The sequence below is a fragment of the Lactuca virosa genome, chromosome 4 (assembly GCF_052849685.1).
Source record: "Lactuca virosa cultivar CGN04683 chromosome 4, Lactuca_virosa_CGN04683_v6, whole genome shotgun sequence".
NCBI classification, from domain to species: domain Eukaryota; kingdom Viridiplantae; phylum Streptophyta; class Magnoliopsida; order Asterales; family Asteraceae; genus Lactuca; species Lactuca virosa.
In genome coordinates this window covers 440153718-440225806 of record NC_136429.1, presented here as the reverse complement: position 1 = coordinate 440225806, position 72089 = coordinate 440153718, and the positions used below count along the sequence as shown (strand labels likewise).

The 72089-nt window shown below is 39.6% G+C and overlaps 1 protein-coding gene across 1 annotated transcript; it reads left to right on the top strand.

Moving 5' to 3' along the window:
* The first annotated feature begins 45558 nt into the window (after positions 1-45558).
* Positions 45559-68825, top strand: LOC145106679 (uncharacterized). Its single transcript, XM_079043622.1, has 3 exons — positions 45559-46435; positions 67674-68452; positions 68682-68825. The coding sequence occupies exons 1-3, from the start codon at positions 45559-45561 to the stop codon at positions 68823-68825; spliced, it is 1800 nt and encodes a 599-aa protein (XP_078899748.1).
* The last annotated feature ends 3264 nt before the right edge of the window (positions 68826-72089 follow it).

Here is a 72089-nt window from a genome sequence, read left to right as displayed (position 1 = left end):
CTCAAGATGTTTCTAACACCATACTAGGAAAAATTATTCATGACTTCTAGGAAGTTTTGGATAATTATATATATATATATATATATATATATATATATATATATATATATATATATATATATATATATAATATAACAGGTTAAGCAATATTCCAATAAATATAGGGATATTTTGTTGGAATAGTGCAAGGCTATTAGAGTTACCTTGTGTGATCTAAAAGGCCCATGTTTTATGGAATAAACACGTTTAAGCCCAAGAAATCCAATAAGGCCCACATAGATGGATCTTGTTTCTTTTGTGAAGAAACTGGACACTGGTAGAGGAACTGCTCCTCTTATCTAGAAAGAAAGTCTGAAAGAGACTAGTACTTCAGGTATCTGCTGGATAGAACTCATACTTTTCGTGTAACACTTAAGTACTTGGTACTTGAATGTTAATCCAATATTTGTAACTTGATTGCAAATATTTACAGAAGAGTAACTAGCTGAGCACAAGTAAGAGTAACTAGCTGAGCACAAGCATGTCTAAATATTTATGTATCAGTTATTTATTTAAATGTTTGATTATTTAGTAGATCATTTTTTCATAACGATAATACTCATATTCTGAAATGTTTGACTTCTATTTCTGAGACTAGATTTCTTAGTAGAATTACAAAGTAAATATCAACATTGTATAAATAAAATTAAGTTCTATATGCTAGCACTTTTGATTTAAACTTGTTTTAAATCAGACTTATCCATGACATTGTTATCTTTATTGTATAAATGAAATCCACATATTCCAACTTCAAGAAAAAGATCTTTGAAGGCAAATAATGTAGTTTATTTGACATATGTGAATCTTATTTATATATAAAATATTCCTAATAACATCTTCACTAAAGTGTAGAGAAAATAATTATTAAGGAACTATACACTTTGGTGTATGACTTACTTTCTAATGAATGTCGATGATTGAGCATAAGATACAACCCAGTAGTACCATCCAAAAGCCTTCGTGATGATAAAGGGTGAATTAAACTTTACTTGATATAGTTTACTTTCTAATCGGTAGAAATGTCCTCCTTTTAACCTTTTTGGATTTTACTTCAATCACTATTATTTGTATCTAGAATACAAACACCAACTAATTACATAATTGTAGAATATTCTAAAAGGGCATTTAGATTATTATATACAAACCCACCAAGAATAAGTTCATTTATTCCTCTGAAAGCTGAGTTAGCAGAAAGCAAGCTTCTAATGACAAAGCAAGTGGGAGGCACGTGGAACTTGAAGCAGCTCAAGATCCTTAGCCGGATGTAATAATTGTTGGCACTAGTTTCAACAAGGAATTGTTGAACATGAATAGTAGCTATTAATAAACACAAATTGTTCACAACAATGGTAGAAATCATCTATGACTTGATAAATGTGGAATCTCTCATTGATGAGTTCTTCATGATTTCTAGTTAAACCATAAAATATCAAAATGTTATATCAGATCTTGCATCTGATAAATGACTTAGAGTCATGAACATTGAGATGTAATCCATGTTTAATAATCAAGATTCAAGCATGTGCTTGATTAATCTTCCTCTCTATAGGAAGGCTAGAAGGAGTAAGAGATTCTTCTAAAAAGAATATATACATGGATATATGTACACATTTAGTAATACTTGTTACATAAAGATTTTCTCATACTCATGTCATTGACTATAGTCCTTATCATACTCATGACATTGACTATGAACAAACATTTACATAAGTAGCTATGATTAGATCAACAAGGATATTATTTACTATAACTTCATATTCTTAATATGAGATATAGCAAATAGATTTCAAGAAAGACCGCTTTTCTTAATAGACATCTACTAGAAGATATCTATATAGCTTAGCCTGGAGGTTTTCTTAATCCTTGTTATCCTAACCAAATGTGTAAGGCTTATGATCCACTTGTGGATATAAAGCAAACATCTCAAGTTTGGAATAGTCATTTTAATATAAATATACAAGGTATGCTTTTATATCAAAATGAAAAGAACGTGTATGTGTGTGTGTTTACTAAGAACTAGTGGGAGGATAGTGATATTCCTAATCTTGTATGAAAGAGACGTACTTAATTATTTGAAATGACATTTCGACTATGCGAGGTCGTTTAACCTTGACTCGGAAAGTATTTCTAAAATGAAAGACTTAGGAATAACAAGATACATTCTTGGAATGTAAAATCTATAAGAGATAGATAAAGATGAATGTTAAAAGTTTTAAAATTCTTTTTGCATGAAATGACAATATCTTGAAAGAGGTCAAGATACAAGATTCATTTGTAGGATTCTTGACATTATCACATGACACCATTTTGAGTTTGTCTCAAATGGATCTAGCACATAGGTTTGAACTAGATGAAATGATTTATATTTTATTTTCTGGGAAAATAAATACATCATTTATGTCATATCATGAGATACAAAATTGAATATATGGTCAAGTCACTAGATGATTGTGAGAACATTCTAAGAATACTTAAGAAGCGCTAAGAGAATGTATATGAGATAATTGGTCTAGAACAAAATCTTAATGTAAAGAGCTACATATGATTTTGATTTCTAAATAAATATAGATAACTATGAATTATAATTGGATTATGACTTCATTTTGGAATTAAGAATAAGTTTAGTTGGAATGAGGTCCAAGCAAAACATAATGACACAGTCTACTACAAAATAAAAATACACAACTTTTAAAGTTAAAGTAAAATATGATTGGATGAATGAGTTCATTAAAAAACTATGTTGATTTCTGCCATTCAAGGATCGCATAGAAATCTTTGTGACTTCGAGAGTTGACTTAATCAAGCTAAGGGACTCTATACCACGAAAGAACACCAATCATATTCTCCAAGATATTTAACTATACCTAGAGTAAAAGTCAAATATGGAGATATACTATTCGCGAAATTCACACAAATTAAATTTAGTCGAACCCATTAATAAAGTCTTTTCTTTTAAGCTAAGTATGAGTGGTCACACTTAAGCCATAAGACTTTTATTATTCTAGAAATGGGATTTTGATTTGAATTTAGTATTTGGATATTGGAACATTATAACAACAACTATTAAATAATGTTTTGATATATTGGGATATGATCATTACATCAATACTTGTTGTGTTCTATATTAACATGTTTAATCCATGAATAATCTTATTATTCTGAAGGTTCATAGTCGGTCATAATTGTGGGAGCAATTATGAAGTAAGACTAATATGAAATGAATTGGTTGACTCTCACCGGATGAAAGTAGGCAAGTGGTTGTAACCAAGTTTCATAGGTACTTGTCAGAAAACTAGTACTAAACGGACCCACATCAAGATCATCTCATAGATCGCAGTTATGAGTGATACTTGATTAAAAGGTACTATCTTTGTATCCTTAACACTTGAGATACATAGTGGGACTTAAGTGTAGGGAATGTTGTGCTTTGATATGACCAAATGTTGTTCCTTGAACAGGCAGTTATAAAAGTCATATTTGGGTATGGTGTGAACTATGCAAGAGGTTTATGTAGTCAAGATGGGATTCTTTTTCCTCTTATGTGTTGAGAGTAAGACATCTAAAGCGCGTTACCCAAAGTTGAATTACAAATGAGATTGATTGCGATCCAAGGATCATATTCAACAGGATGTCTGTAACAAAGGGATAATTGATAAACTTACCTTAATACATCAATTGAAGCTTAGAGCTTTTGGGAATTGGATGTTGATGAATGGCATTCGTCCTCATATGTTATTGGGGGCAGTGAAATGTTGCTAGACGTTCACCACTGTCTATATCCCTTCTATGGCTGTTTTAATCTTTCCAATTCTTGCAAAATGATCCTTGGTGGGCAAATAAAATAGTTTTAGTTTTATTCAAGATTTTTAAAGCTTCCGTTGTCAATTTTACCGGTTGTGAAACCGGATTTTTGAATAAAAACCCAACAGATTGTACTAACACTCATATGTACTTGACATAGTTCCGAACTAAATTGATGTGTTCAATTAGTATTCTGATTTTAATCGTCAGAAATTGGAAATCGAGAAACATAATGTTAAACTGTTAGGTTGATTAATAATCCATGACTCAGTTCACAATGTTATCTTGTAGAAACAACAGAATAATTTATCACTTATATAAAGCGTTGATACTTGATTATATCAGAGATCAACAGTTGTTATGTAAGGAACTCTTTGTTGTTTATTTGAAGATTATTTGACCAATAGTAGTTGATGACTTGTCTAAGTGGGAGACTATTGGAAATAGGTGTCCAATGTCATAACTAATTGGTATAAATTCAGGAAATAATAACAAAGTGCTTTTAAGGTTTCCCTCAAGAGCTAAAATAGCTAGAAAAGATTTTAAAAGAGTAAGATAAAAAGTTTGTTAATTTATCATAGCTTGATCAATTAATTAGAAACTTGTTAGAATTAATTTTGAATTAACTTTGAATTAAATGGAGTTAATTAGATTAATCGGGAAATTATTTAAATGTACATGAAGTGAATATTAATCGTTCTATAGTCGAGCAACTGTAATATTGTGGAACCCCTTATGAGGTGGATGATTTTGAGAAGAGATAGAGACCTTATAGAATTCGTCTATCGCTATCGATAAGGCAGGGATCTAAATTAGGATTAAATTTGATTATTTATTTAATTCAAATTTGTTTTCTCTTCAAGTTTGCTCAACTATAAATAGACTCTTTGATCCTTCATAATTTTTGTTCCTTTTCTCCTATCATTCTCTGAATTTGAGTTTTTTTTTATCTTTTCTCACTTCTCTCCTTGTGCTCTAGTGTTTAGACTTTTGGGTGTGATTCTTTAGAGGCATTCTACTTTGAGTGCTAGATATTACAAGACCAACAAGCAATTCGAGATCTACAAGTAGTCAAGAAGCAAATCTGATTTTGCTTAAATGTTAGTAATTTTATCGATATTTGTAGCATTAATCTCGTTGATTTGAAAGTAGGTTGCTATAATAGTAAAACCTAGATCCTAGGGTGCATGTACACTTAGGGTTATTTTAATTGAATATGTTGCCTAATTTTAATGTATAGATGCATAGAACACCCAAGAAGGTGGTAGGGGACTTATCATTCTGAACGTTGATTGAGATTAATGATTTCGAATTCAAGATTTCCAGACATGGTTGATGGGTAATCTAATTTTAGTAATCATTTGAAAGTTTTGTTTAATTATTTAGTTTTGATTCATTGGTGGGAGATAAAATGGATCGGGATACGGGATAGAAGTGGCTCTTTGGGAATTAGAGATAATGAATGAGTACGATGGGAGGATACTTACTTATGTAACCCTAATATGAAATATATGGAAAAATTCTCTATGACAATTTACATGACTAATTTCTAAGAAAAGTTGGAGCTGATGAACCTCTTGAAACAACATGAGGAACATTGAGTGGTGGCGTGCATCTACATTTCATGTAAGCTTTCATGTAACACCCATAAAATCATGCCAGATCTGAACTTTTAAAAACATTTCAAAACCATTAAATCATTACAAATTTGTTTTTAAAATGTATAATATCAGAGTTTTTTCCAGAAACATAACAAAATACGAGGAGCAGTACGATCACGCCTTTGCCTTGCCGCGATCTCCTGATATACCTGAAACAGTAAATTGAAACTGTAAGCCCGAAAGCTTAGTGAGTTACCCCCAATATACCAACCTCATATAACCATAGTCATATCGTATCAACAAATACAAAACAACATGCATAACGAGCCTTTAGCCTGACTAGACCGCCTCGCAGGGCCTACAGCCTATCTGGACCGCTCCCGAGCCTTCGGCCTGACTAGACCGCCTCGCAGTGCCTACAGCCTATCGGACCGCTCACCAGGTATGTTGGCCTACAGCACAAAGCAGGACCGCCTCAACCCAACTCCCAATCGACAAACATGTGCACATAAATATCATACGCTAGCTCATATCATATAACAGTCAAACCGATCTAGCAGATCACTAATCATAGCAACATGCCAATAATCGGGGTACAGACCTAACCGGTCACTAGCATAGCATCATCCTATAATCAGGACACTGACCTAACCAGGTCACTAAACATAAGCATATCACCATCCTAACTACTAGGATGTAAACAATAAACATATCATGCCATAATCCGGATACGAATCCATAAAGGGCCGACCTTGGTGCCTTAGAACCTATTGATATAGTGAGGATAACTCATCTCACAACTGTCGACTCGAAAGATAAGCTCAACCTCTCGGATCACCAACACGAACTCCACCACCTATAGTTACCATCAAACAATGTTCATAAGTTTCCAATTTCCCAAAATGTCCCCAGAAGTCAACTGGTCAAATTCAAAGTCAACGGTCAAGGTCAACAATCCATGTTGACCTCAACTCGTCGAGTACCCTTAGCTACTCGCCGAGTTCCTTGCATAACTAGTCAACTCGCCGAGTCACTAGAGTGACTCGTCAAGTTCCTACGGTTTGCGGCCGTAAACTCCTTGGCCAACTCGTCAAGTTTCCCTTACAACTCACCAAGTTCAAATATGTCCAAAGGTTGGGAAAAACCCTATCCGACTCGTCGAGTCACTCAACTGACTCGCCGAGCCCACGACGATCTTCATCGGACTCGCCGAGTTGACCATGCAACTCGCCAAGTCCCTTCAGTCCTTCATCCATACAGATGATTTTTCAGCCATGCTAGGGTTCCATATTGCAGATCCAGCTTCCCAAGGCATGTTTATCACATAAAGTTGCAAACTTTACGTGAATGCAAAGCTCTAAAGTCTTAAAATGACAAAACCAAGCTTGTAAAGAAGTCTTACACTTAAGGGGAGGTTCATACTTGCCAAACTTAACAACTTTATGGACTTAGAGACCAAAGAGAGCTAAGATCTGAAGTTGCAACTTCATATATTAGCACAAACACAAGAAAGGCTTCCTAAAAACCCACCCAAAAGAGATCTAGGAAGAAATGAGCATGCTCAGATAACGAGTCATCTTAGCCTGCTCGGAAGCAAACTCCAGGCAAAACATCGCCCTCTCAGTGAACATACGGGTGATCTCCGTCACCGACTCCCCATCTTGTCTCAAACTCAAAAACTCTTGCGCCAAACGTTCCCGCTCGACCTGTGGAATGTATCGGGTGCGGAACATATCCCTAAACTGCTCCCAAGTAACAGCAGCTCTCTGCTCATCAGTGTACGACCCTGTCGTCAGCCTCGACCAGTCCTTGGCCCCGAGCCTCAACATGTTCAGGGTACACCTAACCTTCTTGTCAGTAGGACATGAACACGTGAAGAAACAACCCTCCACTTCAGATAACCACCTCATGGATCTAATCGGATCCTGGGTACCATCGAATGTTGGGGGCTTCGTGTTATCGAAGTCCCGGTACTGGAATCCCCGACTGGCTCCACCTCCTCCTGCCGTTGTTACAGCCGATGCAGCTGCAGCGGCAGCCGTCTCTGCAAGGGCTGTGTAACGCTCGTCGAAGTACTCGACCATAGCGGTCTTAATAGACCCAAACATCTCTGGCAGCTATGCCCGGAACATAGCAGCAACCTCGTCATCCGGGATCTCTCGAATCCTGGCATCCAACTCCTCTGTACCCATCTGCACCACAGGTTCAGGTGTTGTTGGCCCCTCCTGGCCTCCGTCTCCTGATCCTGATCCTGAACTGGATCCAGTCACAAAGCGTCTCGTAACCACCATACTGAAAGTATAACAGGAAGATATCAGACAATCCGCATAAATATTTGGAAACCAACTCCCCAACTAAACCCTAGAGGTTGTGACTTCCTTGCTACGCGTATGGGTCCTATTCTTTCAGTAGTATGGGCCCATACTCCCTTCCACACCTACCCATATTTGTCTCAAGTATCACCACAACACCCTAACAATATATATAAACATAGCGAGCACTCAATCCTCACTCCTAGAGGAATGTTAAATATCTCATAACTGACCTATCGGCCTCACACAAGCCACTCACCCATGAAATTTCCACCAACCCCGTAGCACTAATGTATGCTAGCCATACATAACGCCGAACCCTATATACTTTCGAATATCCAATCCTACCCTAAGCCCTAATCAATAAGAACAGAACATTAGGCCAAATCAAACATTCTTGGGCTATAAAATGTTAATTATGTACAGCCGTGATGCATACACTAAGCAACTACAGTAATGATGTCAATCTCATATAAGGAAAACCCTAGGCTAGCAGGCATCATGTAATCAGGCAATTCTATCATGCGATTCCTGAAGATCCTTAGCCTAGTACTAGCATGTTGTTCTAACATATCACATAATCAAATAGATGCATGGTATTTTGGGGTCTACTTATTGGCTTCGGTTGATCGTACACTCTGCACCCTCCTTTACTTATTTTGAAAACCTTTTTAAATCATTTTAAAAATCCTTTCCTTGATTTGAGACTGGAGTCACACGAGTGTTCCTCCAATTCACTCAAACCAAGGCTTTGATACCAACTTGTAACACCATTAAAATCATGCCAGATTTGAACATTTCAAAACATTTCAAAACCATTAAATCATTACAAATTTGTTTTGAAAATGTATAATATCAGAGTTTTTCCCAAAAACATAACAAAATATGAGGAGCAATACGATCACGCCTTTGCCTTGCCGCGATCTCCTGACGTACCTAAAACAGTAAACTGAAACTGTAAGCCCGAAAGCTTAGTGAGTTACCCCCAAAATACCAACCTCATATAACCATAGTCATATCGTATCAACAAATACAGAACAATATGCATAACGAGCCTTCAGCCTGACTGGACCGCCTCGCAGGGCCTACAGCCTATCTGGACCGCTCCCGAGCCTTCGGCCTGACTGGACCGCCTCGCAGGGCCTACAGCCTATCCAGACCGCTCACCGGGTATGTTAGTCTACAACACAAAGCAGGACCGCCTCAACCCAACTCCCAATCGACAAACATGTGCACATAAATATCATATGCTAGCTCATATCATATAACAGTCAAACCGATCTAGCAGATCACTAATCATAGCAACATGCCAATAATCGGGGTACAGACCTAACCGGTCACTAGCATAGCATCATCCTATAATCAGGACACTGACCTAACCAGGTCACTAAACATAAGCATATCACCATCCTAACTACTAGGATGTAAACAATAAACATATCATGCCATAATCCGGATACGAATCCATAAAGGGCCGACCTTGGTGCCTTAGAACCTATTGATATAGTGAGGATAACTCATCTCACAACTGTCGACTCGAAAGATAAGCTCAACCTCTCGGATCACCAACACGAACTCCACCATCTATAGTTACCATCAAACAATGTTCATAAGTTTCCAATTTCCCAAAATGTCCCCAGAAGTCAACTGGTCAAATTCAAAGTCAACGGTCAAGGTCAACAATCCATGTTGACCTCAACTCGTCGAGTACCCTTAGCTACTCGCCGAGTTCCTTGCATAACTAGTCAACTCGCCGAGTCACTAGAGTGACTCGTCAAGTTCCTACGGTTTGCGGCCGTAAACTCCTTGGCCAACTCGTCAAGTTTCCCTTACAACTCACCAAGTTCAAATATGTCCAAAGGTTGGGAAAAACCCTATCCGACTCGTCGAGTCACTCAACTGACTCGCCGAGCCCACGACGATCTTCATCGGACTCGCCGAGTTGACCATGCAACTCGCCAAGTCCCTTCAGTCCTTCATCCATACAGATGATTTTTCAGCCATGCTAGGGTTCCATATTGCAGATCCAGCTTCCCAAGGCATGTTTATCACATAAAGTTGCAAACTTTACGTGAATGCAAAGCTCTAAAGTCTTAAAATGACAAAACCAAGCTTGTAAAGAAGTCTTACACTTAAGGGGAGGTTCATACTTGCCAAACTTAACAACTTTATGGACTTAGAGACCAAAGAGAGCTAAGATCTGAAGTTGCAACTTCATATATTAGCACAAACACAAGAAAGGCTTCCTAAAAACCCACCCAAAAGAGATCTAGGAAGAAATGAGCATGCTCAGATAACGAGTCATCTTAGCCTGCTCGGAAGCAAACTCCAGGCAAAACATCGCCCTCTCAGTGAACATACGGGTGATCTCCGTCACCGACTCCCCATCTTGTCTCAAACTCAAAAACTCTTGCGCCAAACGTTCCCGCTCGACCTGTGGAATGTATCGGGTGCGGAACATATCCCTAAACTGCTCCCAAGTAACAGCAGCTCTCTGCTCATCAGTGTACGACCCTGTCGTCAGCCTCGACCAGTCCTTGGCCCCGAGCCTCAACATGTTCAGGGTACACCTAACCTTCTTGTCAGTAGGACATGAACACGTGAAGAAACAACCCTCCACTTCAGATAACCACCTCATGGATCTAATCGGATCCTGGGTACCATCGAATGTTGGGGGCTTCGTGTTATCGAAGTCCCGGTACTGGAATCCCCGACTGGCTCCACCTCCTCCTGCCGTTGTTACAGCCGATGCAGCTGCAGCGGCAGCCGTCTCTGCAAGGGCTGTGTAACGCTCGTCGAAGTACTCGACCATAGCGGTCTTAATAGACCCAAACATCTCTGGCAGCTATGCCCGGAACATAGCAGCAACCTCGTCATCCGGGATCTCTCGAATCCTGGCATCCAACTCCTCTGTACCCATCTGCACCACAGGTTCAGGTGTTGTTGGCCCCTCCTGGCCTCCGTCTCCTGATCCTGATCCTGAACTGGATCCAGTCACAAAGCGTCTCGTAACCACCATACTGAAAGTATAACAGGAAGATATCAGACAATCCGCATAAATATTTGGAAACCAACTCCCCAACTAAACCCTAGAGGTTGTGACTTCCTTGCTACGCGTATGGGTCCTATTCTTTCAGTAGTATGGGCCCATACTCCCTTCCACACCTACCCATATTTGTCTCAAGTATCACCACAACACCCTAACAATATATATAAACATAGCGAGCACTCAATCCTCACTCCTAGAGGAATGTTAAATATCTCATAACTGACCTATCGGCCTCACACAAGCCACTCACCCATGAAATTTCCACCAACCCCGTAGCACTAATGTATGCTAGCCATACATAACGCCGAACCCTATATACTTTCGAATATCCAATCCTACCCTAAGCCCTAATCAATAAGAACAGAACATTAGGCCAAATCAAACATTCTTGGGCTATAAAATGTTAATTATGTACAGCCGTGATGCATACACTAAGCAACTACAGTAATGATGTCAATCTCATATAAGGAAAACCCTAGGCTAGCAGGCATCATGTAATCAGGCAATTCTATCATGCGATTCCTGAAGATCCTTAACCTAGTACTAGCATGTTGTTCTAACATATCACATAATCAAATAGATGCATGGTATTTTGGGGTCTACTTATTGGCTTCGGCTGATCGTACACTCTGCACCCTCCTTTACTTATTTTGAAAACCTTTTTAAATCATTTTAAAAATCCTTTCCTTGATTTGAGACTGGAGTCACACGAGTGTTCCTCCAATTCACTCAAACCAAGGCTTTGATACCAACTTGTAACACCATTAAAATCATGCTAGATTTGAACATTTCAAAACATTTCAAAACCATTAAATCATTACAAATTTGTTTTGAAAATGTATAATATCAGAGTTTTTCCCAAAAACATAACAAAATATGAGGAGCAATACGATCACGCCTTTGCCTTGCCGCGATCTCCTGACGTACCTAAAACAGTAAACTGAAACTGTAAGCCCGAAAGCTTAGTGAGTTACCCCCAAAATACCAACCTCATATAACCATAGTCATATCGTATCAACAAATACAGAACAATATGCATAACGAGCCTTCAGCCTGACTGGACCGCCTCGCAGGGCCTACAGCCTATCTGGACCGCTCCCGAGCCTTCGGCCTGACTAGACCGCCTCGCAGGGCCTACAGCCTATCCAGACCGCTCACCGGGTATGTTGGTCTACAACACAAAGCAGGACCGCCTCAACCCAACTCCCAATCGACAAACATGTGCACATAAATATCATATGCTAGCTCATATCATATAACAGTCAAACCGATCTAGCAGATCACTAATCATAGCAACATGCCAATAATCGGGGTACAGACCTAACCGGTCACTAGCATAGCATCATCCTATAATCAGGACACTGACCTAACCAGGTCACTAAACATAAGCATATCACCAATCTAACTACTAGGATGTAAACAATAAACATATCATGCCATAATCCGGATACGAATCCATAAAGGGTCGGCCATGGTGCCTTAGAACCTATTGATATAGTGAGGATAACTCACCTCGCAACTGTCAACTCGAAAGATAAGCTCAACCTCTCGGATCACCAACACGAACTCCACCACCTATAGTTACCATCAAACAATGTTCATAAATTTCCAATTTCCCAAAATGTCCCCAGAAGTCAACTGGTCAAATTCAAAGTCAACGGTCAAGGTCAACAATCCATGTTGACCTCAACTCGTCGAGTACCCTTAGCTACTCGCCGATTTCCTTGCATAACTAGTCAACTCGCCGAGTCACTAGAGTGACTCGTCGAGTTCCTACGGTTTGCGGCCGTAAACTCCTTGGCCAACTCGTCAAGTTTCCCTTACAACTCACCAAGTTCAAATGTGTCCAAAGGTTGGGAAAAACCCTATCCGACTCATCGAGTCACTCAACTGACTCGCCGAGCCCACGACTATCTTCATCGGACTCGCCGAGTTGACCATGCAACTCGCTGAGTCCCTTCAGTCGTTCATCTGTACAGATGCTTTTTAAGCCATGCTAAGGTTCCATATTGCAGATCTAGCTTCCCAAGGCATGTTTATCACGTAAAGTTGCAAGCTTTACGTGCATGCAAAGCTCTAAAGGCATGTTTAAAATGACAAAACCAAGCTTGTAATGAAGTCTTACACTTGAGGGGAGGTTCATACTTGCCAACCTTGACAACTTTATGGACTTAGAGACCAAAGAGAGCTCAGATCTGAAGTTGCAACTTCAGATCTTAGCTCAAACACAAGAAAGGCTTCCTAAAAACCCACCCAAAAGAGATCTAGGAAGAAATGAGCCAAGGTAACAGCTTAATACCTTCAAAAGAGTGCCAACTGAAGTAGATTTATGATTCCCACGACTTCCTTGCTTCTAATCACTTGTTTCCCAAGCTTTTCTCGCCAAAATCATTCTTCAAAGTTTAACACACCAATGTAGCATACACACACGAATTACTGTTTTGGAATGATAAGGGGCTGTGAAAGGGGAGGCTGGGGAGGCCAATGATCCTTTAAATAGGGTGCAAAACCCCGGAAATTAGGGTTTTATCCTCCAGCTCTGTGACAACCCGAACCTTTTTCTGTTTTCGTTATCCTAATTCCGTTAATAAATTTTGAATTTAATTAAGTTTCCGTCAAAACATCATGGTTTAGGAAATCATCTAGTTTTATATAATTAAATTTGTATAAGCGATTCGAAACCAAATCACGCGAAAACCTGAAGTCATTGAAAAACAAATCAGCTTTTGGCCTAAGTGAGTGTATGGCCGCACACCTGTGTACGGCCGCACACCCATGTACGGCCGCACACCTGTGTACGACCGTACACCCATTCACGGCTGGTGTCAGGTGGACCCCACCACAAACCATACCCCCAGCCTATAAATACAGGACCCCCACCCTCATTTGAACACTTATGACCGAAAACTCACTCATTATCTCTCTAAAACCCCTGACCGTACACCCCTAAAAGCACTCTAAACCTTCCGAAAAACGTCGAGAATCACCATTGGGGGTCATTTCGGAGCATCTAGAGCACATTTTCTTCGAAATCAAACACCCTTGTTCTTGAGTGTACGGTCGTACACCCTTCAAATCTGCAAAGGGCCGTACACCCCTCAAAGGAGAGTTCACGGCCGTACACCCTGTTTACGGCCGTACACTGGTTGTCCGGCCGTACACCCCTATTCACGGCCGTACACGCCTCTTAAGCAGTGAAAAGCTCGTTTTCTCGATTCAATCAAGTCCCGGTAACATTCCTTAACCGAAAACAAGTGTTTTTGTAACACTTTACCTAACGAAATTGCTAATCTAGATTAATATATGTATTTATTGATATTAGGATTCTGTTAAGTGCCACGTACAACAACCCGAGGATCTTCGTTTCCAGTCGACGTTTTCACACAACAACAGTGAGTTCATACCCTTACGCTTTTACGATTTTTAAGGTTTTCAGGGGGGGGGGAATACAAGCCAAACACAAATGATTTTTGTGAACTAAAACAAAAGGATTTATAACAAGTATAAAACTTATGCAATTGATACAGACAAACGACTTCCACGTTTTTATAAAATATTTAGATATTTTATCCCCTTTTGTACTATGTTCAGCATAAGGGACGTTTCAACATACAATCATAATTGCATAGTTTTCAGATCAATATACGAACCAAGTACACAATATACATGTAAACTATAATAGGTATAGTTTGGGATTTTCAATACACAGCTTTCATGAATTCAGAATTTTACACTGCTAATCATATAAACTATGAAAGATTTAGTATATGATATACATTACTAAAAGAGTACAATATTTAATAATTATTTTAGTATAATTATTACCTTATACAGTATACAACGGATTCATATACAAGAGAACAATACATATTTACACGTAAACTAGATTATACATAATTGTGAGACTCTACTTCAAGACTGTACCCTTAGGGGTAATAAATTAAATCATATCATAGTATAACCAGAGTGTCCTGGATGGAGAGCGTGAGGTTTGTGAATAGATCTATTCGGGACTGACAATCCCATACCTGAACTGCTAGCTACAGTTAGGCAGGCATGCCTGAGGTGACAAATGTCATGTAACTGACGCCTGAAGAACGTTGTAAAGGTCACTAGGTCATATCAAGGATGGTTATACGACTCACAATAGTATAAACTAATTATTTGTTTACAGAATTTCATTCTTCATTAGTTTTATTTTAAGTAATGAAACTACTTTTACATACTGATAGTAACCAGGGTTTTCATACATAATTACTATATACACTAGTGGTAACCAGAGTTTTTCCTATCGAATATACTACTCAAAGGATTTGTACAAGAATGCACACATACTACGGTTCTTGGTAACTAGACATACAAACTAATGTTTTTCTATACTACAACAGAATACAGTAACAAATATTCATAGTTAATTCTATAATTCCTTAGTTTAGGCATCCGGGTTGCGTATGGAGAATATTCGATAGATTGTGGAATGTGTGTTTTCCGCCTTATTTCCTGTTCCTTTGGTTGTGGATTTAGAGCAGATTCACATAGTCAACTGTCTATTCGATATTGGTTTATACGTGGCTAGCATCAACTAAGTGGTTACAGATATAACTGATATTATCTCACTCTTACTAAAGAAAATATTGGATTTTCTTGGAACCATGCGAGCATTTTTACAAAGTCATCAACAGGTTTTCATTACAAAAACATCGCTTATGAACTCACCAGCTTTATGATGATATTCTTTCAAAACTGCTTGTATTCTCAGGAAATCAGTAGACAGGTACCTCCTGGAGTTTTGAGAAGACGGAGCGTATAGAGTCACGTCTTTTTCTTTTGATTATACTTTTGATGTACAAAAACAAAAATTTAAACAGATGTAAACCTTTTTCATATATGTATTCAATGTAATGGTTGTGTTTACTTTGATTGCTATGATACAATTGTTGTGATACTACACATGATGTCATCCACCCCCGAACGTTTCTGCTGTTCCGGTTTGGGGGTGTGACAGATTGGTATCAGAGCTATTGTTTATAGTGAACTAAGTATACCAAACCTTACATGGTATACAACTATAAACACTAAGGGGCCGAAGTGCTCTGAACTAAAAGTATACTTTTAAAATATAAGTATTTTATAAAGAGTATACAAGTATACATACGTACCAGAAACAGTAACATAAGTAAAACAAAACAAAATTATTTGGATGTTGGACACTTCGGTTAAACCTGGGCAGTTATGTAATCATGTCTAGGGTCAATATATCCTGATCAACTATATTTATTCGAGACATGACCAACATGTGCTTGGGAGTGACTGTGGTGTTGCAGCAGGCCTAAAACTTACCAATTATATATACATCAGGTATCGATAGAACAAAGCATACAACTTAAAATACTATAGGAGTATTTTAGCCAGAGCCGAATACAGTATAGAGATTAATTCCAAGTGTTGCTACTCATTTCTCCCTAGCGATATTTACTTGCATTAGTAACTTTTCCATGTTTATCGCTTAGTAGAACACTTTATCTATCAGGCTGAGATATATCTTGTTTCATATCTCTTGATTCAAAAATCTAGGGGACTTACCATCCTCTTCTTCCTGATTATTTTTAGAACAAGATGCTTCCCAGAAAGAGACCCAGCAAGAAGAACAACGACCCTCCGCCACCACCACCTCCTCAGTTCGATCCTGCCATGTTCCAGGCAGCAGTTACAGCCGTCGTGAGTGCAATAATGCCGCAAATAAACCCTGGTGGGGCTAGCGGATCCGGAGGTGGTACACATCCCCAGAATCTCAGCGATCAGGGACATCAAAAGGAGTGTTCCTATAAGGATTTCATGAATACGAAACCTAAATCCTTCGACGGCAATGGTGGAGTCATTGCCTTAACCCGATGGTTCGAGAAGATCGAGTCCATTTCAAAATTTGTGCTTGTTCGGAAGCCAACAAGGTGAAGTTCGCCGCCTGCACCTTCACGGCCAGAGCACTGACCTGGTGGAATGGTCGAGTCAAATCCCTAACCCTGTTGGTAGAAAATTCCATGGGTTGGGATAACTTAAAGGAGCTTATGCTTGCTGAATACTGCCCAAGGGGCGAGATGCATAATTTAGAGCATGAGCTCTAGAACTTGAAGATGAAGGGTTCCGACATTGCCGCCTACACAGCTAGATTCTGCGATCTGGCACTTCTCTGTCCGGGGATGGTCACCCCGGAAAGCAAGAAAATAGATAGATACATTTGGGGACTGACGCCCCCAACACAAGGGAATGTTTTGGCTGCTAAGCCTACCACCTGTCACAGCGCCAAGTGCCTGGCGCAGACTTTGATAGATCATGGAGTTGGTCTGGAAAAAGTGACGGCCGCTCCTGAACCACCAAAGGAGAGTGGTGGGAGGAAGAAAAAGTTCTGGAACAAGCGTAAGGGCCAGTCTTCACAGGAGCCCTCCAAGAGACAACAAACAGTGGCAGTTCACGCTGCTACTACTCCCGCTGCAGTTCCCACTACTCCAACAACCCCCAACCGCTATGCTGGAAACCTACCCCTGTGCAACAAGTGCAACTTCCATCATCATGGGAAGTGTCGGGAGTTGTTGTGCAACAGCTGTGGTAAGAAGGGACACACAGCTCAATTCTGCAAGGCACCAGTCCAACCAACCAATCAAACTCCTGGGGCGGGCGTCGGTCAAGCCTGTTATGGCTGTGGAGAAGTTGGTCACTTCAAGAGAGATTGTCCCTAGGCGACAACAGGTGGTAACACAGGGAGGGTGTTGGCGATGGGCCAGGAGGAGGCAGTTGTTGATCCCGTAGTTGTTACGGGCACGTTCCTCCTTGACAGCTCTTATGCATGCATTCTTTTCGATTCTGGTGCGGAGATGAGTATTGTTAGTCATGCATTCAAACATCTACTCAAATGTAAACCCCAACCTTTAACCGAAATATTTACCGTCGAGATGGCTAACGGGAAGAAAGAGAGCACTCACGACATATTCATAGGCTGTACCCTTACCCTAAACGATCATTCATTTCCCATCGATCTTATGCCAGTTTCCATAAAAAGCTTCGATGTCATTATTGGTATGGATTTGTTGAGCCCCAATCATGCAGATATCCTTTGTTACGAAAAATTCATCCGTCTCAATCTTCCCTCGGGCGAAGCTCTCATAGTTTGCGGCGATAAACTCAGTTCAAACCTTCGTATCATTTCCGGCATTCAAGCCCAGAAGTATCTGCGAAAGGAATGCCATGCATTCCTAGCCCATGTTGTTGACGAAAAACAAAAAGTTAAGGACCTCGAGAGCATCCCCGAAGTCTGCAACTTTCCTGATGTCTTCCACGAAGATCTTCCAGGAATCCCTCCCGAGCGCCAAGTCGAGTTCCGTATCCACTTAATCCCCGGAGCTACTCCTGTAGCTAAATCCCCATATCGTTTAGTGCCGGCATAAATGCAAGAGTTATCTAGCCAGCTCAATGAGCTGCTCAGCAAAGGATTCATAAGGTCGAGTTCCTCACCATGGGGAGCCCCGATCTTATTCGTGAAAAAGAAAGATGGATCCTTTCGGATGTGCATTGATTATCGAGAGCTGAACAAGCTTACCATCAAGAACCGTTATCCCTTACCCAGAATCGACGACCTCTTCGATCAACTTCAAGGAGCAAGTTATTTTTAAAAAATCGACCTAAGATCAGGGGAGCATCAGTTGTGAGTTCACGAGAATGATGTTCCCAAGACAACATTCTGAACTCGTTATAGACACTACGAGTTTTTAGTAATGCCCTTTGGTCTAACCAACGCACCGGCGGTATTCATGGATCTGATGAATCGGGTGTGTCGTCCGTTCCTAGACAAGTTTGTAATCGTCCATTGATGATATACTTGTCTACTCTCGGAGTGAGGAGGATCATAGACAGCACTTGAGACAGGTGTTGGAAACACTAAGAGTGGAGAAACTCTATGCAAAGTTTTCAAAGTGCGAATTCTGGATCAGAAAAGTAACCTTCCTTGGTCACGTGGTTAGCGAGGAAGGCATACATGTGGACCCCTCCAAGATCAAAGCGATTGAGAATTGGTCAGCATCGAAGACGCCCACAGAAATTCGTCAATTCTTGGGTCTCGTTGGCTATTATCGCAGATTTATCCAGAATTTCTCCAAAATCGCTAAGCCTTTAACCACCCTGACACAGAAAGGCGTAACCTTTAGTTGGGGAAAAACGCAAGACACTGCATTTCAAACATTAAAGCAGACCCTATGCAGCGCACCTATCTTGTCTCTGCCCGAAGGGACGGAGGACTTCGTTGTGTACTGTGATGCATCCAAACAGGGCCTAGGCTATGTGCTCATGCAGCGAGGAAAGGTTATTGCCTATGCCTCGAGACAGCTGAAAACACACGAAGTCAATTATACAACTTACGATCTAGAGTTAGGAGCGGTGGTCTTCGCATTAAAGATATGGAGACATTATCTCTACGGAACCAAGTGCACTGTCTTCACCGATCATAAGAGCCTACAACATATCTTTGATCAGAAAGAGTTGAACATGAGACAGCGGCGATGGGTAGAGCTACTTAGTGATTATCAATGCGAAATACGCTACCATCCCGGTAAGGCCAATGTGGTAGCGGATGCCCTCAGCCGAAAGGAGTATTCAGGTCGGAAGGTGAAGGCACTGACAATGACCATCCATTCCTAATTATCCGCACAAATCAGAGAGGCTCAGCTGGAAGCCTTAAAGCCAGAGAACATGTCGGATGAAGCCTTGAGATGAATGGAAAAGAACTTAGAGGTCAAGGGAGACGGAGGTTAATATTTCATGAACCGGATCTGGACCCCAAAGGATGGCGGGTACAGGGAGGTTGTCATGAACGAAGCTCACAAGACTGGATACTCCGTTCACCCAGGTTCAGATAAGATGTATCTGGATCTCAAACAACTCTATTGGTGGCCGAACATGAAAGTAGAGATCGCTACCTTTGTGGACAAGTGACTGACTTGCGCCAAGGTAAAGGTAGAATATCAAAAGCCCTCGGGTCTACTCCAACAACCAGAAATACCTTAGTGGAAGTGGGAAAGGATTACAATGGATTTCATCACAAAGTTGCCCAAGTCTCCGAGTGGGTACGACGCCATCTGGGTAATTGTCGACCGACTGACTAAATCCGCCCACTTCCTGCCAATCAAGGAAAACTTCAAAATGGAGAGACTCACACGAATCTATATTCGAGAGATAGTCCGCCTTCATGGTGTACATGCGTCCATTATCTCCGATCGAGATAGCAGGTTTACCTCGAGATTTTGGCAGTCACTGCAGAAGGCTCTTGGAACTAAGCTAGATATGAGCACAACTTACCATCCACAGACAGATGGGCAGAGTGAGAGAACCATTCAAACATTGGAAGATATGTTGAGAGCCTGCGTCATCGACTTCGGCATGTCGTGGGACACTCATTTACCCTTGGTCGAATTTTCCTACAACAACAACTACCATACCAGCATCAAGGTTGCGCCGTTTGAAGCCCTGTATGGCCGTAAGTGCAGATCCCCTATGTGCTGGGCTGAGGTGGGTGACACGCAGCTAGTCAAGGGTCAAGTCGCCGATAGTACTCTCACATGCCCAGAAATCATCAGAGAGACTAATGAAAAGATTGTACAAATCCGGGAATAATTAAAAGCTTCAAGAGATAGACAAAAGAGCTACGTTGATAAGAGACGAAAACCCTTGGAGTTCCAGGTTGGTGACCGTGTCCTTTTGAAGGTCTCACCCTGGAATGGCATGCTACGCTTCGGAAAGCGTGGAAAGCTGAATCCAAGATACATTGGACCATTCGAGATCCTCGCTAGGATCGGTCCCTTAGCATACAAACTTCGTTTACCCCGAGAACTTAGCAACATTCATCCTGTCTTTCACATATCGAACATAAAGAAGTGCCTATCCGATGAGACACTTGTGATTCCCCTCGATGAGATCGAACTAGACGAGAGTTTACACTTCGTAGAGGAACCTGTAGAAATCATGGATCGGTAAGTAAAGCGAACAAAACAAAGTCGTATCCCGATAGTGAAGGTTCGCTGGAATGCCAAGCGAGGACCTGAATTCACTTGGGAGCGCGAGGATTCAATGAAACAGAAGTACCCTCATCTATTTCCGAATCCATGATTTGTATTCTATGTTTGAATTTCGGGACGAAATTCCCTCTAACGGGGGTATGATGTGACAACCCGAACCTTTTTCCGTTTTAGTTATCCTAATTTCGTTAATAAAATTTGAATTTTATTAAGTTTCCGTAAAAACTTCATGGTTTTATATAATTAAATTTGTATAAGCGATTCGAAACCAAATCACGCAAAAACCCGAAGTCATTGAAAAACAAATCAGCTTCTGGCCTAAGTGAGTGTATGGCCTCACACCTGTGTACGACCGCACACCCATGTACGGCTGCACACCCGTGTACGGTCGTACACCCGTTCACGGCTGGTATCAGGTGGACCCCACCACCGACCACACCCCCAGCCTATAAATACAGGACCCCCACCCTAATTTGAACACTTTTGACCAGAAACTCTCTCATTCTCAATCTAGAACCCCTGACCGTACACCCCTAAAAGCACTCTAAACCTTCCGAAAAACGTCGAGAATCACCATTGGGGGTCATTTCGAAGCATCTAGAGCACATTTTCTTCGAAATCAAACACCCTTGTTCTTGAGTGTACGGCCGTACACCCTTCAAATCTGCAAAGGGCCGTACACCCCTCAAAGGAGAGTTCACGGCCGTACACCCTGTTTACGGCTGTACACTGCTTGTCTCGCCATACACCCCTGTTCACGGCCGTACACGCCTCTTAAGTAGTGAAAAGCTTGTTTTCTCGATTCAATCAAGTCCCGGTAACATTCCTTAATCGAAAACAAGTGTTTTTCTAACACTTTACCTAACGAAATCGCTAATCTAGATGTATATATGTATTTATTGATATTAGGATTCCGTTAAGTGCCACGTACAACAACCCGAGGATCTTCGTTTCCAGTCGACGTTTTCACATAACAACAATGAGTTCATACCCTTACGCTTTTACGATTTTTAAGGTTTTCAGGGGGGGGGATACAAGCCAAACACAAATGATTTTTGTGAACTAAAACAAAAGGATTTATAACAAGTATAAAACTTATGCAATTGATACAGACAAACGACTTCCACGTTTTGATAAAATATTTAGATATTTTATCTCCTTTTGTACTATGTTGAGCATAAGGGACATTTTCAACGTACAATCATAATTGCATAGTTTTCAGATCAATCTATGAACCAAGTACACAATATACATGTAAACTATAATAGGTATAGTTTGGGATTTTCAATACACAGCTTTCATGAATTCAGAATTTTACACTTCTAATCATATAAACTATGACAGATTTAGTTTATGATATACATTACTGCAAGAGTACAATATTTAATAATTATTTAAGTATAATTATTACCTTATACAGTATACAACGGATTCGTATACAAGAGAACAATACAGATTTACACGTAAACTAGATTATACAGAATTGTGAGACTCTACTTCAAGACTGTACCCTTAGGGGTACTAAATTAAATCCTATCATACTATAACCAGAGTCTCCTGGATGGAGAGCGTGAGGTTTGTGAACAGATCTATTCGGGACTGACAATCCCACACCTGAACTGCTAGCTACAGTTAGGCAGGCATGATTGAGGTGACAAATGTCATGTAACCGACGCCTGAAGAACGTTGTAAAGGTCACTAGGTCATATCAAGCGTGGTTATACGACTCACAATAGTATAAACTAATCATTTGTTTACAGAATTCCATTCTTCATTAGTTTTATTTTAAGTAATGAAACTACTTTTACATACTGATAGTAACCAGGGTTTTCATACAGAATTACTATATACACTAGTGGTAACCAGAGTTTTTCATATCGAATATACTACTCAAAGGATTTGTACAGAATGAACACATACTACGGTTGTTGGTAACTAGACATACAAACTAATGTTTTTCTATACTACAACAGAATACAGTAACAAATATCCGTAGTTAATTCTATAATTCCTTAGTTTAGGCATCCGGGTTGCGTATGGAGAATATTCGATAGATTGTGGAATGTGTGTTTTCCGCCTCATTTCCTATTCCTTGTTTGGTTGTAGATTTAGAGCAGATTCACATAGTCAACTGTCTATTCGATATTAGTTTATACGTGGCTAGCATGAACTAAGTGGTTATAGATATAACTGATATTATCTCACTCTTACTAAAGAAAATATTGGATTTTCTTGGAATGATGCGAACATTTTTACAAAGTCATCAGCAGGTTTTCATTACAAAAACATCGCTTATGAACTCACCAGCTTTATGTTGATACTCTTTCAAAACTGCTTGTATTCTCAGGAAATCAGTAGATAGGTACCTCTTGGAGTTTTGAGAAGACGAAGTGTATAGAGGCGTGTCTTTTTCTTTTGATTGTACTTTTGATGTACAAAAACAAGAATTTAAACATATGTAAACCTTTTTCGTATATGTATTTAATGTAATTTTTGTGTTTACTTTGATTGCTATGATACAATTGTTGTGATACTACACATGACGTCATCCACCCCTGAACGTTTCCGCCGTTCCGGTTTGGGGGTGTGACAAGCTCCTACTCGTCGAGTCCCTACTTGGACTCGGCGAGTAGGTCACTTAAACAGGTGGACCAACCCGCTGCTAATCGACGAGTCGGGCAACCAACTCGTCGAGTAGACCTTGAAATCAAGAAAAATCTTATATCAAAAATCAATACCTGAGAATCGGGGCGTTACATTTCAATGTTTGGAAAACGATTCCCCTTCCTGAGATTATTATGTGTGGATGATCTGAATTCTTTAGTCAAAAGTTTATGTTCGATACGAATTGGAAGTCATCACATGCTTGCATCACTGGCTTGACTTCAAATGCATGCTAATAAACAATACACTAATTAGGAAAGGAACATTATTCATGTGCAAGAAATTAGGGATTATGAAGAAAAACGGTTGGGGAACATGAAATGCTTTGCTTTGGTATTTACAGGGAAAAGTAAAGTGAGGTGGTACACTACTCGAAGGACATCAAACACGATGCACGTGATTTTCTAGTTGTCCCTGATGCAAGATGTGTAGTCTTGGGGGCGTTTAAGATATTCACATAATTTTGAAATCTTTATAACGTTTGTAAGAAAGAAAAATTCTATGTTTTAGATATTTACATTAAGGGTTTTGGGGTTTTAATGGAATTCAAATTCAAAGAATTTATACTAAGTTTAAACTACGTGATTACATGAAATGTTCTTTTATATCAATGATAATGATGCTAAAAATGGATCCCAATAATAAAAATGAGATAGGATCTAATGAACATGTAGATGAGTGAGGGAGATTTTAAGGTGGATCCCAACAATAAAAATGGAAGTAGGTGAACATGCAAATGAGAATAGCAACATCTTATAGTAATATAGGGAAGACGAAGAAGTAGTAGTGAGAAAAGTGAAGAGTTTGAGAAAGAGAATGGAGTTGATCATGACTGGAACGAAATGGGGTCTAACAGACATGTAGATGTTTAGTAAAATTAAGAATCTAACAGAGAAAGAGAATAATATGTATAGTAAAAATAGTTAAGAGTACTCCAAAGAAAAACAAGTTGATGGAAAATTGGTTTATATAATATCTAATGAAGATGATAAAAATGGAAGTAACAAAAATGATAAGGAAACAATATATAATCAAATACATTGTGACTAAGAAAACTATGCCTAATCAAGAACAATATCGAGAAGGGTTTTCCTTGAACACAATCCTCGTGGATGTTAAAGCCACTAGGTTTTGGTGGAACATGCTTTAATTGTGGAAGTTTCATAACCTTTTCTTCACACTATCATGGAATCCACTTCTGAAGAAGATCTTGATGTTTTGGTTTCGAATTAGGTTTGACCAACTTACTTTGTATATTTTTAATGTCTATTCTACCCATGATGATCAAAGTAAGAAGGTGTTATGGAATTATGTCGTTTCATTTATGAATTGTTCTCTAAGTTGCTACATGGTATTTGTTGATTCAATGTTCTTACGGACCGCTAAAAAGGTTAAGTAAATTTTTTCCTCATTTATGATTGATCATTTTAATACTTTTATTTTTTATGTTGATCTTAGCAAAGTTCCTTTGGGTGGGTTATAACATAACCAATTCTAATGGTGAGAAAAAGAGCAAACTTCGTCTATTCTTGGTTTTAGAAAAAAAATGGTTGGTAATATCATGAATGAGAGTCTTATTTATTTAGAAATATGACGATGTCACCATTCACATGGAATAGCAGCAAAGATCTATTGGAATAGTACACACTTATTTGTAAGGTCCATTCAGATCGACCACGAGACATGGCTAATAAACCTTAGTTACCTTCATTGATGTTTTGAATGTATGGTTATGTTTGGTTAACAAAAAATATATGTGAGTCTTTTTGGTGTTCGGGATATTCCAACACAAATTAAATAATCAGACGAGTCAAAGTATTATTGATTCTCAAATATGATTATAATGAGGTGTCTCAGTGAAGAGTTTAGCGATAGTCTATGGAATTGTAGGATGGTATCACAATTAACTCCGCATGTAACTTTTTAACATAATGGTGTAACCAATATAAGAAACTAAATATTACTTTATATGGTTTGGCCCATGATGAGCTACACTATGCTTCCAGTAAACTTCAGGAGTTATGTCTTGAAAAATGACAAACCTTGTCCCAAAAAAGAAGGTTTTGAAACATTCTCTAAAGTATGAAGTGGGAGTATGCCATCACTCTCATCTTTAAAATCTAGGATTATGAGGCTTACATTCATCATGAAGCTCAATACAAACCAAAACTAAGAACTATTGTTAGAAACCTTACCAGATCTTTTGGATAGTACTTTCACAAACCTTTTGAGATAAAAAACAACAATTTACTCATATGGAAGTCTTACCTAAAAGGTATTTGATATCCAAGGAGGTAAGTAGGAGCCCAAATAATCTTAAACGAGCTCGATAGTCAACAAACAAATAACTTGATGTTGGCACTAGTACTAAACAAGGGGTTATAGAACATGGTGAACCTCATCTACTGGCTAACTTGGCATACAAATTGTATAGAAGTCTAATAAAGTATGCCATGCGCCAAAAGGATATGGTTTATTCATGGTAATGAGTCTATGGAAGATCATTATGATCTTATCAGCTATCAATAATCCATGAAAACTCAAAGTCTATTGGTTGTAACAAGGCTACAAAAGAGAGATGCAATCCATGTATGATAATCAAGTATGGGTTTTCTTAATCAATAGCATGACTATAAAGTAGTTCTTTAAGATAAAGACTAACATGGAAAGAAAATTACACACATAAAATCCAACTGGTAGAAAGAGTTACATGTAAGCTCATGGTTTATACTAGCAAATAGGTGTAACAACTGTTTTCTTTCTTTAACAAAAGTTTCACTAAGGACATTTTTATAGCACCACCTAAGGATTTTTTTTATATGCTAAGAAATGTGGGTAAGATTCAGAAGTTTATTTGAGTATTCAAGCAGGCATCTCGCATTTGGAATCTTTTTTTGTTGAGAAAATAAAAAGAGTATGATATTATCATAATCAAGGTAGAACCTTAACTACATGTTATAACTATTGGGAGCGATATAGTCTTCCTCATTTAGGAAATGATGTCTTAACTATGCAAATATTGAAATACATTGGCTAGGAAATTTCTTTTCTATGAAAGACATGGGGATACAACATACAAAATGGGAATCAACATTGATAGAGATATGTTTAGATGCCTTAATAAGTTAAGCTAAAGAACATACTTAAGATCTTGAAAATATTCAAGATATAGGATTCTAAAAGGATTTTATACTTATGTAGCATGGTTTAGGACCAAGATTAGCTCAATGTCCTAGTTCTATTAATAAACTGGATATGATAAGTCGAGTCTCATATGTTTCATTTGTGGGATGAGTTTTATATTACATATGATGTACAATCTGTGATATGAAGTATACTTTGAACAAGACCATTCAATATCAGAAAAATCATGGTGAAACCATTATATGACATTCAAGGGAAAATTTTAAGTGTTCGTAAATAGCCTGATCCTTGAAAAAGTAAGGAAGAAATCGGTGTAAAAAGTTACATGATGTATACTCCCAAACTAATAGAAATTATTTATTTTCATAGTCAGGCACTGCGTTCTTACTAAACGTATCAATGGTGACATGGAGGAGTTCTAATCAATATATTGTAGCTAATTTGATAACCAAGGATAAGTATATTGTAGTTAATGAAGTTTTAGTGAAGACTATCTAGATTATGAGTTCATCACATATATCATTAAGGTCACATACTAACACAAACGAAAAATACTTAGAGTTGTTAGACATTATAGTTAATTCTATTTGACCAGATTTGGGTTAAATGCATTTATCTTAGTCAGTTTGACGTGTTAGGGAATTGATATAGTATGTGATTTTATGATGTAATGACTATAATGTTGACAACATAATATATATGCTATAGATCAATTACTTGCATTAATTCATTTATATGTTCCATTTGCATTTTTATTAACTTCTTTTAATTGTAATTCAGTATATCCATATTCAGTCGTTCCTCATGGGAAGGAAGTACTGAATTAAGAATGATGTGCAATGTTTATTGATTATCTAGATAGATGGATATTGAATAGAGATAGATATTGCATATAGATATAACTAACACTTATATTCCCTTGATATAGATCATGTATTGGAGTAAATTGCACTTAAAGATTACTTTATGGAATTTTTCACAAGTAATTCTGATATGGTAGTATTGTATGTCCTCGAGATATAGATACATAGGGTTTGACTCATAATCTATTTCACCTTGATGTGCTCCACCTTTGTCTATAACTTGCAGCAATACAAGGTATGGTTAAGTGTAATATTATGAATGAGAAAAGGCTTATGGTGTTAATTTTGATTTGTTCCTTATGAAATTTGGTATAAGTGATATCTTCATACCCCTTGATGATTTGGTGGTGACAATAAATGTATTGCAATACTCAGCCTAAATTGATATTGAATCGATTTTGTAGTATGTCCTTTAAGATTACCAATGAATTTCTATTGAGAAATAGAATCTTGAACATTTGTGTTTGATAGTGTTAAGTTAGGTTTTAAACACTTGGCTTTAAGTATCATTATAGCTCAAACAATAATATATATATATATATATATATATATATATATATATATATATATATATATATATATATATATATATATATATATATAAAAGATACAATCAAAAGAATATGTAACACCCCTACATTCAAGTGTGAACTAGTTACTAAATGACATTGCTTGTGATGATGTAGAAGTCCAACAAAATTATGGTCTAGTTTTTTGCTTTTTAAATTACAATATAATATGATCAAATGGGGTTACAATCAGAAATCATAGAAACACCAAAATAAATATAAAGAATTATAATATATGTAACTTTATTGATACACTCTTGTATATGTTCAACAAAATCTATCTACAATTCAGACTTCAATGTGACTTGGTACCTGGCACACATGTCATTTAAAAGAAAATACATAATACATTTGAAATGTCTCATGATTTCATGGGTTTTAGACCTAAAAATATAATTAATAAACATCCATTTCTTATTCTTCAAAACAATAACTTTATAAATCATTTTCTTTCTAAAAGGATTTTCTAATTACAAATGACTCATCATTCAAATCTTTACATTTGATCACATGTACTCCAATTATCATGATATTTATACCGATGAAAATCTCTCAAGGAGTAATACAACTTTTATTTAGACAACGTTGGTCGAATGTATGCAGATCTCAATTTATTAAGTCGTGAATATAGGTATATATTTATTTTTACACTTTTAACATTTTTACAAGTCATTTTATAAGTACCATAGCTCTTTCACTACAAACCCAAATGACATGAATTTTGGTATACATATTATTTTACATATAATCTACAACTTTAATTTACATACTTTGGGTTGAATGTCTATAGATATCGAATTTAATGTCTTAAATTTGGTACCTCAAAATGGCTTAAAATCCCATCGGCACCAACTAGTTTTTTTCTAACTTCGCAAGCTGATAAGTTGTTCATATCATAAATAATTAAGTTGATTCTTTTCACATCATTAATTTCTATATTTCCTCCTTTTGTTCTAACTTTTCTTGTTCCTTAACATATGTGTTCAGTTAGTTTATCAAAGCCCTAAAGTTGCTACTTTCATCATTTATGTGAAATTTTATTTTTTCACCGTTCTCCCATTTTACACTTGTGTCTGTCAAATTCATATCCAATAAAATATTTGACCTATATTAACATAAACAAACATAATAAATATCATACTTTTATATTATTTTCCTTTTTGGTCGTATAAAATGACCAAATTGCCATTTGACCAATTGTCCTTTATTCCATTTTCTTGTATTTTTTTCACTTGTTTTCTAAACATCCAAAAAGTTTGGATGTTACAAATATCTACCCCGTAAAAAGATTTTGTCCTCGAAATCACGAAAAATAGAAAGTGGTTAAGTTATACCAATAATGTTCAAATTCGGCTTCAACTTTATCCAAAATATTTAATAACAATCTTACTTCGAGTTCTTTTTGTTTTGTGTAGTCGATATGTTAATCGTTCTTTGATCAACCAGATTTCCTAGATTTACTTTTTTGCTCTTATGACTGATTCCATTTTTCTTCCTGAAACTTGAGGTAATTGTTCATCTTATCACTCAAGTTTTACTTCATTTGTCTTTTCTATATTTAAGTTCCATACTTTGTGTTATAATTCTTGGACTTTCCTTTGCATTTACTACTTTCTTATATATTATGATAGTTAACCATATTACATGCTTCCTTTAATCTATCTACATACGACTTAAATTTCATATCCTTTAGAACTTTTCTATGAGCTAACTTAATTATGATTAATTCATTAACTTAAATACATATTTTTAATTTTAATGTCTTCCGATCCATGGTCACTTGACTTGAATTAACGGATTATCTAGGATTCATTTGTTTGGATAAGGTTTAATCATTTATATTGTGCAATGTTTATGAACATTTAATTTTACTTATTTCCTCTCTTTATATTAATATATTATGTGAATATCCACTCGTTGTGCAGCATAAAACTATATACTTAAAGTTTTTGCATATAAATGTTAATAAAAAAATTAAGTATAAAATAATTTATCTTACACTAAGTTGATATATAAATTTGTAATTATTTTGAACCATATTATATATATATATATATATATATATATATATATATATATATATATATATATATATATATATATATATATAGGGAAGGGTTATTTGGAAAACAAAAAAATCCTAAAAAAAAACCCTAAAAATCATAAAAATGCATAAAAAAAATACCTAGACATTACAAAACTTTTTTTTGAATATTTTTTATCAAAAAATCACAGCCTTTTTGACAATTTCGCTGAAAAAAAATGAAAAATCATTTTTTTTTTTGTAAAAAAAAAAAATTTTCAAAAAAATTTTCAGCGATTTTATGTTAAAAGCTACGACTTTTTGATAAAAAATTCAAAAAAAAGTCTTGTGATCTCTAAGTATTTTTTTTATGCATTTTTATGATTTTTAGGGTTTTTTTGTTTTCCATAGAACCTAAACTTATATATATATATATATATATATATATATATATATATATATATATATATATATATATATATATATATATATATATATATATATATCAGAAACATATCATTCAATAACATCTATTCACGAGTTACATTTAAATAAAACTAAACATGGATTAGAAACATATCATTCAATAACATCTATTCACGAATTACATCTAAATAAAACTAAACATGGTTTTTGATTTAGTATTATAATTCATTATGATTGCTTAATTTAGAAATTATTTATCTATTGATTTTTTTAATTTTGATCATGATAATTAATTGATATATGTGTAGTGGTGTTGATTATGATGACAAATGTGGAATATGAAAGATCTAGTGAATCATCATACAAATCATGAACACATGGAGTAAATAAATATGGGTTTAGCTCTCATTAGATTGATTAGAAAGAGTACAAATGGGTTGTAATAATTCTCTCTCTAAATTAATGCTCTCAAAGTGTTCATTACATAAATGAGTGTCACTTATTCCTATATATAGGAAAGACAACTCAATACAAAATACAAGGGGGTAAGCACAAAATACATCCAAGCGTGATTTTGCATCCTAACATTTTCCCCCTCAAAATTAGGACTGGATGTCCCGGCTTCAATATCCAACGAGCTCGCGCGATCATGACCAACTCCCCCTTGAAATGATACTGGTCTTCAAATCCACAAATGAATACCCGAAGCTTCGAATACCCACTCTTCATTCTCCCCCTTTTTATAATAAAAAAAATGATTATAAAACTCATTAAGGGTGAGAAGCGCCCGAGGATTAATCTTCACAAAACTCCCCCTTGATGTGTGCCACAAATGAAACACCGAAAAACTTGCATCGAAAACAATCACGAAAAAGCATTGAAAAAATTCTAATTTATGAAAATTTTCGACTTTTGAGTGAGGGTTGCAAGATTTTCCAAAATCCGGAAAAAACTGTCACTTTCTGAATTCTGCAGGGACCCGTTGCGCCAAAAACAGCCTAAGATGCGAAACTCCATCCCATTTGCGAAACTAGGCATAAAGTGTAAATTCGCACAAACTGCAGGGGCCTGAAATGTAAATTCCACCATTTCTCAGAATTGTTACCCCAATTTCGAAGTTGGGTTATTTTTGCCAACATTTCGAAGCATCAGGGACTCACTTCGAAACTTCTGCATTCTTCGCGGTTTTTGTCACCATTTCGAATTTGGGTTTAAATTGCCATATCTTCGAAACAATCGGGGTGAGTTTCGAAACAATTCCTTTCTTCTCCCCACTTCATTATACGAGTAACGAAGGATACAACAGCAAGAGTCGCAATTACGAAGACCCATTATTCACTCGTCATCAACCCTTCGTAACACAACCACAACCCTTCGAAATTAACAACCAACCCATCGAAATCTAAAATTCGTCTTAGAAACTCATTGTCTACACCTTCCAAGTCAAGACCTCCATGTCTAAGCTCCAAGAACAACCCTTCGTTATCACTCACTCAAACGATTAGGGGTGTAAACGAGTCGAGTCGAGCCGAATACTACCAAGCTCGAAGCACGGCTCGACTAAAATACTCGAGCTCGAAACTCGGCTCGAACTCGACTCGAGCCTTGATTTTAAGTTCGGGCTCGGGCTCGTAAAATACTCGACAGTCTCGAGCTCGGCTCGGCTCGACTCGACTAATAAATCAAAATCACTAAATTGAGTAAGAAATATTAAACATTCCACATGCAAATGTCCAAACTACCAAAAAAACCACTATTAATCACCTAATATCAATATAACATCAACCATATATGTCATAAATGAATAATTATAAAGAAATGACATATATATTATAAATGAACAATTATAAACAAATGGCATATATGTAAATTACACTAAGCTCGACTAAGCTCGTGAGCCTTACAAGCCGAGTATTTTAGTACTCGAGCTCGGCTCGATAAGGTACTCGAGTAGCTCGAGCTCGAGCTCGGCTCGATTAAGGTCGAGTCGATTTCGAGTATTTTCCGAGTCGGACTCGAGTTTCTCACGAGTTGGCTTGTCTCACTTATACCCCTACAAACGATATCCAAACCATCAACTACAATAGTTCGTTTTCAAGCTATTAACCATCAACTCCAATCAATTGACTGTAAAAACCATTCACCCAATGAAACATCAGCCAAGTCAATGCCAATTCGTCTTCAATCAACACTTAATTTTGACCATCAACAACAAAATCAAGTTATTGACCATTTGATTCATTCCCAAATCACCGAATCCAGTTTAGATCAAACCCAACAGAAATCAACGAAATCATTCATCAATATCAAACTTCAATTTCACACTTCGCTTTTAATACATCAACAGCAAATTCTTCGATCAAGATCGATGCCAAACAATCGATCAACAAATGTCAAAATCAACTCTTCTTTCCTTTCTTTATCCAAATCGCAACCAAAAATCAACAACAAAAATCATCGATATCATAGGCTTCGACTATGAACTTCCAAAATCAAAAGCGAATTAAAAACAGTCGATTACAGTCACCCTCAAAACATCAAAACAGATGTCCAAGACTTTGACTATCGACTCCCCAAACCATCGATGCGAACATCGATCGTCTACAAGAACACAAAACACACTTCGATTCCAACTGGTCAAACATCGACTATTACAAGCCTTCCATTTCAAAGTCAGATATGCGAACTCAATTCTCAGACCCATTCGATTCTGCAAACCAGTTGACCGTAGCGAATCAATTCATCTTGTTCGTCAATCGACATCGACTTAAAATCAAAAATCAATCCATCCGAAATCAAAGTAACCTGCTTTCATTCCCAATTCATTTTCTTTTTCAACACATTCTCATGTCGACTCCAATTCCAAATTACGTTTTATGCGAACCAAATCAATTTCCGATTTTGACTTTTAGCTTTGACCATCGAAATGGTTCATCGACACATAATGAAATCATCATTCTCAAATCAAAATCGAAACACAATAACAAATCCTTCATTCGAAATCAAGAAATCTTCAAACTCCAATCTTCGCAATCAAAACAACATCTATTCCTTGATTGAAATTTCGATATTTGATTGAAATTATCATGAATTTATCGACTAATCAATAATCAACAAATACTTTTCAACGCAAGAAAGAATCTGATTCGAAATTGATTCACAAAAAAAAATTAACAAACCGTGAAAAACGATTCACAGATTGAATGAACGCAAAAGGTTATATGTGAACTGAGAAAGTGTGGAACTAATAATGTGTTTGGACTTGAAAATTAGATCGATGAACAGTGAATAGTAATCAGATTTAGTTTGGGCTCACACAATTGTATTGGATTGAAAGCATTTTGGACTCAAAGATTGGACATGAACAGTGATCGAACTTTAGAAAATGTTTTTGATTTTGAAATTTGATCTAAAAAAATAATTGGATCAACAATATGGTTGAAACAGATTTGATCCAATGAGGCAAATCGATCAAAAATTAAAAACACAAAATACAAACTGAAATCATGGATGTTTTGAAATCCATTTGAGAATTTGAGATACCTTTTTGACAAATCGAGTTCCATTTTCAACGAACGAATCAAATTTAGATGATCTTGGTTCTTTTTTTGAATCGAGAAAATCTCCAATTTGAACATTGTACCACCCACGATGCGTGTTGTACAACTCGTTCTTCGTGTTCTTCGTGTTCTTCAACGATTCAAGAATATCTTCATAAGAACCACCAACACTTTTGGGTTTTAACTTCAAATTCAATGCAACATTTGGAGATTGTTGCTTTGGAACCCAAATTTGCTTCACAACAACACTTGATGATTTTTGTGAGTAAACCCACTTGTTTTTGCGTTTAATCTTTGTTAGGTGCATTTCATGCACCCATTTTGTACCTTTATTTCATAAACGTGCATTGCATATAGGTTTAAACTCATGCATTTTGCATGTTTTTTTCGGGATTTTTCATGAGGCCATTCCATTCACACACTTTTGTAATATTTCAGGGACTTTTGGAGGTAGGATCTTGCTAAAGGAGGTAAATAAGAGATATGGACAAAGTTGCAGGACTTGCGGAGCATCGGGGATGAAATTATCGAAGAATTGAAGATTTTGGCAATGTAGGGATTTACACGGCCGTGTAAACTATAGCCTTGAGTTTACACGGGCCGTGTAAACGAAGATTTCTGAGCATCGCACTTTGAAGGCCCAGCCAATTTAAGCAGTGTACTTTTGCAATTACACGGGCCATGTAAACGGCAGTGTTAATTTACACAGGTCGTGTAAACGTGGTCGTGGGTTAAAAAGTAGTTTTTTATATTTTTTAAAAGAGTGCAACCATTTCCATTTGGTCCCCTGTCGGTTTTAGGAGCTTTGTTGGCAATTTTCTAACGGAATTTGGAATCAATTAACACTTGGAAACGCTTGGATTTCGTTTGGATTTCAATTTGTATGAACTTTAATTTCATTTTCTAGATTTGTGTTCGTGTTCTAGTCATGTGTGGTTACAACCCTAGACTGTCCAACTTTATGTCTTGACTATTGAGTGTGATTTCAATCATGTGACTTGGTTTTTGTTTCTAATTTCTATTTATTGGATTTGATTTTGTTCCAATTGAATGTTTGATTTCAATTCTAGTTCTTATTGGCCATTTGAGTTAGGGTTAAATTATCCAAGTTATCTATTGTGCAAAATCTGCAATTGTTTTGTAAAATAGAACAAGTAACAAGTACTAAATTGAATTCTTTAGAATAAATCTAGTGTAAGTCAAATTCACACATTCTTACGCTTCTGATCTTGTGAGGAGTATTGAATGTTGTTGGGAATATTCACACTAAGTATAATGCAATCTTTCCACCTAATTCTAAGAGCTTGTTTAGATTAGATTGGTAAGGTTAGTATTAATCAAAGAGCTTATTTTGGTTAATCAATGTGGTGAATGGGATGTGCTAGAACTTGTTAGCATTTCTAAGTACCAACTTAAATAGAATTAAAAAAATATCATGTCATTCATGGAATCATATTGCTAATTTGTCTTGCATAGAGTTGGAGTAGTTACAAATCTTGAATTTATTTTAGTTTAATCAATCGTTTACTTAGTACTTTAGTCTTTTGTTTAAATCAGTGCATATAACCCTCCCCCCACTTTTGTGACCGTATTTGTACCTTACGCAAAAAGGGTATAAGCATTTGTCTGTGTCACTGTGGATCAACCCTGCTTATCTTGTATTACATTTCTAGTGCAAAGTAACAGTGTTCTTGGAGTCATTTTGTACCCCTTTATTTGATGGGTTTGACACACCTAACAAATTGGCGTCGTTGTCGGGGATACGGTGTTACTAATTGTTTATGCCTAGATCTTTTCGTACAGGTACACCACTACCAATTGACTCGGAGATAGAGAAGACTGCAAAGAAGTTACGGAAGCAAGCCAAGCTTCGTAAGAGGCAACTGGGTTCCGGGATTTCTTCATCATCTACCCCTCCGGTCATTAACATTTAGGAGGATATACCCCTCTCAAGTGTATCCACATCCGAAACAGAAAGCCTATCATTCTCACCTCAACTGTCCTCACCCAAAAGTACCACTCCACCCTCTTCACCTACTTATAATATCCCAAACTCCACACCCACATAAACTTCAACCACTACTCACACAATGGGAGATAACCCTCGAGGGACTCAAGGTCCTCCAAATCCACCACCCGAGCAAACCCTTCGCCAATGGGCAAGGCAAGAGGTTACTCAACAACGTCTTTGCATCACATATCCGGCAGCCACAAACTTAGAATTAAAATCCGGTCTCATCCACTTACTCCTAACCTTTAGAGGCTTGGAAAATGAAGATCCTCACAAGTTTCTAACTGAATTCCATGTTGTGTGTGTGGGAATGAAGCCACACAATGTTACGGAAGATCAAATCAAGCTTAGGGAATTCCCCTTTGCGGTGCAAGATGCAGCAAAAGACTGGCTCTATGACCTCCCACTCGGGACGGTTACTACTCGGGTAGATCTTGCATGATTGTTTTTGGACAAATACTTTATCGAGATGAAAGCTTCATCCCTATGGAGGGAAATCATTGGAATCAAGCAGCATAAGAGAGAAGCCTTCCACACATATGTTGGATTGGATGTCTAAGCCCATAACTATAATTGGTATGTACTTGAATTGATAGCAGCACAGTCCTTTTGGGTTGCCTTCAAACCTAGCAACTGGACAAGGAAATTATGAAAGGAGAGATATTAATTTATAAGATTAATAAATTAATATGTAAATGATTTATTAATATGTTAATGGATTAATATATTAATTATAAATCATTATGTTTAATTAATAGTTAGCCAGAAATTAATCAGAATTAATTTTGGGGTTAAAAGAATTAATTATAAAGTGCAGGGACTAGTTTGCAATTATCTAATAGTTGAGTGGAAGGCTCCAGAACCTCCTTGGAAGGAGGTGGACGAAATCTATAGGGGAAACCCTAAGGATTTCGTCCAACGGGTTCTAGATAAGGCCCTTGGGCTTTGCTTAGGCCTTAAGCAAGGAGCATTAGGGTTTTCCTTAAACCCTAGATCCCTCAGCTATTTAAGGAGCCTCCTGGCTCACATTTTCGGTCACTCCTTCTTTGTGGAAACCCTAGGGCCAAAAATTGCATACTCTCTCTACCCTCTCTCCTTCAAGTTTCCTTCTTGCTAGTTCTTGGGTGTGATTCCATTAGAGGCATTACATTTGTGGTGCTAAGCTTCCAAGAAGATCAAGATTAAGATCAAAAGGATTATCAATTGTTTGCTATAACAATTGAAAGGTATGTAACTCTTAAACCCTAGTTTGTTAATTTTGAAATTAGCCTCTCTCCTCTAGGGTTCTTGTTTGCAATTCAAAGTTATATGTTCAATAGTTAAAACATAGATCCAAAGTAGGTTGCATGTGAACTTAGGAATTGTTTTCTAGTTTATTTGTTTTACCCAAAACCCATCAGTGGTATCAGAGCCATTGTTTGTTTTAAATTGAATTGCTATAATGGTTGAATTACAAATTAGGGTTTATAGCCATTAAACCCTAAAGGCCAAATTTTCGATTTTAGGGTTTTGGTTCAAAGGGTTTTCGAAAACCCTAGCCTCCAAGAACCCTAATCGAAATTAGGGTTAGGGTTTTGAAAACCCTAGCCTCCTCCCTTATGATTTCGAAATATGTTAGCCCCTTTTAGGGTTTCTTTGTTTTGGATAATAGTTGCCTTATTGGATAATTGAGAAAAATAAGGAAATTATCCTATCCCCATATTTTCGAAATCTAGAAGGGATATGGATTAGGATTAAATTAATTGTTTAATTTAATTAGATAATCCTTACAAGATTTAATAAATTAATTAAAAGTTAATTATTAGATAAATATTAAATCTAGTTATTTGGTTTATTTTAAATTTAAATTAATAGTTTAATTTTTCGAAATTTATATATAAACCTTAAAGTTTTAAAAAGTTTAAAACACACCTTATATATGTATTATAATTAAAAGTTCAATATTATATATGTATAAGAATATGGTCAATCAAATCGCTAGTATGCCTCATTCACGAAGCTAGTGTATAAGGGGGGTATAAGGAAACTGCCTATAAAATAGTAGTTGGATGGGTGTCCACTCTCACCCACCGCTTCCGTGATTAGTGGAGGGTCGTTAGCAGAACGGGTTTGATAGGACAACTACATCTCATTAAAAGTATAATGTTATTAAAGAAATTACTAGAACATTATTTTACAAAATCCCAACTCTAGTTACTTTAGGAAAAATGTGAAAAGTGTGCTAATCCATGAAATTGCACATTATGCTTTATTGGTCGTTAGTGGAGCGTGTGTGGTTAACCAGCACACTAAAAGGCACTAATAAAGAGTAGTAATGGGTATCTCATAATTTTCATTTTGATGGAGCGTGTGTGGTTTACCAGCACATCAATAGTTAATGATAAAGACAATGAGGTTACCAAGCACATTTGCATAGTTATTCACATCTTGTTTGTGATCCTCGACATCCCAGTCACAAATAGAAGAGCATAATCCGAGATTTAAACATGCCATTGAAAAGTTCAATGAATCTCAAAAGATCTAGGAGTTTCCAATACATTTAAAACTTAACCTTCTTTTTCGTTTTTTATGGTGGAAATTGGTAAATCGTCATTTACCTACCTTCAAATATTCTGCAACTAGATTACGGCATCCCTCTTCTAGGTTGTAGAGTATTGTGTTGGATCCTAGCCTTGATGTTTCGTTTGGGTGTTACATCAAGGATTCTAATCAACTTGACTTGAATTTCTCCTATTTTGTAGATGTCTGAATCTAACAATGGTCTTCCCAAATCCATTGGAACAAGCTTTCCAAATGAAGATGGCGTTCCAAGATATGATCAAGGAAATGAGAGTCATGCTTCACTTCCTCCACCTCCTCCAATTGTTCTCCCTGACCCACAAGTTCAAAGGCTTGAAAAGTTCAAGCTCACTCAATCCCTATTGGCAAGTAAGCACGAAGATGGGAAACATGTGTGTGCACACGTCTTAGAGATGAAGTCACACATTGATAGGTTAAGGATGTTGGGTGTCGATATCTCAGAGATGTTGGCTGTTGACTGGGTTCTTCAGTCACTTCCTGATTCGTATAGTGAGTTCGTAAGAGAGTACTATACGATGGTTCACGACGTGACCCTCATTGATTTGACCTATTTGCTGATAGCAGCTGAATCAGCAATGATCTGGCGTACTGATCAAGCAAATTTGTCTTGTGAATCAAACTCCCAAACTTCAATGGACATTGAAAATGGTGACATTGGAAATCCAGAAAAGGTAAATTCTGAGATAGTTCCTTGTGCTATTCCAAAAGAGTCCATTTGTTTCTATTGCCAAGAGAAGGGGCATAGGAATTTACCTGAGAGATCTAAGAGATGGGAGAGTCAAGACGTATGGCTCTGCTTCAGGTAAAAATCCACTATCTAACTCCATTAAGTTCCTATTCATTGATTCTTAATACATAATGTGATAAGATTACATTTGAATGTTTTGCAGGATCAGAGAAAAGAGAGGAAGCTTGATGGAAAAGCAAGATGAGTCTGATCACGAAGAAATGGATCACGATCGCATGGATTCGAAGATCAGATTTTGAGCTTAGAAAGTTATGATAGATTTGTTAGGAATATTTAATTACATAGTTTTGCAGTTGATTTTTGCATTGTAAGGACATGTTTTCCGCTGCTTTTATGAATAAAATAAAAAAAATTTGGTTTGAATAATTTTATATATCCTTGCAATGAAATCGTTATGAAAAATTGATGTTTGTGTATTGTTATCAATAATGGATTTGATTATTAATTATGTTATTTGTGGAAATGTCGAGAATTTGCCAAATAAAGGAAGATTCTCATCGCCCAAGTTTCAGTTGGACAGAAACTTGGAGTCATGCAACTGGGTTGCGTGATGAATGAGAAACTTCATAGTTGGAAATTAGACTAATTCTTTGACAAAGTGTCAAGAGAAAGACCAGGAGATCGAGTACACTAGGTTGTGCATTGATCAAGTCCACCACAAGAGTGATAAAGATATTCGTCATGATTTACTAAAGTTTAGTGAATATGGTTATACTTATAAGATTAAGTATAATTCTGAGTTGATTGAAAGAGTTTCAATAAATAGCAGAACGAATAAGAAGAATCAAGTAGGCAGAAAGAAAAAAAAGTTCCACTATTCTAAGAAGAAGGGAGAGTACCTTTTATTGTGTTTTATGATAAGTCTTAATGATTAAAAAACCATATCTCAATTGATCCTCCAAGTGAGTCTTAGTGCATTTGTATGTCCAAGAAGAGGAATCGAGAATTGTAGAAATGGTTAAAATCAAGAAGTCGATCATACTTCGTTCCAATATCAAGTCTTAGAATTATATTCCAAGATTGTAAATTGAGTGACAAGTCTTAAGTAGGTTTATAACACTCATCAAATGTGGAGTTTGGAAAAAGGCTTTCTTATTCTTGCACATTTGAAATTGGTAAGTTGTGCTGTCTTGGATAAGACAAAGACCAACTAGGACCAATTATGTGAAGTGTTTTGTCTTGATAAGAACTACACTAACTCTTGAATATTTGTTTTGTCTAGGAAAGGTTCCTGACAAGAGAATCATATATGTCAAGAGGTCAGTGGGAGTCTCAATTGTCTTGAAAAGTTTCAAGAACAAATCAAGAATAAACCGATAGTTAATAACTAGCACACGACTTGAGGTTTCTAACCTATCGTGTTCACATACTATTGTTTCTGTGCCATTCCAGGTTGGTCAACTATGCATGTGAGTTCTATGAGATCTCAATGGGTTGCATAGGGACAAGGCACCTTGATCGATGGAAAGTACATTGAAAGGTAGGGGTGAGTTGCTAAATAACGTGGAAACAAAGGTGGGACCCTTGATGGCAAGAAATTAAGAATGGACAAGTTCGGTCCATAAGAGTTTGGATTTGTGACAATTTTTCTCTTATGATTATGTTATGACAAATTCACATGGATAGGAACACATACACCACAAAATCTGAGTGTTATAAGGTTTCTCTCCTTCATGAAAATGATTGTGAGGAAACGCTTTCACTAAGAGAGATTTTGAAGATAGCATTATGTAATTTGTAATTCTCAAATTCGATTATGATTACGGCATCCCTCTTCATAGTTCGAATTGTGGGAAATGGCAAATGGGTCTGAACATTTTAGACTTATTCTAGAAATGTTTAAACACAGATATGGGTTATCTAAGGAAAGGTGTATGAGTTCGAGAAGCTTAAATAAAGGCTTATCAAAGCGTCTCGGTTTCAGAAATCTGAACTTTGGAAAAGAAAGTCAATAAGTAATTGGTTTCTAGAAGTCCAGCTAATTTCTGAATACGTGTCAAAGCTAGTGGGAGCATAAATGTTATGCTAGGATAGATATAATCATCATGTTAGTGGGAGCATGATTATTATTTGAAGTATTGCAAGTTGGCAATATTAATTATAGAAAAACAAAAGTTTCACTTTGCAAAGTCGCAGGAGTTGAAAAGTTGTTTTTTCTATAATTAAGGGAGAGAATATTATACTTCGTTTCAAAAAAATCTAAAGCTTAGATTGAGAAATTTTAATAAATTTAGTCAAAGGGTACATAGTGTGTTCTTAAATTTCGATTATGATTACGGCATCCCTCTTCATAGTTCGAAATTGTGAGAACGTTACACATAAAATATTATGGCAGAAGATTGATAAAGTATCATATCTTTATGTAAGAACATTATGCATCGTGTCCCATACGCTTCGGGTATAGGATCGATTGCAAATGCTATAATATTTGACCATTCTTAAATTTTCCAAATGTCTAGCACATTAAGAGGGAAAAAGGACTAGAATCGGTTTTGACTAAAATAATTAAACAACTATCAAAGAACGATCCAAAGTTCACTGAGGATTGGTCGCTTGTGAGTAGTTGGAAGTATGGTATTGGATGGACCATATCAACATTATTATGAATAGATAAGATTCTATTAAGAATGAGTTGTCATATGGCAAATATGGAAATGTTTCCATATTGGGAGTTGGATGTTGAGAGTCTATGTCTAGATTAGAAACTTTTATGCAAGAAGGATGTTCAAAGGAATGTACTTTGAATATGAGACTTCACGTCTATGGAATTGTCTTGTGACATTTTTTTGATAAGAGTACTTTGTAATTTCATTAGCCAAGTCTTGGTGACTTTTGTGCTATGACTTTGCGAAAGGATCGTTGCATAAAATGTTAGAATCTAGCATATTCTAGTAGTAGCATGAACCTTGTGTTCTAACACTAATAATAAGGATTGGAAATTGTGAAATGAGCATCATTGGAAAAGTTTTTCAATTGATCTATTTCACAAAGTAAGGACCATAGGAAACAAAGTGTGCATGCTTGGAGCATGGGACAATTGTTGTTATAATTCAAGTAATAAGTTGATTACTCGAAACATTATACAATGAATAATGTGTAATTAATATGGTGACTAAATAAAAGAAGTTTTATTTATACTCAAAAGTTTGGGGCCGTATTAGATTCGATTATTATTGTGTTTCAGTTTGCATGTTTTGACTTCCAGGATAACTGGGTTATTCAAACCTCCACAGTCGCTCGTACTTTTGGAAGTAAGTAGTGAATTAAGACTGTCATGAATAGGATTGCAGATTGTCTAAGGATAGACATAGCAATAGAATTGCTGCAATGTTCATGAGTACTTAAAGAGTGAGATTTGAGTATTAGATAAAACCCCGCTCAGAGTATTGCTTCATGGAATTCATCACTAGTAATACTGAGACGATAATATCTGTGATCTTGAAACAGAGATATATGAGTTGTAATTTGCAAGTCGGCTATACATTGGTGATACGAAAACACATTAGTAACTTGGTGTTATAAAACGTATTGTCATGTATGGTTTGATGAGTAAAAGATACAAGCATATGAGTCAGTGTTTATTCGTTCCGTTTGCCCTAACCGGAAAAACGATATCTGTGGGCCCCTCGATGATTTGGTGTTGACTTATGTGTTGGGCCCAGCCAGGACCAAATTGATGTGCTCGATTAGAAGTCCTATATCATCACAAATCAGAAATCGGGAAACATAGATTCTGGACAAAGAGATTGATTGTATTCCATGTCTTATGTCTAGGGATATCTAGTAGAACGAAGGGTCATGTGATCACTTATCTTAGGACATGTAACTAGCAGCTTTTGGAAGCTACAATTTGCTGGTCAAATTTAGAAGGCATACTAGCAATTATAGTTACAGACTTATCCAAGTGGGAGACTGTTGGATTAGATGTCTAAGCCCATAACTATAATTGGTATGTACTTGAATTGATAGCAGCACAGTCCTTTTGGGTTGCCCTCAAACCTAGCAACTGGACAAGGAAATTATGAAAGGAGAGATATTAATTTATAAGATTAATAAATTAATATGTAAATGATTTATTAATATGTTAATGGATTAATATATTAATTATAAATCATTATGTTTAATTAATAGTTAGCCAGAAATTAATCAGAATTAATTTTGGGGTTAAAAGAATTAATTATAAAGTGCAGGGACTAGTTTGCAATTATCTAATAGTTGAGTGGAAGGCTCCAGAACCTCCTTGGAAGGAGGTGGACGAAATCTATAGGGGAAACCCTAAGGATTTCGTCCAACGGGTTCTAGATAAGGCCCTTGGGCTTTGCTTAGGCCTTAAGCAAGGAGCATTAGGGTTTTCCCTAAACCCTAGATCCCTCAGCTATTTAAGGAGCCTCCTGGCTCACATTTTTTGTCACTCCTTCTTTGTGGAAACCCTAGGGCCGAAAACTGCATACTCTCTCTACCCTCTCTCCTTCAAGTTTCCTTCTTGCTAGTTCTTGGGTGTGATTCCATTAGAGGCATTACATTTGTGGTGCTAAGCTTCCAAGAAGATCAAGATTAAGATCAAAAGGATTATCAATTGTTTGCTATAACAATTGAAAGGTATGTAACTCTTAAACCCTAGTTTGTTAATTTCGAAATTAGCCTCTCTCCTCTAGGGTTCTTGTTTGCAATTCAAAGTTATATATTCAATAGTTAAAACATAGATCCAAAGTAGGTTGCATGTGAACTTAGGAATTGTTTTCTAGTTTATTTGTTTTACCCAAAACCCATCAACATATTGGGAGAGATTTAAGAAACGTTGTGCTCGTTGTCCAAAGCATGGAATAACTGAATACCATCTCCTCCACTACTTCATTGAAGGCATGACTCCAATGGAAAGAAGGCTTCTTAATGCCTCAAGTGGCGGGTCTTTACCCGAAAGGACTCCAACTGAAATCTGCAACTTAATCAAAAACATGGCTAAAGATTCTAAGGATTCAAGTCATGATGAAGAATGGTACACGGACACATCCTGAGGTGTAAAAGAAGTCCAAACTCCTCAAATAAAAGCTCAATTATCCGAGCTTACAAAAGTGGTAATGATGCTAGCTAAGGATAAAAGTATTCAACCCACACCCCGTCCTTGCGGTATTTGCACTCAAGTGGGGCACCAAACTGACATGTGCCCTCAACATCAAGAGGAGGATTATGAAGAAGCAAATGCCTTGGGAGGGTATTCCGGTTCTAATCAAAGATAATTAAACCTTGGGGTGACCAAAGATGGTACAACAATCAAGGTTGGGGAGGAAATCAACATGGGAGTTATCAACAAAGACCACCATTTCCTCAACATCAACAAAGGACGCCTTTTAAACCTTAAAATTTCCAGCCAAGGCCACCACAACAACCACCTCTACAAGCGGGTTCATCAAGTATGTCATTGGAGGATATTGTTAAAAGCCTTGCCACTAGCACTCAAAGCTTCCAACAAGAAACCAAGGCTAGCATAAAAAGCTTGGAGCAACAAGTGTCACAACTTGCTCAATCTGTGAGTAGAATGTAATCACAAGGCAAGCTACCATCTCAAACAGAGAAGAACCCGAAACATAATGCATGTGCCATTACTTTGAGAGGAGGAAAAAGTTATGAAGGCCCAAGGATTCCGGATGAAGAAGATGAAGAAACGAAGATTGAGGTAGAAGAAGCTATCAAAGAAGAGGAAAGGAAAGATACTTCAAAGTCAAAGAAGCCAACAGATATCGAAGTGAAAGTAACTCCAACACCATTTCCTTCAAGGTTAACAAGCACGAAAAGAGAACGGGAAGATGACGAGATCATGGCAATGTTTTGGAAGGTTGAAATCAACATCTCTCTTTTAGATTCCATTACATAAATTCCTAGATATGCTAAGTTCCTCAAGGAAATTTGCACATCTAAGAAAAAGGTCAAAGGAAATCAAACGGTGAAAGTAGGGGAAAACGTGTTTGCCGTGTTACAAAATGACTACCAAAGAAATGCAAGGATTCGGGTGTATTCACGGTTCCTTGTAAAATGGGTAACCTTTTGTGCCACGTGCCATGCTTGATCTTGGAGCATCAATTAATGTTTTACCTTATTCAAGCTATAAAACAATGGGAGTTGGACCTTTAACAAAAACAGGAGTCGTAATTCAACTTTCTGATCGCTCTTTAGTACACCCAAAAGGTGTCTTGGAGGACGTTTTAGTGCAAGTCAATGAACATGTATTTCCCTCTGACTTTTATGTGCTTGATATGGGAGATCACGACCAAACCTCGAGTTTCATACTTTTAGGTAGACCATTTTTAAAAACAGCAAAAACAAAAATTGACGTCTACAATGGTACATTGTCTATGGAATTTTATGGGGAGGTCATCAACTTCAATATCTATGAAGCAATGCAGTATCCAAGCGATGTTTATTGTATTAATTTTGTTGATATGATCCAACCTTTGACTGAAAAGTGTTTTGAGTTGACTAACAATGATTCGTTGGAGTTAGCTTTGAGCAGGAATTTTGATAACAATTTAGTCAAAGAGATTGCAGCAAATTTCAAGCTTGATAAAGAGTTGCTGGAAATTGTGGAGTTTATGGAAGAGAGGAAGAAAATGAGGTATGATAATAATAAAGTTAAATTGCCCATTTCTAACACAAAACTTCTTCCTTCTATTGTGCAGGCACCCAAGCTAGAGTTAAAGACTCTTCCCGGCCATTCGAAGTATGCATATCTTGGAGAAGAGAATACTTTGCCTGTCATTATCTCTAACAAGCTGTCCATTGTAGAAGAAGATGAGTTGGTGACTTTGCTGACAGAGTATAAGAAGGCTATTGGGTGGACGATTGCTGACATAAAGGGGTTGAGTCCTTCCTTATGCATGCATAAGATTCTCATGGAGGAAGACTTCAAACCAATCCGAGAGGCACAAAGAAGATTGAATCCCCCCATGATGGAGGTGGTAAAGAAAGAAATAATGAAGCTCTTAGATGCAGGTATGATCTACCCCATCTCTGATAGAAAATGGGTGAGCCTCGTTCAGGTAGTCCCAAAAAAAGTCGGGGTAACAGTTGTCAAGAATTCTGAGGGAGAATTGGTGCCAACCCGCGTGCAAAATGGGCGGAGAGTTTGTATTGACTATAGAAAGTTGAATGCCTCAACAAGGAAAGACCATTTCCCCCTGCCATTTATTGACCAAATGTGTGACAACCCGAAATTTCTATTATGTACAACCATTCACTTCAATAGGAGTCAAAACTGTTTCTGCTAATTTTCAAGCTTTTTGGAATAAGTTTGAGTAATTTAAGATTAGTACTTCAGGAGATAACAGGAGAGAGGATGCCCTAGAGTTTATTGTGCAATAATATTATTCTAAAACTCCAAGTGTTTGGAGTTTACGGCCTAAACAAAGGTGTTTACGGCCGTAAACCCTAAAAGTGGGTATACATATGACAGTTAGTCATTATTTATCACTTTTCAAAATTTCAAGATCCAAAACTCAATTCTCTCTCAAATATCATCGACTTTTCTTCTTGATCTTCAACATTGTAAGTGTTTCTAACCCTAAAAAGTTGATATCTTACTTAATCTAGTGATCTAACATGATTCCATCCGTGAAATCATTCCAAAAGTGTAGATCTTCAAGTTTCACCAAGAACACACACTAGTGTTCTTGGACTTTTAGCACCTTTTCAAGCTTCTACCTAGTAAGTAATTCTATCCTAGAGTATTATAGAGTTTGTTACACTTCTAAACATCAAGAAAACACCCAAGGAACCAAGGATCAAAGGTGTTTACGGTCCAAGATGTTCTTGGACCGTAAACCCCAAAAAGGGTGCCAAAGTGTGCCCTAGTCCCTTCTAAGCCTTGGAAACTAGCCTAGATCCCTTCCTTGATGTGGTTAGTACTTAAAAACATCATAAAACCATAAAGCATTTGGGTTTACGGCCGTAAACCCAAAGGGAAATGGTCCAAGGACCGTAAACTTCTAAAAGGAGTGAAATGGTGCCCTAATCTCTTCCTAAGGCTTAAACATGAAGTAGGAATGCTTCTTGTGATCTTTAAGGCTTCAAAACACACGAGGGTCAAAGAAACATGATTTTACGGCCGTAAACTCATGGGTTTACGACCGTAAACTCAATGAGTTATGGTCACAAAACCGTAAACTCAAATAAAGGGTTCCTTTGAACCCTAAACTCAATAGCAATGTCCTACAACACTTAGATGCAATCCTTAGGACTTATAGCACTTAAATAAGGTGTTTTACATGTCCTAGGATGTCTTAACTTTGTTAATTAGTTGTTTAAAGACTAATTGGATACATATATGTGATATTATATGTTAACTAGGATCATCGTGTGTGTACAAGTCTTCACTTGACACCTAGCATCCTATACATTCCGTTTATCCAAACCACTCACTACAGGTGAGTTCATACCCCTTAATTAACCTTTTAAATATTTTTAAATGCTTTTATGGGGGGGATACAAGTTGAACTATTATAGTTATTATATCAATCACATGTGATTAATAACTACCAAAGAAGTGGATTTCTTACTTTTCAAACTGTGTTATCAAACTGTTTTACTTCAAACTGTTTTACAAACTCTTTTACTTATCAAATACTTTTATTAAACTCTTTTAACCTATATTCTGTGTATCTATATGGATATAATTATATAAGTAGGATTGAAAGGACTTAGGACTGATAGCTCACCTTACTTCCTGTTCCTTGTTTGGTTGTGGACTTAGGGTATTCGGGTTATTTGTCCGAAGGTCGTTTGAATCCTAGTTATATATCATGTATATGTGTACAGATATAAAAGGTTACTTCTTTCATTCAGTTTAATGCCTTTGGGTAGCAAAGGTATACAAACATGTTCATATACACAAACAACATTACTAGTAAACTATAATAGGTATAGTTTAGGAAGATACTATTACTAGAACAATGAAACATACAATGAGTCAGTTCATTCATGAGTTATACATAGTGATGAGAAACAAACATAATACATAGTGATGAGAAACAAACATAATACATAGTGATGAGAAACAAACATAATACACAGTTATGAGAAACAAAACATACAAGCTAGACAGAGAAAGAACACACAATACAGCTAGCACATACATATACATTACTTACAGTTATGTGAGCCACTTAACGGGGGCATGGCACTACCTTTCATGACCCGTTTTGTATCCAGAATCTCCTTAATTGGGGAGCGTATGAGTTTGTGTATAGATCTATACTGGATTGACTATCTTACACCTTGCTGCTCGCTACAGTGAATCTTGCAAGTCTACGGGTGCCAAACGTCATTTCTTACGACGTCTTACATCGTCGTTTTTCTATAGAGTCGGTAGCAGGATACAGGCCGATCACATGGTACTTTAAAATAATAATTAGTTTAAAGTAATTAGTACAACAGTAGTTACTTAATACAACACTACAATACTATTTCATTTTCCCTTTACATTTACTTTGTGATATTCACACAATAAACAATAATGTAAAAACTATATTTTTGGTTAATGATAGTCAGATTTTGGAAAATACACACTCTTACAAGAGACACACACAGATACTAGATGCCTTGGTAGAAGGCTAATTTTAGTAGGAAACATAGGGTTTTCTAGGAGAGTTCAAACAATTACAAACTTTTACAAAACTTATACATTACAAGACTTACAAACACTTTCATAACAATTACAGACACTAATATACTTATGATCTCACCAGCTTTAAAGCTGATAAACTCTTTCAAAATAACTTGTATTCTCAGGTCACCAGTAGACAGGTACCGGTGCCAGGTTTTGAGAAGATGGAGCTCGTTCAAGACCCATCTTTTATTTTTGATGTATATTTTGGTGTCTATATAACTTGACAGAACACACTTGTATGAAATTATATTATTAATGCAATGGATGATGTTGTTGCTTATTTACTACTTTGCATTGTTGTGATACTGAACATGATGTCCTCCACCCCCGAACGTTTCCGCCGTTCCGGTTTTGGGGTGTGACAGATTGGTATCAGAGCATTGTTGATAGTGAATCGAGTGTATCAACCCATAAAAGATATACGAACTATAAACACAGCGGGATTAAAATACTCTGATAGAGAGTTTATACTTTTAAATAATAAAATATTTAACTAAGTATAAATACCTGCATTCATACTAAAATCAGTGTCACTAGGACAGAACAAAAGTATTACGATTGTTGGACAGCACAAGTAGACTTAGAGATATATGGTCAACCCTGGGAAGATGTAGCATGATCAACTACATTATCCGAGGTGTGATTAGCATGTGCCTAAGTATGGTTGTGAGGTTGCAACAACTCTAAAAACTTACCAACACTACTACAACGAGAACAGTAGAACAGAACATAAACTTAAAATACTATAGGAGTATTTTGTGTTGCTATTAATTACCTATCTGAGAACTAAAGGTCTTTATTAGTATGTCAATAGTTACGGGGTGGATACATTAAGGTTATAGGTAACTAGGATGGCATAGACTTAGAATCTGTGATCTTTGCTCTACTTTCTGTTCCTTGTTTGGTTGTGGGCTTAGAGTTAGGGTCACTTATTCAAAGGTCTATCCTGTCTAGGTTACATATGACTGGTATGTACTACGCAAATGTTGGAGTAACTGATAAAGATCATCTTATAATTATCTAATTAGTTCGTCTATTTAGTTATTTCTTTATCCCTTTTCTCGCGTAGATTTCATGGCCGGATTCCATATCCCCGGAGACCTGTACTATCCCAACCAAGGTAATGCAGGATGGCTGGGAGAAGAGCCAGAAGATGATCACCCAATCCCTTTGGATGATCACGAAGCTGAAGGCTTTTCTGATGGTTCTGACTCAGAGCCTGAAGTCAACAACCTACCCCCAGCTGCTCAAGACCCAAACCTGAACCCTCGTCCAGCATTTCAAGGACCCAGTCCTCTGTGGGCCACAAACTTGAATAGATGGAGTCAGGAACAGGGTCAACCCATACCCTGCAATGGAGACAGAAGCTTCTACAACCTCACTGAGGGAGGTTCAGCTGACAGGGTCCTTCCCATAATGGTCCGTAGGATTGCTCGGAACACCGAGCAAGGTCGAGCAACTATCGACCGAGTCGTGGAGATTGACGCCAACTCTGGCATTAACACTGTCCGCATTCGCCAACTAGAGTCTGCTCATGAAAGGACTCAGGTCCGCAATGCAATTCTACAGAGGGAACTTGCTGAAACCCAAGCTAAAGTCAGGGAACTTCGAGCTCAGCAAGCAAGGTCTGAAAGGCGTATGAGGGACATAGAACATCTACTGTCGGATTCAAGAACTCACTCTAGTAGTTCTCGTCGCCGTTAGAGTCTCATCGACTTGTCTTTTGGATGTAACCTAGTTAGTGTAAAAACTCTAGTCTAATTTCCTATCTTTGTAAATCTTAGACCCGTTAGGTCTTGATTAGGTAGTAGTCTGTCAAAATTTTCCATCTTGGTTGATGTAAGACCTACTTCTAGGTCATTTTTCCCGAACTCATTACATCTGTAATTCCAGTATTATTGACAGATATCTAATCTTATGGAAATCAATATCCAATTGCTATCATCTGTTAGTACTAGATCTTCATTCAATCATACTATTCAATCGTGCTATTCAATTGTGCTGTTGGGCTATGGAGAGTTAGTCCATGAGTCATTTTCATCACTTTCCCTTTTAAATTCTTATCAATATCTTCGTCTTTGTAAACTTATAGTTAAAAGATGCCTCCACGTAAATCGACAAGACGCGATCCTCCCGCACCGACACCACCTGCTCCTCAATTCGACACGGCAGCTCTGAATGCTGCTGTAGCTGCGGCTGTGGCTACAGCCATGGCACAATATCATTCTTCTGGTTCCACTGGAGGAGGAACCCCTGTCCTATCTACTCATGGTGAAATCCCTGTGCGCTCCAGAGAGTGCTCCTACAAGGACTTCACAAACTGCAAACCATTGTCCTTCAAAGGGACTGGCGGAGTCATTGCCCTCTCGCAATGGTTCGAGAAGACCGAATCGGTTTTCGAAATCTGCTCCTGTCCAGAAGGGAGCAAGGTCAAGTTTGCTGCTTGCATCTTCGAGGCAAAAGCCCTAACATGGTGGAATAGCCATATCAAGTCACTATCCCTTATAGTGGCAAATGCTATGGGCTGGGAAGCTCTGAGAGAGCTAATGGTTTAGGAGTACTACCCGAGGGGTGAAATCCAAAAGCTAGAGGAAGAACTGTGGAGCCTAACCATGAAGGGCTCCAACATAGTCTCCTACACCGCCAGGTTCTGTGAACTGGTGGCCCTCTGTCCCAACATGGTTCATACAGAGGGGAAGAAGATTGAAAGATACATATGGGGGCTGGTGCCTCCATTCCAGGGAAATGTTTTGGCTTCAAACCCCACTACATTTGATAGTGCCAAGCGATTGGCACAGCGGCTCATAGACCGTGGGGTTCGTACCCCGGCCGCAAAAACAACCCTGGCCATCTCAGAACCCGTCAGAACCGCTGATTCCAAGCGGAAATTTTGGGATGACAAGAGGAAGACAAAGGCTGCCAAAAAGCAGCAGGTCGTGGCAGTTCATGCTGCGATAGCACCTGCCGCTGCTGCTCCGGTAAAGCAGTACGCTGGAAGTTTGCCTAAGTGCAACAAATGCAACTTCCACCACGTAGGAGCCTGCCGGGAAATGCAGTGTTTGAACTGCAACAGGAAGGGGTACACTGCCCGTTTCTGCAAAGCTCCGGCGAGGCCAATCACCCAAGTCCCCGGCGCTGATGTGAGCCAAATTTGCTACGGTTGTGGCGAGGTGGGCCACTACAAAAGGAACTGCCCGAAGGCAGGGAATGCGGGTGGAGTGGCAAGAGTTCTGGCCATAGGCCACGAGGAAGCGGTTGCCGACCCCACAGTGGTCACTGGTACGTTTCTCCTCGATAACTCTTATGCATGCATTCTGTTTGATAGTGGAGCAGAGAGGAGTTTCGTGAATCAAAAATTTGCTCAGTTACTTAAGCAAAACGCACGAGCACTTAAAGAACCGTTCACTGTAGAAATGGCTAATGGAAAGACAGAGAGCACTAGCAGTATATTCATAGGGTGTACCCTAACACTAGATAGCCATTCATTTTCAATCGACCTCATGCCGGTTTCTATTAAAAGTTTCGACGTCATTATCGGCATGGATTGGTTGAGTCTTCATCGTGCCGACATCATGTGTTATGAAAAGGCTGTTCGCCTTAATCTGCCGTCTAGCGAAACTCTAGTAGTTTATGGTGACAAACCCGGCACGAACCTTCATATCATCTCGAGCATTCAAGCTCAGAAATTCTTGCGAAAGTAATGTCGCGCATTCCTTGCTCATGTGGTCGATGTGAGCCAAGAAACGAAAGACATTCAGAACATTCTAGTAGTATGCGACTTTCCTGACATCTTTCCAGAAGAACTCCCAGATTACCTTCGCAACGTCAAGTCGATTTCAGAATCGACTTAGTTCCAGGGGCTACCCCCGTAGCCAAATCGCCCTTTCGTCTAGCACCTGCAGAGATGCAAGAGTTGTCCTGTCAACTTAACGAACTGCTCAGCAAGGGCTTTATAAGACCAAGCTTCTCACCCTGGGGAGCTCCAGTCTTGTTCGTCAAGAAGAAAGACGGATCGTTTTGTATGTGCATCGACAACAGGGAGCTCAACAAACTGACCGTCAAGAATCGTTATCCTTTGCCTCGTATTGACGATTTATTTGACCAACTTCAAGGGGCGAACTTCTTTTCAAAAATCGACTTAAGGTCCGGATATCACCAACTACGAGTGCTAGGGGAGGATGTTCCGAAGACAGCCTTCTGAACTCGTTATGGGCACTACGAATTCGTAGTGATGCCGTTCGGATTATCAAACGCGCCCGCAGTGTTCATGGACTTAATGAATAGGGTGTGTCATCCTTACTTGGATCAGTTCGTCATCGATGACATACTTATCTACTCTCGTAGTGAGGAGGAGCATAGTCAACATCTGCGACTAGTCTTAGAAACGCTGCGTGCGGAGAAGCTTTATGCGAAGTTCTCGAAATGCGAATTTTGGATCCGAAGAGTCAAATTCTTAGGGCACGTGGTTAGCAAAGAGGGAATACACGTGGACCCTTCCAAAATTAAAGCCATTGAGAGCTGGTCAGCACCGAAGACGCCTACAGAAATTCGTCAATTTCTAGGCCTCGCTGGCTACTATCGCAAGTTCATTCAGAACTTCTCCCGCATTACGAAACCTCTTACGACACTGACCCAGAAGGGTGTGGCCTTTGACTGGGAAGAGAAGCAGGAAAAGAGCGTTCCAAACGCTCAAGCGAGCCTTGTGCACCGCACCAATACTATCCCTCCCCGAAGGGATAGAAGACTTCGTTGTCTATTGCGATGCGTCAAATCAAGGACTCGGATGTGTTCTGATGCAGCAAGGTAAGGTCATCGCCTATGCCTCGAGACAACTAAAGACACATGAGGTCAACTACACTACCCACGATCTTGAACTAGGAGCAGTTGTGTTTTCTTAGAAGATCTGGAGACACTACCTTACGGTACAAAGAGCACAATCTTTACAGACCACAAGAGCCTACAACACATATTCGACCAGAAGGAGCTCAACATGAGACAACGACGGTGGGTCGAACTACTCCGTGATTACGAATGCTAAATTCGTTATCATCCGGGTAAAGCCAACGTAGTAGCTGACGCCCTAAGTCGGAAAGAATATTCTGGTCGTAGAGTCACATCATTGACTATGACTATCCATTCACACTTGTCCACGCAAATTAAGGAGGCTCAGCTCGACGCTTTGAAACCTGAAAATGTGGCGAGTGAAACCCTAAGAGGAATGGATAAGAACTTGGAGGTTAAGGGTGGCGGAGCTTATTATCTCATGGATCGGATCTGGACCCCGAAACTTGGTGGTTTCGTAGACTTGGTCATGAACAAGGCGCACAACACTCGTTATTCCGTCCACCCAGGTTCAGATAAGATGTATCTGGATCTTAAAAAGCTATACTGGTGGCCTAACATGAAAGCAGAGATTGCTACCTTCGTGAGTAAATGCCTTACTTGCGCCAAGGTCAAGGTCGAATACCAAAAACCCTCCGGTCTACTACAACAGCCAGAGATACCGGAATGGAAGTGGGAGCGGATCACTATGGATTTCATAACCAAGTTGCCCAAGACAACGGGTGGACATCATACCATATGGGTCATCGTCGACAGATTGACCAAGTCCGCACACTTCCTACCTATCAAGGAAACAGACAAGATGGAGAAACTTACAAGAACTTACATTAGGGAGATTGTACGACTGCACGGTGTTCCCATATCCATTATCTCAGACAGAGATAGTAGATTCACTTCGAGGTTCTGGCAGTCGTTACAAAGTTCCCTAGGAACTAGGTTGGAGATGAGTACAGCCTACCATCCACAGACAGACGAGCAAAGTGAGAGGATTATCCAAACCTTGGAAGATATGCTGCGACCCTGTGTGATCGACTTTGGGAAAGCATGGGATACTCGTTTACCCCTTGTCGAATTTTCCTATAACAACAGTTATCACACGAGCATAAAGGCTGCTCCATTCGAGGCCCTCTATGGTCGAAAGTGCAGATCCCCTCTGTGCTGGGCTGAGGTGGGTGATACCCAGTTAGCTAAAGGACGAGTAACTGAAAGCACTCTCACAGGTCCGGAGATTATTCGGGAAACGACAGAGAAGATCGTTCAGATTCGTGAACGATTGAAAGCCTCTAGAGACCGACAGAAAAGCTACGCTGATAAACGAAGGAAACCGTTGGAATTCCAGGTGGGCGACCGTGTTCTATTGAAGGTCTCACCCTGGAAGGGCTTGATACGCTTCGGAAAGCGTGGAAAGCTAAATCCAAGGTACATAGGGCCTTTCGAGATTCTTGCCAGAATCGGCCCTGTAGCTTACAAACTTAACTTACCACGCGAACTCAGTAACGTACATTCTACTTTCCACGTCTCGAACTTGAAAAAGTGTCTGTCCGACGAGACTCTTGTAATCCCACTCGACGAGATCGAGATCAACGAGAGCCTCAACTTCGTAGAACAACCAGTAGAGATCATGGACTGGGAGGTCAAGCAAACGAAACAAAGCCGTATCCTGATAGTGAAGGTTCGCTGGAACGCCAAGCGAGCACCTGAATTCACTTGGGAGCGAGAGGATCAGATGAAACTGAAATATCCTCGTCTTTTTACTTAGTTATTTGTAACTACTTATATGCTTAAATTCTAATTTCGGGACGAAATTCCTTCTAACGGGGGGATGATGTGACAAACCGAAATTTCTATTCTATACAACCATTCACTTCAATAGGAGTCAAAACTGTTTATGCTAATTTTCAAGCTTTTTGGAATAAGTTTGAGTAATTTAAGATTAGTACTTCAGGAGATAACAGGAGAGAGGATGCCCTAGAGTTTATTATGCAACAATATTATTCCAAAACTCCAAGAGTTTGGAGTTTACGGCCTAAATAAAGGTGTTTACGGCCGTAAACCCTAAAAGAGGGTATAAATAAGACACTTAGTCATTATTTATCACTTTTCACAATTTCAAGATCCAAAACTCAATTCTCTCTCAAGTATCATCGACTTTTCTTATTGATCTTCAACATTGTAGGTGTTTCTAGCCCTAAAAAGTTGATATCTTACTTAATCTAGTGATCTAACATGATTCTATTTGTGAAATCATTCCAAAAGTGTAGATCTTCAAGTTTCACCAAGAACACCAAGAACACACACTAGTGTTCTTGGACTTTTAGCACCTTTTCAAGCTTCTACCTAGTAAGTACTTCTATTCTAGAGTATTATAGAGCTTGTTACACTTCTAAAAATAAGAAAACACCCAAGGAACCAAGGATCAAAGGTGTTTACGGTCCAAGATGTTCTTGGATCGTAAACCCCAAAAAGGGTGCCAAAGTGTGCCCTAGTCCCTTCTAAGCCTTGGAAACTAGCCTAGATCCCTTCCTTGATGTGCTTAGTACTTAAAAACATCATAAAACCATAAACCATTTGGGTTTACGGCCGTAAACCCAAAGGGAAATGGTCCAAGGACCGTAAACTCCTAAAAGGAGTGAAATGGTGCCCTAATCTCTTCCTAAGGCTTAAACATGAAGTAGGAATGCTTCTTGTGATCTTTAAGGCTTCAAAACACAAGAGGGTCAAAGAAACATGAGTTTACGACCGTAAACTCATGGGTTTACGACCGTAAACTCAATGAGTTATGGTCACAAAACCGTAAACTCAAATAAAGGGTTCCCTTGAACCCTAAACTCAATAGCAATGTCCTACAACACTTAGATGCAATCCTTAGGACTTATAGCACTTAAATAAGGTGTTTTACATGTCCTAGGATGTCTTAACTTTGTTAATTAGTTGTTTAAAGACTAATTGGATACATATATGTGATATTATATGTTAACTAGGATCATTGTGTGTATACAAGTCTTCACTTGACACCTAGCATCCTATACATTCCGTTCATCCAAACCACTCACTACAGGTGAGTTCATACCCCTTAATTAACCTTTTAAATATTTTTAAATGCTTTTATGGGGGGGATACAAGTTGAACTATTATAGTTATTATATCAATCACATGTGATTAATAACTACCAAACAAGTGGATTTCTTACTTTTCAAACTGTGTTATCAAACTGTTTTATAAACTCTTTTACTTATCAAATACTTTTATTAAACTCTTTTAACTTATATTCTGTGTATCTATATGGATATAATTATATAAGTAGGATTGAAAGGACTTAGGACTGATAGCTCACCTTACTTCATGTTCCTTGTTTGGTTGTGGACTTAGGGTATTCAGGTTATTTGTCCGAAGGTCGTTTGAATCCTAGTTATATATCATGTATATGTGTATAGATATAAAAGGTTACTTCTTTCATTCAGTTCAATGCCTTTGGGTAGCAAAGGTATACAAACATGTTCATATACACAAACAACATTACTAGTAAACTATAATAGGTATAGTTTAGGAAGATACTATTACTAGAACAATGAAACATACAATGAGTCAGTTCATTCATGAGTTATACATAGTGATGAGAAACAAACATAATACATAGTGATGAGAAACAAACATAATACATAGTGATGAGGAACAAACATAATACATAGTGATGAGAAACAAACATAATACACAGTTATGAGAAACAAAACATACAAGCTAGACAGAGAAAGAAAACACAGTATAGCTAGCACATACATATACATATACATATACATTACTTACAGTTATGTGAGCCACTTAACGGGGGCACGACACTACCTGTCATGACCCGTTTTGTATCCAGAATTTCCTTAATTGGGGAGCGTATGAGTTTGTGTATAGATCTATACTGGATTGACTATCCTACACCTTGCTGCTCGCTACAATGGGACTTGCAAGTCTACGGGTGCCAAACGTCATTTCTTACGACGTCTTACATCGTCGTTTTTCTATAGAGTCGGTAGCAGGATACAGGCCGATCACATGGTACTTTAAAATAATAATTAGTTTAAAGTAATTAGTACAGCAGTAGTTACTTAATACAACACTACAGTACTATTTCATTGTCCCTTTACATTTACTTTGTGATATTCACACAATAAACAATAATGTAAAAACTATATTTTTGGTTAATGATAGTCAGATTTGGGAAAATACACACTCTTACAAGAGACACACACAGATACTAGATGCCTTGGTAGAAGGCTACTTTTAGTAGGAAACATAGGGTTTTCTAGGAGAGTTCAAACAATTACAAACTTTTACAAAACTTATACATTACAAGACTTACAAACACTTTCATAACAATTACAGACACTAATATACTTATGATCTCACCTGCTTTAAAGCTGATAAACTCTTTCAAAATAACTTGTATTCTCAGGTCACCAGTAGACAGGTACCGGTGCCAGGTTTTGAGAAGATGGAGCTCGTTCAAGACCCATCTTTTATTTTTGATGTATATTTTTGGTGTCTATATAACTTGACAGAACACACTTGTATGAAATTATATTATTAATGCAATGGATAATGTTGTTGCTTATTTACTACTTTGCATTGTTGTGATACTGAACATGACGTCCTTGTAACAACGTATTTTTTTTTCAAAACAATTTTTCATTTAAAAACATACATTCATTCACATGATAATCATAAAAACATAATGTGTCCACTGTAACATAACAAAACATGTCCCAAGATCTCGATATCATAAACTCCATAAGTGTGTACGGATCATGCCGGCCCCTTCCCGCGATCCTCACTAGTACCTGAAACACATCACACAACAACTGTAAGCATAAACGCTTAGTGAGTTCCCCAAAATACCACATACCCCACATACGCCTTTCCAGGCCACAACTCTTTAGGATCTTCCGATCCATGTGTCTCAGGGACTTCCGTCCCAAATCTCGGTAGACCTTCCGGTCCTACCCGTATCGACCTTCCGGTCCGTAACCTCTTGACCTTCCGGTCCATATCATCTTGACCTTCCGGTCCATACCATACATAACATACATAGCACATACATATCACATAACCGCATATAGCACATACATCATAGCATACAAGACCTTCCGGAAACACATAGGTACCCTTCCAGGTACAGTATAGTGAGGAGACTCACCTCAATGAAGTCGGATAACCTCTCGTGCTCAACATCCCGACTTAGCCTCCTCCTATTATTCAAATAACATTCCAGATCAATACTCTCTCATGATCTCATCTCTACAGACTGGGTAGAAGGCCATTCTACCCTTCCCTGAACTCTCCTGAATCAGCCTTGACCAAAACCCTAAGGTCAACGAAAGTCAACGGTCAACCTTGACCCGACTCGCCGAGTGCACTAGGGTGACTCGGCGAGTACACGCCTGCCCTCTACGCCCCTGGTCCTCCCTTGTCTCGCTGAGTCAACCTTATACTCCACGGGTCGTCACAGGTCGCGAGTCGCGGGGCAACCCGACTCGACTCGTCGAGTCTGCTCATGGACTCGGCGAGTTCATTCCATGCTCACACTCAAATGACCTTCTGAGGTCAGATCTGTTCCTCTAATCCATAGATCTAACCTTCCCAAGCTCAATAAACACGTAAAGGTTCGAACTTGATACTCATGCAACGTCCAAATTACTTTACTTGATGATTTAGCCCCAAATACAACATCCTAAGTCCATTTCTTTCATATCTCATCATAAAGCAAGATGGATAAGGTTCTCTGGACCACTATGGGTCCAGATCTGAAGCCTAAACATGATAAGGGACCATATCTCCAACAAATCATCCCAATAAAGGGTATAGAAAACCCTAGATCCATGGATTCTTTAACAAAACAGAAAGAGGATCGATATGCTACCTCAAAGATGATGCCCTTTGCTTGAAAACCACAGATGTGCAACCTCCTTGGCCTCCTCTAAGCTGGAATCAACTTCTTCTTGCAAAACCAACCCACAAAGGTCCAATAATGGCTTCTTTTCTCTCTCCAACGCTCAAGCACTATCAGGGTTTCTCTCAAGGGTCTAGTAGCCGCAAATGGTGGCTATAAGGGTCCTTAAATAGGTCCCAAACCCGAGAAATTAGGGTTTCATTAAACAGCGTGGACTCGTCGAGTCCACGTATGGACTCGCCGAGTCCTTCATTAAATCAGGCCAACACATCGCGATCCAACTCGGCGAGTCTGGGCGCCTACTCGCCGAGTCCCCCCTCTAAAATTCAATATAAAAAAATACTTAAAATAGGATACCTGGGAATCCGAATGTTACAATTCTCCCCCACTAGGATCAGACTTCGCCCTCGAAGTCCTGCTCGACAAAAAACTCCGGATGCTGCTCCCGCATCTCCAACTTCGGCTCCCAGGTCAGCTCAGACCCTTTCCGATGTTGCCACTGGACCTGCACCAGTGACACCTCCTTGTTCCTCAGAACCTTGATCTTCCGATCCCGGATCGCGATTGGCCTCTCCGCATAATTCAGGCTCGCATCCACCTGAATATCCTCCAGTGGTACCATCGCCGACTCGTCGGCTATACACTTCCTCAACTGGGACACGTGGAAGGTATCATGAATCTGGCACAACTCCGCAGGTAGCTCCAACCGATATGCTACCTTGCCCACCCTCGCGGTCACCCTGAATGGACCGATGTACCGGGGCCCCAGCTTGCCCCTCTTCCTGAATCGGATCACTCCTTTCCAAGGAGATACTTTCAGGAGTATGAAGTCTCCCACCTGGAACTTCAGCTCGGATCGTCGCCGATTCGCATAACTCTTCTGACGACTCTGAGTCGTCAGTAACCTCTGTCTAACCTGCTGTATCTGATCTGTCGTCTGAAGCACTATCTCAGTGCTACCCATCATGCGCTGCCCTACCTCGCCCCAGCAAATGGGAGTCTGACACCTCTTCCCATACAACAACTCGAAGGGAGGCATGCCAATACTAGAATGGTGGCTGTTGTTGTAGGAGAACTCAGCCAACGGCAAGTACGTGTCCCAACTTCCCCCGAAGTCCAACACACATGCTCCAAGCATGTCCTCGAGCGTCTGAATCGTCCGCTCACTCTGCCCGTCCGTCTGTGGGTGGTAGGCAGTACTGAAATGCAATCTCGTACCCAACTCCTCGTGGAACTTCTTCCAGAACCTGGAAGTGAAACGTACATCTCGATCAGACACAATCGAGATCGGTACTCCATGACGCGATACCACCTCTCTCACATACAACTCTGCCAACCTCTCAGCAGAAGAGCTCTCACTGATAGCAAGAAAATGCACGCTCTTCGTCATCCGTTTGACGATCACCAAAATTGCATCGACACCCCTTGCGGTCCTTGGCAATTTGGTGATGAAATCCATGGAAATATGTTCCCACTTCCACTGGGGAACCTCAAGCGGCTGCAACTTGCCATGCGGACGCTGGTGCTCGGCCTTAACCCTGCGACAGGTCAAGCACCTCTCAACAAACCACGCGACATCCCTCTTCATACAAGGCCACCAATAATCTTTCGTCAGGTCCAAATACATCTTCGTGGCCCCGGGATGGATCGAGAACCTCGATCTATGCGCCTCCTCCATCAGAATGGTACGTGCCCCGCCTGCATGCGGCACCCAAATCCGACCCTGAAAGGTCATCAGCCCCCGACTATCGGTAACGAACTCGGGCACCTGCCCGATCACCCGCTCCCTCTTGCGGTTCTCCGGTATCACGGCCTCTGCCTGGGCCTCCCGAATGGTGTCCAACACCGGGGTCATCACTGTCAACCTCATACAAGTGCCTCGAATCGGGGCACTCTCCGCCCTACGGCTCAGCGCATCGGCTACCACATTAGCTTTGCCCGGGTGGTACAGGATCTCACAATCATAATCCTTTACCACATCCAACCATCTTCTCTGACGCATGTTCAGATTGGGCTGATCCATCAAATACTTCAAGCTCTTGTGGTCCGTGTATATGGTACACCGAACTCCATACAAATAGTGACGCCAGATCTTGAGAGCGAACACCACTGCCCCCAACTCTAGATCGTGGGTGGGATACCTCGTCTCATGAGGCTTCAGCTGCCTCGATTCATACGCTATCGCATGCCCTCTCTGCATAAGCACAGCACCCAACCCCGATATCGATGCGTCACAATACACCATAAAATCCTCCATCCCTTCCGGGAGGGCTAACACAGGGGCTTCGCATAACTTCTGGCGAAGTGTCTCAAACGAGGTTTGCTGCTCCGGATCCCATGAAAAAGCAACACCCTTCCGGGTCAACCTGGTGAGAGGCACGACAATCTTGGAGAAATCTCGGATAAATCTCCGATAGTAGCCGGCCAATCCCAGAAAACTCCTGATCTCGGTGGGAGATCTCGGCACCTCCCAACTCATAACCACCTCAATCTTGGCCGGATCAACCAAAATCCCATCCCGGTTGACGAGATGCCCCAAGAACTGGACCTCCCGTACCCAAAACTCGCACTTGAAGAATTTGGCATAAAGCCTCTCCATCCTCAATACCCCGAGAATCTCTCTCAGATGCTCCTCGTGATGCTCTCTAGATCTCAAATACACCAGTATATCGTCGATGAACACGATCACCGAACGATCCAACATCGGTCTATACACCCTGTTCATGAGATCCATGAACGCTGCTGGTGCATTGGTGAGCCCGAAAGGCATCACCACGAACTCGTAATGCCTATAACGAATCCTGAACGTCGTCTTCTGGATATCCTCATCACGCACTCTCATCTGATGATATCCAGACCTCAGATCGATCTTGGAGAACCAAGATGCTCCCTGCAACTGATCGAACAAATCGTCGATCCTCGGTAATGGATAACGGTTCTTGACCGTCAACTTGTTCAACTCCCGGTAATCAATACACATCCGGTGTGAACCATCCTTTTTCTTGACAAAAAGGATCGGCGCTCCCCATGGCGAGCTACTCGGTCGAATAAACCCCTTCCCCAGCAGCTCCTGAAGCTGCGAGGATAACTCTTGCATCTCTGGCGGCGCAAGGCGATAAGGCGCCTTGGCGATAGGCGCTGCCCCCATAACCAAATCAATGCGGAACTCTACCTGCCTCTTGGGAGGCACACCCGGCAACTCCTCGGGAAAAACATCCGGGAATTCACGCACTATCGGAACGTCATCCACCGAACTCGGCCTCCCAGCGGCCTCTCGTGTGTCCATCACATAGGCTACAAACCCGCTGCAACCCTGCTGTAAACTCTGTCTCGCTCTGGCAGCCGAACAGAACGCTGACCCACATGGGGTACCCTCGCCGTACACCGTAAGTACTCCCCCACTAGGGTCTCGTATCGTCACCAACTATCGCAGTCTATCACATCCCCAAATCGGCTCAACCAATCCATGCCCACTATGACACACACGTCCCCCATCGCTATCGGGACCAGATCTATCGGGAACTCAACACCGAAGATCTCGAGTACACATCCTCGTATCACCTCCGTAGCATACACCGCTCGCTCGTCAGCTATGGAAACTCGCAGAGGTCGACTCAACGCCTCTCGCCTGCTACTGATGTGCCGACTAAACGCTATCGACACAAACGATCGACTCGCACCCAAGTCAAATAACACTAAGGCAGGTACAGAACTCACAAGAAAAGTACCTACGCATATCATCATATAAGCACAATATCTCAACGTAACATAAATAAATAAGGAATACATACCAGCCCCAACATCGGGCGCTGCGCGGACCTCCTCCGCTGTCAACTGGAAATCTCTCCCACGAGCCTTCGGTGCCTCGGCCTTCACTGGCCGAAACTCGGTAACCCTAGCAGCAGGGGCAGATCCCTGTGCTGATCCCTGATGTAACTGCGGGCACTCGACCTTCCGATGGCCAGTCTGGTTGCAATGAAAGCAAACCATAAATCCCTTGGGGCAATCCTTGGCGATATGCCCCTCCTTGCCACATTTGTAGCAAGCACCCGATCGACAGACCCCATCATGTCCCTTGCCGCACTTTCCGCAAGTGCGGCCCTTCTGGCCTCCAGATCTCGTATCAGCGAACTTGGCCCGCTTGGCTGCCGGCTGAGACTGTACCGGCCGCCGATCTATCCTCTGAGACTCGGCCTCCTCCCTGGCCTGAGTCTCTAACTCAAAATCCCTCTTCCGGGCATTTGCCTGGAGCTGAGCAAATGTCCGGTAAGTCGAGTTCGATACGAACTCCCGTATATCCCTCCTCAAAACGCCCAAACACCAGCTCATACGTGCCTGCTCAGTAGACACCTGCTCAGGGCAGAACACCGCCCTCTCATGAAACTTCTTCGTAACCATAGTAACCGAATCAGTACCCTGCTTGAGGGTCAAGAACTCCTGTACCAACTGTTCCCTCTCCACCGGGGGAACATACTCGTCTCTGAACATGGTGGTGAACCTCTCCCAGGTCACCGCTGAAATCTCTGCAAGAGTGAAGCTCGCCGTCACGAACTTCCACCAATCCTTCGCTCCCAAGCGAAGCTGGTTGAACGCGAACCGTACCCTCAGATGCTCTGGACATGAACACGTGTAGAAACATCCCTTGATATCAGCAATCCATCTCATCGCAGCGATCGGATCCTGCGTCCCATCAAACTTTGGTGGCTTCGTGTTGCTGAACTCTCGAAGCAACAACGAGTCACCTCCCTGAGGTCTGGCAGCAGCCACAGCTGCAGTAGCTGCAGCAGCAGCAGCCTCAGTCACCGCGGCGTACCGCTCATCGAAAGTCTCAATCAGTTTGGTCTTGATAGACCCAAACGTCTCCAGAATCTCCGCCCTGATCGCCGCCGCCACCTCATCGTGGATCATCTGACGAAGCTCCTCGTCACTCACGCCGCTCGGCTCAGGTCTGTGGCGTGTCCCAACCATGATGTCTCTGAAATACAACATAAGAATATCAGAGACTCGCTCGAGCATACTCGCACTCGATAACTCAACCCTACTTGTTCCTTGGTACCCAATGGATTCTTACTTAGAGTGCACACTGCTCCGGTGTCTTCAGTAGTATGGGCCCTATACTACCGTCCACACCGCATCAGTATTCACCCTAAGTCCTCCTCCTTGGATCCCAAATCACAAGTACTCTATATCTCACTGGCATAGGCTACCCTTCGGTAGACCTCTCATCAGCTCCTCACTGCTACCTACTCGCTCTCAAGCATCACATAGCAGCAAAATCCTTCCTAGGCTAAGGCATCACAAAATCAGGCCACTCTAGTCCTAATATGAATACCTAGCCCACTCTAGCATGCATATCAGATCATAACATGTCTCATAACACATAATGTAAGGGTATTTTGGGAAATCACCGTTCGGGCGCTAGCTGATCGTACACACTGCTTCCTTCTGCCCTTCTCAAAATCTTTTACTCTTTTAGAAAAATTGTTTATTTTATGAAAAACTTCCTCAATTCCTCAATTTGAGTTCAGATTCATCCGAAGATGCACCTGAATCCCTCAAAACCAAGGCTCTGATACCAACTTGTAACAACGTATTTTTTTTTCAAAACAATTTTTCATTTAAAAACATACATTCACTCACACGATAATCATAAAAACATAATGTGTCCACTGTAACATAACAAAACATGTCCCAAGATCTCGATATCATAAACTCCATAAGTGTGTACGGATCATGCCGGCGCCTTCCCGCGATCCTCGCTAGTACCTGAAACACATCACACAACAACTGTAAGCATAAACGCTTAGTGAGTTCCCCAAAATACCACATACCCCACATACGCCTTTCCAGGCTACAACTCTGTAGGATCTTCCGATCCATGTGTCTCAGGGACTTCCGTCCCAAATCCCGGTAGACCTTCCGGTCCTACCCGTATCGACCTTCCGGTCGTAACCTCTTGACCTTCCGGTCCATATCATATTGACCTTCCAGTCCATACCATACATAACATACATAGCACATACATATCACATAACCGCATATAGCACATACATCATAGCATACAAGACCTTCCGGTCACACATAGGTACCCTTCCAGGTACAGTATAGTGAGGAGACTCACCTCAATGAAGTCGGATAACCTCTCGTGCTCAACGTCCCGACTTAGCCTCCTCCTATTATTCAAATAACATTCCAGATCAATACTCTCTCATGATCTCATCTCTACAGACTGGGTAGAAGGCCATTCTACCCTTCCCTGAACTCTCCTGAATCAGCCTTGACCAGAACCCTAAGGTCAATGAAAGTCAACGGTCAACCTTGACCCGACTCGCCGAGTGCACTAGGGTGACTCGGCGAGTACACGCCTGCCCTCTACGCCCCTGGTCCTCCCTTGACTCGTTGAGTCAACCTTATACTCCACGGGTCGTCACAGGTCGCGAGTCGCGGGGCAACCCGACTCGACTCGTCGAGTCTGCTCATGGACTCGGCGAGTTCATTCCATGCTCACACTCAAATGACCTTCTGAGGTCAGATCTATTCCTCTAATCCATAGATCTAACCTTCCCAAGCTCAATAAACACGTAAAGGTTCGAACTTGATACTCATGCAACGTCCATATGACTCTACTTGATGATTTAGCCCCAAATACAACATCCTAAGTCCATTTCTTTCATATCTCATCACAAAGCAAGATGGATAAGGTTCTCTGGACCACTATGGGTCCAGATCTGAAGCCTAAACATGATAAGGGACCATATCTCCAACAAATCATCCCAATAAAGGGTATAGAAAACCCTAGATCCATGGATTCTTTAACAAAATAGAAAGAGGATCGATATGCTACCTCAAAGATGATGCTCTTTGCTTGAAAACCACAGATGTGCAACCTCCTTGGCCTCCTCTAAGCTGGAATCAACTTCTTCTTGCAAAACCAACCCACAAAGGTCCAATAATAGATTCTTCTCTCTCTCCAACGCTCAAGCACTATCAGGGTTTCTCTCAAGGGTCTGGTAGCCGCAAATGGTGGCTATAAGGGTCCTTAAATAGGTCCCAAACCCGAGAAATTAGGGTTTCATTAAACAGCGTGGACTCGCCGAGTCCACGTATGGACTCGCCGAGTCCTTCATTAAATCAGGCCAACACATCGCGATCCAACTCGGCGAGTCTGGGCGCCTACTCGCCGAGTCCCCCCTCTAAAATTCAATATAAAAAAATACTTAAAATAGGATACCTGGGAATCCGGATGTTACAGTCCTCCACCCCCGAACGTTTCCGCCGTTCCGATTTTGGGGTGTGACAAAATGTTAGAGAGATTAGCGGGTTAATCTCACTACTGTTGTTTAGATGGTTTCTCGGGCTTTCATCAAATTCTGGTAGCCCCAGAAGATCAAGAGAAAACTACCTTCACTTGTCCCTTTGGCACATTTTCTTATAGGCGTATGCCTTTTGGTCTATGCAATGCACCCGCAACATTTCAGAGATGCATGGTAAGCATTTTTCTGAATATGTTGAAAACAACATTGAAGTTTTCATGGATGATTTCACGGTTTATGGAAACTCCTTTGATGAATGTTTGAGCAATCTAACAAAAATTCTGCAAAGGTGCATTGACACAGATCTTGTGCTTAACTATGAAAAATGTCATTTCATGATGGACAAAGGATTGATTTTAGGTCATATCATGTCCTAAAAAGGCTTGGAAGTTGACAAAGCCAAGATAGATATTATCAAGAGTCTTCCTTACCCAAAAAATGTTCGGGAAGTTCGTTTGTTTCTTGGTCCTGCAGGTTTCTATCGGCGGTTCATCAAAGATTTCTCGAAGATTACGGTGCTGATGTGTCAACTACTCCAAAAGGATGTTGAATTCGAGTTTACTCAACCATGCAAGGACGCTTTTGATCGATTGAAGGATTTACTCACCTCCGCTCCAATCATCCAACTACTTAATTGGGATCTCCCGTTTGAGATCATATGTGACGCGAGCAACACCGCGGTTGGGGCGGTGTTGGGACAAAAGGTGGACCGATCTCATCATGTCATTTACTATGCATCTAAGACTTTGGATAATGCACAAACCAACTACACCACAACAGAAAAGGAGTTGTTTGCCATTTTCTTTGCATTGGAGAAGTTCCGACAGTACCTCCTTGGCAACAAAGTGATTATCTACTCGGACCATGCATCTATAAAGCACTTACTAATCAAGAAAGATTTGAAGCTGAGGTTAATACGGTGGATGTTGCTTCTACAAGAGTTCAATATAGAAATAAAGGATAAAAGTGGGAAAGAGAATCTAGTCGCGGATCATCTAAGTCGAATCGTACCACCCAAAAACATCATACCAATCTGTGACACATTTCCAGACGAGCATTTAATCGCTACCAATGAAGCTCCATGGTATGCGGATATTAACAATTACTTGGTCACGAATCAATTTCCTCCGGAATCCACACGTTGGCAAAAAGGCAAAATTAAGAAGGAGGCAAGGAGATATATATGGGATGAGCCTTATCTTTGGAATTATTGCATGGACCAAATGATCCGAAGGTGTGTTGAGCTAAAAGAGGTACAATCCATCCTTAACTTTTGTCATTCCTATGCTTCTGGAGGTCATTTCGGACCCCAAAGGCCAGCTAGAAAAGTGTTAGATAGTGGATTCTATTGGTCTACCATTTTTTTAAGATTCTTATGTGTTATGTGCACATTGTGATAAGTGCCAAAGATCTGGTTCCATAAGTTCTAGGAATCAAATGCCTCTTACCCCCATCTTAGTTTGTGAAATATTCGATGTGTAGGGTATTGACTTTATGGGACCGTTTCCGCCCTCCTTTGGTTGTTCATATATTCTGTTAGCGGTGGACTATATGTCCAAATGGGTGGAAACCAAGGCCACCCGTACTAATGATTCCAAAATTGTTGTGGATTTCCTTAAAGCATAGATTTTTTCCCGGTTTGGAACCCCAAAAGCTCTCATAAGTGATCGTGGGACTCATTTTTGCAACTGGATGCTTGAAACCGTCTTAAAAAAGTATGGGATGACTCATAAAGTCTCAAAAGCATATCACCCCCAAACCAATGGGCAAACAGAAGTCTCCAATAGGCAAATCAAGGGAATTTTGGAGAAAACAGTCAACCCAAGCCGCAATGTAACATCCCAAAAATACAACCCAAAAATTTTCGTTTGAAAACTTTGCTAAACCCTAATATCAAATATTGAAAGATAAATCCATGGATCATGCGTCTCAAAATGTCATAATAAATTTATCAATTCAACTGATGTCAAAACATATCAAAACATCCGAATAAAATTCCCAGGATAAACTGAAGTTGTGGTGTGTGCCATGCCATCACCACGAGCTCTTCCCCTTACAAGCGGGAGTACCTGAAACCAAAAACTGAAACTGTAAGCACAAAGCTTAGTGAGCTCCCCCAAACTACCACATACCCTACAATAACATATAAAGCAACTACTGGGCCTTGCCCACTGCATCGGACCGAAGTCCGGAACTAACCAGGGCCTTGCCCTCTGCATCAGACCGTAGTCCGGAAACTGCATCGGACCGTAGTCCGGAACTAACCAGGGCCTTGACCTCTGTATCAGACCGTAGTCTGGAAACTGCATCGGACCGTAGTCTGGAAACTGCATCGGACCGTAGTCCGGAACTAACCAGGGCCTTGCCCTCTGCATCGGACCGAAGTCCGGAACTGACTGAACATAGCATAGCATAATCATAACTACTAACATAAACACATATACTGCATACTGCATCAGACCGAAGTCCGGAACACATAACACGAAGACATGCTTGAATCACAAAGCAATCAAGCACACTGAACTACTGCACTGGACCGAAGTCCGGAACTACTACTAACTCAAATGGGTCGGCGTTGTGGCCGTAGACCCGTTCCTACTGGAAGGAAACTCACCTCGTAACGCTGGCTGTTGAGATGCTAAATCTGAAACTGGCTGACTGCTGCTCCGGAACTTCCCGGCTACAATCCCATAAACACTAAATCAGACACTGATAACTATTTTTAGGGTAAATTGACTATTTTACCCCTGGTCAAAGTCAACTTCCTAGTTGACTCTACTCGCCGAGTCCTACTATGAACTCGTCGAGTTCCCGGACTCACACTTCTCTAACTCGCGACTCGACTCGCCGAGTCGGGACGTAGACTCGTCGAGTCCCTCTACTTCCAGATCCTTGTTCTAACTCACTGAGTCCTCTTCCACTCGTTGATTCAACTCACAACTCTAAAATCAGAGAAATCAGGAGTTTGCGCTCCGACTCGCCGAGTCCAAGAACAACTCGTCGAGTCCTATGCATGTCCTCACTAAACAGTTGATTCTAATCGATTCCAGTGCATCCAATTCATAGATCTGAGCTTCTAGGGCCGATATAACACGTAAAGTTGCCAACTTTACGTACATGTATAGAGGTATGAAGCTAAAACACCAAAATAAGCTAGAAATGGGAACCTAGGATTTCGAACAAGGCCTTGCTTTGCATAAAGGTAGCTACTTTGAGCTCCTGGGGCTCAATGATGTCCAGATCTATAGCTCACTACCCTAAGGGAGCTCCAATCTCGAGTTTGGACCTTGAAATGTCCCAAAAGTGGTAAAACAAGCATATATGAAGATCTACTAGGAAAATGAACAACGTAGAGGCTTTATTACCAGATGAAGTAGCAAATGAAAACTAGCTTCTGGATCTCCTTCTTCTCCTTTGCACCTTCTCTCTTTCCTTTTCTTCTACACTTCCAAGAATACACCAAAACACTCAAAATCAAGAAGGAATCACTCAAACTCACAAATGGAGGCTAGGGTTTTGAGTTCTGGACTATAGGGGCCGCAAATGAACCCTAGGGAAGAGAATGAGATGCTTAAATGGGGTACCAAGTCCTGGAATTAGGGTTACCCGACCCAGACCAGACTCGCCGAGTCCACTAGCTGACTCGTCGAGTCGGTCACTTAATCTTCCGCACGGAGCCCACTCCGACTCGCCGAGTTCTTCCTTGGACTCGACGAGTTGACTCTTTCGACTTAGGGCTTTTCTTTCCTTTCTTGGTCATTCTGATTCTGGGTGTTACAACTCTCCCCCACTTAAACTAGACTTCGTCCCCGAAGTTCGCCACGGCCAACCGTCCTCCAATCTGCTCACAACCTTCCTGTACGATGCACACTTTATCTGCTCGGTCCAACCCTCGGAGAACCGCCTTCAATGGCCTTCTGCCCGGTCATTCCGGCTAAAACTAGTTCTTGCAGCTTATCACCTTGAGTGCACTCTAATCGCCAACAATCCTGAGAACACATCTTACCCAACTAACCATCTATCTGGTACTTCCCGAGTACTTATGCTGAACATCCTAGGGCTCACCCCCCCCCCCTTTTTCCTTGCGCGTTTTCTGGCTTTCCCAAGGCAACTCCCCATAACTACCCACCTCCCCTGCCACTGCGAAGGACATACCTTTCACGCTATCCATTACTCCAGCCATTTAAATTAGATTTCATCCTCGAGTTCATTCCTTACATGCTAACTACTCCAGGTTCCCACTAGAGCAACAGAATTCACCGATCCACTTATCCCTGCGATTCACTTATACTTGACCATAACTCAGATAATCGTGTTGTAAGTGACTTAGCATAACCCAAGCTATATGTGACTCTAACCGCACATAAAATCCCAAAATACCATTACTGCTGGAGACCCAAAACTGTCTGAAACACTGATCTGCCTGAAACACTGAACTGCCTTAAACACTGAACTGCCTGAAACATTGAACTGCCTGAAACACTAAACTGCCTGAAACACTGAACTGCCTGAAACACTGAACTGCCTGAAACACTGAACTGCCTGAAACACTGAACTGTCTGAAACACTGAACTGCCTGAAACAGCATGCTGCTACATGGCTGCTTTCCAAAATTTATGGAGACCCTCCTGGTCTTAATTCATTCGTCAGTCAATCGAAATACCGGGTTCCGGCCCGGTTGCGGAGCCAAAGGACTCCCACTTAGTCACCTCACACGTCTTCTGAACGAATTCCTTCTCTAGAACTAGTTACCATGCCCCTGAGGCTCTAATAACTTTCTGATCTAATTGATCGAGTCCATACGTTGAATCCTAACGTCACCAAACCCAAGGCTAAAAGTGATTGCTACATGGCCATTGGTAGCCTCATGTCATGAATGACCTTAAGCAG

Bases quoted from the DNA above. Each gene is read 5' to 3' on its own strand.
- LOC145106679 (XM_079043622.1), top strand. From the start codon at position 45,559: ATGGGAGTTGGACCTTTAACAAAAACAGGAGTCGTAATTCAACTTTCT. The intron at 46,436-67,673 runs GTATGATCTACC...TTGGTCCTGCAG, and splicing joins AATGAAGCTCTTAGATGCAG to GTTTCTATCGGCGGTTCATC. The intron at 68,453-68,681 runs GTACAATCCATC...TTCGATGTGTAG, and splicing joins GGTGTGTTGAGCTAAAAGAG to GGTATTGACTTTATGGGACC.